The following is a 69467-nucleotide window of genomic DNA, read 5'->3' on the forward strand; positions in this document are numbered from 1 at the left end:
CTACTGTTAGCTAACACTTCCTCCTAATGTGAAGATCTAGAAACTCAAAGTGTGCGTGTTCCAATCTCATCACTGACAACTTTAGTATTTTAGCAACTACTTACTACTTTTTAGCTGCTTTTCAAATTTGTAACATATAATACAAATTGTAATTCAAATCAAATCAAATTTTATTTGTCACATACACATGGTTAGCAGATGTTAATGCGAGTGTAGCGAAATGCTTGTGCTTCTAGTTCCGACAATGCAGTAATAACCAACAAGTAATCTAACTAACAATTCCTAAACTACTGTCTTATACACAGTGTAAGGGGATAAATAATATGTACATAAGGATATATGAATGAGTGATGGTACAGAGCAGCATAGGCAAGATACAGTAGATGGTATCGAGTACAGTATATACATATGAGATGAGTATGTAAACAAAGTGGCATAGTTAAAGTGGCTAGTGATACATGTATTACATAAGGATGCAGTCGATGATATAGAGTACAGTATATACATATGCATATGAGATGAATAATGTAGGGTAAGTAACATTATATAAGGTAGCATTGTTTAAAGTGGCTAGTGATATATTTACATCATTTCCCATCAATTCCCATTATTAAAGTGGCTGGAGTTGATTCAGTGTCAGTGTGTTGGCAGCAGCCACTCAATGTTAGTGGTGGCTGTTTAACAGTCTGATGGCCTTGAGATAGAAGCTGTTTTTCAGTCTCTCGGTCCCAGCTTTGATGCACCTGTACTGACCTCGCCTTCTGGATGATAGCGGGGTGAACAGGCAGTGGCTCGGGTGATTGATGTACTTGATGATCTTTATGGCCTTCCTGTAACATCGGGTGGTGTAGGTGTCCTGGAGGGCAGGTAGTTTGCCCCCGGTGATGCGTTGTGCAGACCTCACTACCCTCTGGAGAGCCTTACGGTTGAGGGAGGAGCAGTTGCCGTACCAGGCGGTGATACAGCCCACCAGGATGCTCTCGATTGTGCATCTGTAGAAGTTTGTGAGTGCTTTTGGTGACAAGCCAAATTTCTTCAGCCTCCTGAGGTTGAAGAGGCACTGCTGGGCCTTCTTCACGATGCTGTCTGTGAGAGTGGACCAATTCAGTTTGTCTGTGATGTGTATGCCGAGGAACTTAAAACTTACTACCCTCTCCCCTAGTGTTCCATCGATGTGGATAGGGGGGTGTTCCCTCTGCTGTTTCCTGAAGTCCACAATCATCTCCTTAGTTTTGTTGACGTTGAGTGTGAGGTTATTTTCCTGACACCACACTCCGAGGGCCCTCACCTCCTCCCTGTAGGCCGTCTCGTCGTTGTTGGTAATCAAGCCTACCACTGTTGTGTCGTCTGCAAACTTGATGATTGAGTTGGAGTCGTGGGTGGCCACGCAGTCGTGGGTGAACAGGGAGTACAGGAGAGGGCTCAGAACGCACCCTTGTGGGGCCCCAGTGTTGAGGATCAGCGGGGAGGAGATGTTGTTACCTACCCTCACCACCTGGGGGCGGCCCGTCAGGAAGTCCAGTACCCAGTTGCACAGGGCGGGGTCGAGACCCAGGGTCTCGAGCTTGATGACGAGCTTGGAGGGTACTATGGTGTTGAATGCCGAGCTGTAGTCGATGAACAGCATTCTCACATAAGTATTCCTCTTGTCCAGATGGGTTAGGGCAGTGTGCAGTGTGGTTGAGATTGCATCGTCTGTGGACCTATTTGGGCGGTAAGCAAATTGGAGTGGGTCTAGGGTGTCAGGTAGGGTGGAGGTGATATGGTCCTTGACTAGTCTCTCAAAGCACTTCATGATGACGGAAGTGAGTGCTACGGGGCGGTAGTCGTTTAGCTCAGTTACCTTAGCTTTCTTGGGAACAGGAACAATGGTGGCCCTCTTGAAGCATGTGGGAACAGCAGACTGGTATAGGGATTGATTGAATATGTCTGTAAACACACCAGCCAGCTGGTCTGCGCATGCTCTGAGGGCGCAGACCAGCTGGATAAGCATAGGATAAGCATATCAAATGAAATGGATGATATCCACAAATTAATACATACAATAAGAAATGTAACATGTCATACTAATTGTAGAATGTCAGATTTACGTACAGAATAATACGAAATAATCTGAGACAAGGTTGCTTTTGACTGTTGAATTTGTATAGTGCCTTACAGTCATTACATATAACATTGTTCTGGCACGCCCGTCTCTTTATTTTCAACTCTCCATGTTGTAGCATTTCTCTTATTGAATTAAACTCGGACATTTTCCTTTTTGCATCATTGGATGGACGTGAACTATTTGTGCCCAAGTTCTCAAAAGCATTTGGCAATTACTGTGCATTTGGCGATTGCCAACAGTTACGCCCTAAAACTTGAGCTTAAGCACTTATGCCAGATAAAAAAATAAAGGAGAAAAAAATGAAAGCCCTAGGCATGAATTGCACAAGAATGATACATTTATGATTTTTTTTTAATGCATTGTTTTCTCTTTATTCAACCCGCACAGTCAAAACCCAGAGGTGCCTTATCGCTATTATAAACGGGTTACCTACGTAATTAGAGCAGTAAAAAATAAATGTGTTTTTTTTCATACCCGTGGTATACGGTCTGATATACCACAGTTGTCAGCCATTCAGCATTCAGGGCTCGAACCACGCAGTTTATAATTATAACTAAACATTGTTCTATCGTGATGGAGAATCTGGGGCAAATTACAGTATTTTCAAACTAAATTTAGTTTCCCCGTAAAAACGAACGAAGACGCTCAGGCGTCTTTTGAGATATTTTCTAAACCTGCTAAATTAGGTCAGCCAATAGATTACAAAATATATAAAGAATAACAGCGCCATTTGGCGGCTGTAGGGCTACTATGTCACAAGCAGCTACTGGAGCTAGACGTCAGCACAGCTGGAGGCTAGATCAAACTGTCAACTTTTCAGACTGGAGTAAGGGGAGCTGGCAGGATAGATGTATTTAGTTGTTGTTGTTTTTACGAAAAATGTGCTTCGTGCAAAATAATGTGATATTACTGTTTGCATGATCGAACCCTATCATCACGTCGACAAGGAACATAAATATTGTATTAGTTTTCTACACGGAAGTATTTTATTGCAACACCAGCGTCTACATATGTCGATAACGGCAACTACAAGTGTTTTGGGCATTATGTGTTTACCATTTATTTGTCCACATGTTATAATCTTATTGTCGGGGTATTAAAGAGAACATGTGCCCAGTGATTATACGTTTGCTTGTGGAAGAGCCATACAGTATTTCATTAGATATCTGATCCACTCTAACAATATTTGGGGATGGGGGTCTTTGTTTCTTGCTCTTACCGCACTCGCTCCCTGAAAACCTCTGTCTCTTCAAATTTAATTCACTAACATGTCACACGTGAGGAATGATATGGAAAATGGTGGTTTTAATAGAAGTTTTGTGTATTCATTAGAGTTAACAGGTAGCAAAGGTTTTGCAGGTAGGCAGCCCCCAGCTAGCTAAGTGTATGGTTATAACATTAGTGGTTTTCAGACCAGATGGATTGTGCTCTGTACCTTTTGATTGGGTCTAACAATTGTCTCTATTTCCACAGAACTAGCCTATGGCAGAACTGTGGTCAGCTATCTCTGCTGCTTTGCCTGTGACGGAGGCAGAATTTCCACTTGACTTCAGTGAAAAAGTTGAGCCCAGTGTGGTGGATGTGCTGAAACGTTGCAGGCAGCAGCTGTACACCGGGAGCGGTCAATGGAGGCAAAACGCTCAGATAATCTTGGACTTTTCCTGGGAGAAGCTCAACACAGGAACATGGTGTGATGTGGACAAGGAGTGGAGGTGTTTGTGTTCATATGGCTGCCTGTTCAAAGTAGCTGCCCTATGCCGTGATGATGCCTCATCAGCTACAGTGCAGGAGGCCATACGGACTTGTGACTTGGGCCTGCTCATGGGGACAGCCATCATGGACAAAATTTTACAAACCTTTGTAAGGATCCTGCAAAATGATATCGGGAAGAGGGACTCCAATAAGTAGAATCCCAGTGAAGGAGTTAGTGCCAAGGTGGATTTCATATCTTATACTGTGTATGTTGTGGCCTGTTGCTTTCTAACCAGTCAATGTGAGCCTGTCTCATATCCCTTTTGTTCTTTTTCATGTTCTTAATGGCTACTAGGCTATTTTATTTTGCTTTGCATATTGCTTGTTCTTCAAGTCAAACTGTGTTAGTTTATGCTATGTTAAATTCTCTTCTCAACAGAAAATTAAGGTTGACTGTGTGTCAGTGCCCGTTGTCAAGCAGGCTCTGGCAGTACCAAGGATACACTGTCCATCATTGGAGAGCTTCAAGAAAGATTACTTGGATCCCCAAAAGCCAGTCATATTAGAGGGTATCATAGATCACTGGCCAGCCTTCAAAAATCACCCTTGGAGGTACCTTTTTCTTTATTTTGTGTCCTTCTCTAGTCCCTTGCCCTTACCTTCTCTAGTCCCTTGCCCTTACCTTCTCATAGTCCCCTAGACACCTCTGTTGATTTAGTTTTTTCCCTTTGCAAAGCATAGAATACCTGCAAACTGTTGCTGGTTGTCGGACTGTACCTGTTGAAGTGGGCTCAAGATATACCGATGAGGAATGGTCACAGACGCTCCTTACGGTCAATGAATTCATCGATCGCTATATTGTTGTGAAAGTAAGTACTTCCTCATGAAAAATATTACCCCAAGAATAAGCCAAGCATATATGCTTTTCACTCAATGCCTATTCCCGCTTTCTCTCACATTAGGACGCATCAAGTTTGGGAAATCTTGCTCAGCACCAGCCATTTGATCAGGTTGGTCATTGTCCTGTCCTGTTTTTTTACATAACAGATTTGGGTGAGGATGTCAGTGTTGATATATACTGAACAAAAATATAAACAACATGTAAAGCAATGGTTTCATGAGCTGAAATAAAAGATCCCAGAAATGTTTCACATGCACAAAGAACATATTTCTCTCGAATGTTGTGCAGAAATTTGTTTACATCCCTCTTAGTTATTAGTTATACTTTGCCAATATAATCAATCCACTTGACAGATGTGGCATATCAGGAAGCTTATTAAACAGCATAATCATTACACAGGTGCACCTTGTGCTGGGGACAAAGGGTCACTATAAAATGTCCAGGTTTGTCACATAGCACAATGCCACAGATGTCTCAAGTTTTGAGGGAACATGCATTTGGCATGCTGAATGCAGGTATGTCCACCAGAGCTGTTGCCAGAGAATTTAATGTTAATTTCTGTACCATTAGCCGCCTCCAACGTCGTTTTAGACTTTGATACCGGCCACCAGGACAGCTGATGAAACTGAAGAGTGTTTGTCTGGAATAAAGCCCTTTAGTGGGAAAAACTGGTTAGCTGGGCCTTGCTCCTCACCCATGGATGTGCCCCTGCCAGTCATGTGAAATTCATAGATTAGGGCCTAATGAATTTTTCAATTGACTGATTTCCTTCCTTATATGATCTGTAACTTAGTAAAATATTTTAAGTTGTTGCGGTTATTTTTGTTTACTATAAGACTCAAATACAACAAATGTATATTTTACTGGAAATGTAGGATACAGGCTTCTATAATGCTTGCCTCCATTTTTGTATTGTACAAATGACATGGAAAGCATACAAGTTTTTCAGTTACAAAAACACTTTTGTTCAATGTACTCTTCTCCAAGGTCCCCGAGCTTAAAGATGACATCCGTAACCCTGACTACTGCTGTCTTGGTGATGAAGATGACATCACAATTAACGCTTGGTTTGGGCCAGGAGGTAGTGTCCCCCCTTCATCAAGATCCTCAACACAACTTACTGGCTCACATCCAGCAAGTAGGATCAGACTCAAAGCAATTTGGACCCTGCCAGAGATGTGTGATACTGTATTTTGGCAATCATAATTTGGTGACTGCATGGTCCCCTATTTTGTAACTCGTGGTTGGGAGAAAGTACATTCGACTGTATTCCCCTGACACCGAGAAACTCTACCCTCACCAATTGCAGCTCCTACACAACACAAGTTAGGTTAAAATTCCATTTGAAATCTCTCAATGCACCAGGTCTATGATCTTAAAAACAATCTAGCATATACATGATCTACCTAAACTGTTAGTGCTGCACACTTTGAATGGGAGAAATTAGTCAAGTGTTTGCCATTTAAACACAAAGCTTTCTTTAATGCAGGTGGAGGTGGAGAGTCCAGATGTGGTGCGATTCCCAGAGTTTGTGAAGGCTCCCTACCTAGAGTGTGTGTTGCAGCCTGGGGAGGTCTTGTTCATCCCAGTCAAGCACTGGCATTACGTGCGTTCTTTGGAGCTCAGCTTTTCTGTGAGCTTCTGGTGGTCATGACCCACGATGAGGGATCCAGATTCAGGTTGTTTTTAGTCAGAATTCTGGTTATTGCAGTGGTCTTGTAAAATGCAAGTCCTGTGCTCACATATGTTGTGACTTAGGTCTGAATGTTATTTTCATCTTAAACAATCATTAACATGTCTGTCCTTTCATTGCTTCAGCCCTCTCAGCCTCACCCACCAAATGGCTTTAAAAACACCTTATTCTATAAACAAATTCATGGTTAAGTGACAATGGTAATTCAAAAAGGAATACGGTTGGAAACAAGTCTCAATTTACAACGGCGAATCATATTGAAGAATTATGGGAAATTTGCTGAACTAAATTAACTTGAGTAGAGGAAAATAGCCTATCACTATGGCTATTTTACATAATTAAAAGTATCCCACCTCATATCCATGACAAAGGAAAGCCAGTTGTGTTCAATCTATCAACACTTGAATGTGATTATGGCACACATTGAATGCCAAGCTACCTGCCTGATTGGCACTTGCTTCTACTCATTACTAAATTAAATGAAGGAGCAGTTAGTGTATGCTCATTTCCTACTGCATATAAAATATGGAGTTGTTACCCATTTAATTTGATAGGGTATGCTTTTTCAAATTAGCATATTTAATTGTTCCCAAATTATTCCTGCAGATACTCAAAGATGAGGTAATGTCCATAATGTATTCAAATAAGGCAGTACTATTCTAATTTAACATCCTAATGAACCACAGGCACAAATTATGTACACACAGCTTTCCGTTTAAACTGCCTGAAAGAATGATTGAAGTAGTTGCCACACTTCCCAGAATTGCTCCCCTAGAAAGTAACTTAATAAAATTGAGATAATCAAGTTAAGAGTGGAGCTCACAGGAGACCATTAACAATTCAATGAAAGTTAGATTCTTTCAGGAGAACATTAAAACATTTTTATTATATCAAATGTTAATCAACATTCAAACTGAAATTGAGTTCTCTTTACATTTGAATGAAGGCAAAACATTGCACTGAAAGTTCTGACAGCTATACATACATCCGTGAGGTTATGACCTCCTGGTCCTCCTGGTCTGAGCTGTAGACCGAGGAGTGGGGGTGGGGGCCGTGTTCTCTTTGGCTGCTGACTGAGTCTCGCTCTGAGAGGACGGAGGTCTATACACATCTATAGAGAAGGGAAAATGAAATGATATGAAAGACTAGACATGATAGATGAAGAAAAAAACATTTACCTGAGTCGAAACAGATGAAAGTGATATGTATACACAGACCATTATACAAACTATGGTAGATTGTATAGACAATCATGGTACCACTTGTTGCAATTCTTTGATCAGCGCAACATTATTACCTGGGATCTCATGTGGCCAGAAGTCCTCACAGGCAGGGCATCGTGGATCAGTCCTTCCTTTGAAGTATCTGGCGACACAAGGGGTGTGGATTTTGATGCCACATGTAGGATTTTCACACATCTGGCACTGAGAGGTAAAAAGACCAGATTATTACAAATCATTTTTATTACAAAGCATGAAACCAAATGCATTGCCTCGAAAGCCAGGCTATATCAGTGGTGTCAATCCCATTTAAATTCAGGCAACATATTTTGAGTAGCAACTACACCATTCATGAGAAGCATATCCAACTAGACATTAGACATGCAACATTAAACATTCTACCTTCTAGCAAGTTTGAGCAGAGAGCAGAGGACTGAGAAAAGTGAGTTTGGGAATCTGACAAAAAGCAGATGCTACACCAATTTTGATTTGACATGGGGTCCAATTTAGCTAGCAGGAGGAATACATTAGATGCAACTTATTTACTGCAATTTAAATTGAAGTTGTATCACTTTACCTGCAAGGCCACATTGTGACAGATATGGCAGACCTTGACCTGGTCTTGATACAACATCCGAATATATTGCTCCATCTCCATTATACATCGAGTGGAGAGAGAGTAGTCTCCATTTTTCTGAAGAAAAGACAATCACAGGTTGCAAGTCAATCAGTGGCGCAAGAAGCAATAACTGCATGCATAGAATGTGTCTTCAGAGACAGCACCTCATTCAGCCACTTATCCTGAACAAGCCTGTTCAGTACATGTTCCGTTTCTCTTTTCTTTAGCTTCTTTGTCTGGAGGCTGTCGGCACAGTTAAGAATGTCCGTGGAAGAGGCGGTTCCATTGTCAGAGTCCACAATTAGGTCCATCTAAAAGACAGATACAAAAATAAGAACATGCCAGTTATTCCAGAGATATTCACATTTTATTTCATTCTTAAGTCTTATTGTCAGTCATTTACAATTGACTAAAAACTGCATACTCACTGTTTTTCGAAATAATTCCAACTCGTTGTCTGCATAATCAGTTGACATCCTGGTCACATCAGTTTCAGCCATGTTCACCTGGACAGGAGAAGATGTCAACAGGGAAAATAAGAGCAGTTCATGATGGTAGTAGTAAAAGAGCTTTGTGAATGAATTTGATTAGTGTCACTGACCAAAGCATGGTACTGAAGACCATCCTCCTCAGACATCCCTTTTCTGATCTGCATGAACATGGGCTGCAGCTGGGCATTGATAACCTCAATGAATTCATCAAGTTTATCATGAGCATAGTGTGCTGTATAAAAAGGGGTACACGTGAGTGGCCCTCAACAAAAACATTTTTGGCCAGTTTCTCAGACCTAGATTAAGCCTATTCTTGGACTTAAAGACACTTACAATAGAGAATCTCTATTGTGTCTAGAAAACTGGACCTTTGAGTTTAAGGGTTTACCATACAGAAAATTAACAGTAGAGGACTGGGGGCAAAATAGTACGCAGCTATGCTGTTCTTACCACCGTGTGTCTCACAGCAATGCCGGTGGAGAGCCCTTGCCTTGGCACCGTCAATGATCCCATTGACCATCATGGTTTGCAGGAACCTTTTATGGCTGTCGCCCAGTGGTCGAGACATGGTGCAAGGAAAGCCCTAGAAAACATTCAACAACGATTTATTATAAGTAGTATTTGAGGGTGTGAGATTCCATTGGACCCCACACAATGTGGTTGACTAATAATTGCTAGTGCTTGGGCACACACGTCGACAAACTTCAAACAACAGCATCCCCACTCACCAGGCAAGTCAGTCGTTGCTCCGTTTTGTTAATGATGGTTCCTTTTACTTCTGTCAAAAGTTAGCTAGCTCGCTTTGTTTACGCGGGTTGTACGTGAGACATGCACGGATCTACCTCTTCCCTTGAAGTTACGTTTACGGTGTTTCTGGAAAACCATCTTGAAGCCAAGGTGCTACCGCCCTCATGCGGACTGGTAGACCAAAAGCGTCTCAAGCAAAAAGGCAAACATAGTACAGTAGCTATGGTTTAAATTGGAAACTATATGGCTCGGGGTACCATGTCTTAATCTGAAACCGGACTTCCCGGCAATAGATCAAGTTATTATTGCAATATTATTAAGATGTCATTGATGGAATTCGAAGTTGGTAATCAACCATAAAACTAAAACAAAGCGTACGTGCGTGCGACATGGTCATACAAGGAAGGGGGGCGAACTTCCCATGAAAGGTGTGTCCTATTGGATTTGTAATTTCCAGTAAGCAATTCGTAGTTGTCAAAACAGCAGCTCTTTCTATTTGTGTAAAGTGACAAATGACTGTTACCACTGTAGATCGTATGAAGACTATATACTGTATAATAGATTCATTGTTTTTTCTTTGTTCTTTTAAAGGAATGAGTACTTCCTCAAAATTATAATATATCATTGTGTGGGTGAGTGACTTTCGATTTGCTATATATCTACGTAATCAAGGGAATCTAGTGGGAAAGTTAGGTCTATTAACAAAAGCAACAACTGCAGACCCACCAAAATCGTATTACTGAATTAATAGTCACTTCTTCACATTTAGCCTACATGTAGCCTATTTTAATGTGCAGGAATTTAAACACTAATATGAAACATTTTCTCTTTCTGATTTCAGATTGAATTATACTGTGTGGTATACTCTAAAGTATTCAGCAACAATGTTTCTATTGATTATTATATTCACAAACTTTGGGACTTTGATAGCTGATGATGGTAAGCAGTCTTTTGTATATAGCCTATAAACATGTAAGTAGATTTAACCACAGTATTTTTGCCTGATCTTGGTTAACATTTGACAAGCTTTTTGTTTGTTAATTACTTGTAGCAAAGAGTGACGGAAATCTTCAATGCTTCAACGATTATGACAAAAGTATGGTTTGTCATTTTACAACTGACAAGTCTAAGTGTGCTGAATACTACATGACATTGGAATTATTGGGCGCACAAAATATGTAAGTTTATGATTGTGTAAGTTTTTCTATTGTCAATGTTAATCTCACCAAGAAGTCCTATTTCATTTAAAATCTGCATTATTATTCAACTTATTTCCCAGAGTCCAGAATGATTGTACTTTCAAGGAAAAGGAGAGGTCCAATGATGTTTTCAAATGTGGATGCTCTATTGATCCAATGGTCCTTATTATTGGGGAGGAGTTTAATGCAACACTTTGGAATTCTGGGAAGCGCCTAAATTCCGAAGTCCTTTGTATCAAATGCAGCAGTGAGTTGCATCTACATATGCAGATTGCTATTTGAAAATGAATTACTGTTATAAAGAATATTGCATGAAATTAAACCATTCTTTAATTGATTGATATGTCAAACCATCCCTGTCATTGCCCTATACAGTAAAACCCAAAACCCCCACCGTCCAAAAGGTGAAACCAACAGAAAATGGGAATTTCCTGGTCAAATGGAAGACAAACTACCCTGATGATGCACCGTTTTCTAAGGAATTGATTGCCGAATTGAGCTACAGAAAGAAAGGAGAAACAGATGAGGTAAAGGAGGGTGATATACAGCATTCCCCCATTCGCTGTCACATCACAATGACAACATTCCCTCTAGCCCTTTCCTTTGTTCCGACAGGTGTCCAAAAATGACTCAACAACTTCCTATGAATTACTTGGCAGAGACTTGGAGCCAAACACCATTTATGCTCTGAAGGTCAGAACTTATACTGGCAAGAGCGACCGTTTCAGTGACTGGAGTGAAGAGTTGGAATTCACCAACCGTAAGTGACTAAATTAGATTTATCATCCATGGGTTTTCAAACCTTAATTTCACTTTCACCTTGTAGCTCATTGTATATTCTTCTCTGCTCCACAGCTGCATCATCTCGGAAAGTACTCCAGATTGTCATTGTTTTCAGTTGCATTGCTGTTATCATCATCACAAGTGCTTTATTTTGGTGCAGTGTTAGGTAAGTTGTCCTGACATGTCTGTAGGTGACAGTATGTCTGTTTCCACAAACCTTTGTTATCATACAGCTTCATATGGGCCCTATAGGCTTTCAAATTGTTCTATTTCTCCCCTCTGCAGACTCAAAACCAAGTGGTGGGATAATATTCCTAAATGTTCAAACCCAGACCTTTTGTATATGGTTCCAGGAGTGCCTAAGGTGAGGCTCCATCTCCAATTATAAACTGGGTGGTTTGAGCCCTGAATGCTGATTGTCTGAAAGCCATAGAATATCAGACCGTATACCATGGATATGACACATTTAAAAAAATATATTTTAGAATAGTTACATTCGTAACTAGTTTAGAATATCAATAAAGCACCTCAGCGGTTTGTGCTATATGGCCAATATACCACAGCTAAGGGCTTTGTCCAGGCACTCCGCGTTGCATTGTGCAGAAGAACAGCCCTTAGCCGTGGTATATTGGCAATTTATTAAGCCTTGGACATTTGTTTATTTCTTAAGCCTTATTGCTTAAATAGTCTATGTTTAAATAAACTGTAAGCCTTCATTACTTTCATACTGTAATTCCTTCCATTTGTGTATTTACATTTAGTGATGTTTGTTCTCCACCACAGGTATTGTCTCCTCCCAAAATACCTTTATCCTCCATCTATGTTGATTCTTCAAAAATGGACACTGAAGGAAAAACATGGTGAGCTTATAGATGCACTATAAACATAGCAAAATGAAAAGGTGTCTTCGGGTTCAGTCCTATTCGCGTGGGCAGTCAAGTCCTTGCAATGAAAATAAGCTTTAATTCACTGAAAGTTGCCTGCTTGTCTTTTCCCTACAGGACAAACCCCTCGTTAGTAGATGGGAGCAGTGGAATAGGTAGTGGCTCAGAGCTTGACTCATCATCTTCCCTGGGTTATGCCCACACATGTCCCATGAGCCCGGAGCCTAGTAATGTGCAGATCATTAGTCATCTTCAAGAGGCCCTGAGCAAAGTCTTTCCCAGCCTTGTTCCTTTGGACGGGAATCCTCAGTCATTGCTCTTAGCCCCTCCTATGACAGATGATGGTACACAAATGAACTGCCCTGAGCCAAATAGAGACATTGGTGTGTGTTCATCTGACTACAATCCTCTTCATTTCATGAGTGAGTCTGCAGGCTCTTGTGGGTCGTCTTGTTACAACAATATTACCTACTCCCCCTCAGTGCCCCTCAACTCCATTCAAGAGTTAACAACAAGCAAGACATCCTCATTTCCTAAGCAGCCTCTGCTCTTTTGTAACTCCTCCTACCATTCTGGTGAGGCTGAAGTGTTGAAAAATGTCCATCCACAGCTGTTTCTTGGTACTGGTCAACAAGACCTTAACTTGTCCACTAACTGTGCACCCCTCTTGCAAACCGAGTTTTCATATCACACGTGTGATGGCACCAGTGATGATTCAGAGACTACCACGTCAGCAGAGGACACCAGTCTGATCTATGGCTCTAATGACAGCAATGTGTCCGAACCTCACAATGTTATCAGTGTCGTTGCTGGATATCAGAGCTTCAGTGAGGCGGTCGGTAAGGACAATAAGAGAGGAACTGATGCCTTCATGGATGTGTCACTGCCACTTGAGGGTTTCCAGGAGGTGGACAGTAGCGAGCCACTGATTTATGATGTGAATCCATGTTACCACAGCCTGCCTGACCCTGGATGCTGCCTCCCCCCGAGTGATGTCGATTATCAGACTTTACAGAGCCTGGGACAAAATAGCCCAGATCATTGGGTTTCAGACAAACTGCTGAACAAGTGTTTGGAGACTGAGATCCCTCAAAGCTCCATGAGGAACATACCTCTAAATGTCCTGTCCAACTCACAGGAAGGACAATATCCGATACCTGGAAATCCCTTTCTTACTTCTTTCTGTTCAGACCAAGCCATGCAAATAGACAATGACAGCTCCTATCATTGTGTGTGATTCTACGGTAGACACTTTTGCACTTTACAATTTATTTTATTTTGGGGACTTGAGCTCATATATATGTTTTTTATATATTATACAAACAGTTTGAATACCATTCTGCCATGAAAATGCTGTAGCCTCAAGTCCAGAAATGTTCCACATTTTGGATGTACAGCTTCTGTAAATAAACATGTGTGTGGGGAAACTGCAACAGTTAATTGTTGAAGAGATATAACATGTCTTGTCTTTGCCTCATCTGGCTGAAGCATGTTGTTCATCATCTGGGATGTAAAAAAATAAGGATGTGTACTTCAGTTGAAATACTGAGCAATAACATCTTGATTAAACATCAAGGTCGTCAAACTAGTCTCCAGCCTCTGAAAGTGACTTCTCTTCTAAATAGCTTCCCAAAATAGTCAAATAGTCAGACAGTTTCATTGCATCTGATGTTTGATAGGCTAAATAGTGTTAACAGTACAAGCCACATGCAAACATTGAGGTTGGATTTCTGATGAAAAAGTGGTAGGCCTACTTCCTTATTCTGCGCTGTTCCTTTAAACAGGCACATTGCAGCTTCCGTGGAAATACACGCCCAGAAAATAGAGCCAGCCTCTGATGTCATAGATGTGTTGCGAATCAGGTTAATCAACAAAAAAAATATTTGTTAAGGGTTATTTTCTGAGGATGAAGTTCATGTTTGAAGTGTTTATTGTAGAAAACATAAACACTTTTTTCCCTTCAAAGCTCTTCGCTTAACTGGTGAAGCTTGAATAAAGATTACCTGACTAGTGACACACATAGCGATGGTTTATCATGCAGACTATTGAGAGGCGTTTGCCACAGTTTAACCATAAATAATAGTATATGATTGGAATAACTGAGGCATTCAGCATAATTTCTTTCATGGTATTGTGGCGATTTTGTGACAGGCTGTTTTTGAACAAAGGCCAAGAGAATTGTAGAGACACCTGAGGGGATGGTGAAAGGCCATTTTCACAGAGCCACAGTGTCACGTTCTGACCATCGTTCATGTTTGTTTTCCTTGTTTTAGTGTTGGTCAGGACGTGAGCTGGTTGGGCATTCTATGTTGTGTGTCTGGTTTGTCTATTTCTATGTTTGGCCTGATATGGTTCTCAATCAGAGGCAGATGTTAGTCATTGTCTCTGATTGGGAACCATATTTGTGTTGGGTTTTGTGGGTGATTGTTCCTGTCTTTGTGGGTTTTTTTCTTCTCTTTCTTTTCTTCTTTCTCTTCTTCATGGTTCTTGTTTTGTAGATTGTTGTACTTTCATCTTTATTAAAGATGCACAAAACTAACCACGCTGCATTTTGGTCCGCCTCTCTTTCCCCAGGACTTATACCACACATTCTTCTTAATGCTTGTATGCAAAGCATCAAGTTGCACAATTGACTAGAAAATAGCACAAAGGAAGAACACTTTAGGATTCTGATTATAATGCAATCAATACTCAATTACCTGTGAAGTACTGCGGGATCTATGGTGCCCTCACTGGTCCAGTGCTTCTCTAAGGTCGTCATCCACCTCTATGATTTATGGGCCCTGCTCTTGAACCTTGCTTGGAAAACAAATTAACTGTAGTGATGTCACATCTTCCTGCCAGTGATCAACATTAAAATGTCCTTTTTAGAGGGAGAAAATATACATCACTTTTATGAAGTACTAACAATGAAATCCCTTTTATCCGGTTCTTTTTGGATTTCTATCTAAATTGTTGCAAGTGTAATAAAATGTTGGACATAGATGCATTTGAAGGTGAGCATTTGTAATGGAAAATATTTTAGGTTGAAAGTCTGCATCACCTTCAATATGTACCCAGTGGTGTAAAGTACTTAAGTAAAAATACTTTAAAGTACTACTTATGCCGTTTTTTGAGGTATCTGTAGTTTACTATTTATATTTTTGTCAACTTTTACTCCACTACATTCCTAAAGAAAATATTGTAGTTTCTACTCCATACATTTTCCATGACACCCAAAAGTACTCATTACATTTTGAATGCTTAGCAGGACAGGAAAATTGTCACATGCTTAAAGAGAAAATCCCTGGTCATCCCTACTGCATCTGATCTGGCGGACTCACTAAACACAAATGCTTTGTTTATAAATGATGTCTGAGTGTTGGAGTGTGCCCCTGGCTAACCGTAAATTTAAAAAGCAAGAAAATCGTGGTTTGTATAATATAAGGAATTTGAAATGGTTATACTTTTATTTTTTATACCTAAATACATTTTAGAAATTGCATTTACTTTTGATACTTAAGTATATTTAAAACCAAAATACTTTCTACTTTTACTCAAGTAGGATTTTACTGGGTGACTCACTTGAGTAATTTTATATTAAGGAATCTTTACTTTTACTCAAGTATGACAATACGGTACTTTTTTCACCAATGTATGTATCACACATTTTATATAACGTGCAGTACCAGAAAGAACTTGCAATCGAAAACAGCACATGCAATCTATTGCCATGGTGGGAAAAAAGAGAAGTGCATTATCATGAGGATGCAAATGTCTCTGCTTGGACTGAGTTAACATATCCGTTTCCTGTATATAAGAAAATGAGAACCGCAACAGTATAGGTGCAACCTGACAGTCTTTAGAAAGGAATAGTTGAAATATGAGTTTAATTAGAGTGCGTTTATTGTATGATCAACGTTAACGTTTCCTTCATTCTGATCTAAATTGATGCCTACAGTTGTAATTTAGCATCATCTCTTGAGTATAATGTGTATTGCATGTTTGTTGTCCCACACAATAACCTCTGATTTTGAATGTGCTATCGAGAACTTCAATTCCCAGTAAAAATGAAAGTGTTGCACTTGCCCAGTGACGTCTACCAACACTTTGGGAGACACTAACCGAAGAAGCACAAGTTAGTGCACCTGTTGGTTTAAATGTTTAAAAAACAGATTGTGTTTGTACCTTCTCGTTGCCACAGAGAACACATACGGCAAATAAGTTACTTTAACCATTTTTTTTAAATAGAAATTTAGAAAAATAGAAATTTGCTTAATTTAACAGATACAAGCAACCAAAACATTAACAGGCGCTTAGTATGCATGACTGACAAGATTTTGAAGTGTAAAATGTCAAATGTAAAACAATGGAAGTAAAAAGATACCATAAATGTTAATGCATATATATAGATGTATTTTTTTAACTACTCTACTACATGCTATGGGCACTGAAAATAAGTTGTACAGTAATTGTATTATTTCAAGGCAATATTGTTTTTTTAAATCACTGGATAAGCTCTTGTAAGCTTTGGCATGGTGGATGTTGAGAATTGTCATAGACAAAATTGTTCAAATTTAGTCTATCTATACACATTTCAACACAGCATTAAATTTTCCGGTATACATCAATATCGATAGTTATAATTAGTGTGTTGTACAAGTTAAGTTAAAGCTAAGACATTGAAGGTGCAAAGTATCTTTCCTGTTAAAAAACCTAGAAATGTAAGTCTGAAATACATGACTGTGCCAGTGTTGAAATGATGGGTCCTAATACTCTTGTTGTAGGTCTATAGAGAAGTTCTGTATTCTTTCCACCATGAAGAAGCAGAGTGTTCCATTGAAACCCGGGATGACCATAATGAGCAGTTTCCATGAATAATGTGTCCCTGAACAAAGGTGGGGTCAAATTCAAAAGTAACAGTCAGTATCTGGTGTGGCCACCAGCTGCATTAAGTAATGAAAATCAAATCAAATGTATTTGTCACATACACATGGTTAGCAGATGTTAATGCGAGTGTAGCGAAATGCTTGTGCTTCTATTTCCGACAATGCAGTAATAACCAACGAGTAATCGAACCTAACAATTCCAAAACTACTACCTTATACACACAAGTGTAAAGGAATGAATACGAATATGTACATAAAGATATATGAATGAGTGATGGTACAGAATGGCATAGGCAAGATGCAGTAGATGGTATCGAGTTCAGTATATACATATGAGATGAGTAATGTAGGGTATGTAAACAAAGTGACATAGTTTAAAGTGGCTAGTGATACATATATTACATAAAGATGCAGTAGATGATATAGAGTACAATATATACATATACATATAAGATGAGTAATGTAGGGTATGTAAACATTATATTAAGTAGCATTGTTTAAAGTGGCTAGTGATATATTTTACAACAATTTCTATCAATTCCCATTATTGATGTGGCTGGAGTTGAGTCAGTGTGTTGGCAGCAGCCACTCAGTGTTAGTGGTGGCTGTTTAACACTCTGATGTCCTTGAGATAGAAGCTGTTTTTCAGTCTCTAGGTCCCTGCTTTGATGCACCTGTACTGACCTCGCCTTCTGGATGATAGAGGGGTGAACAGGCAGTGGCTCAGGTGCTTGTTGTCCTTGATGATCTTTATGGCCTTCCTGTGTCATCGGGTGGTGTATGTGTCCTGGAGGGCAGGTAGTTTGCCCCCGGTGATGCATTGTGCAGACCTCACTACCCTCTGGAGAGCCTTACGGTTGTGAGCGGAGCAGTTGCCGTACCAGGCGGTGATACAGCCCGACAGGATGCCCTCGATTGTGCAGCTGTAGAAGTTTGTGAGTGCTTTTGGTGACAAGCCAAATTTCTTCAGCCTCCTGAGGTTGAAGAGGCGCTGCTGCACCTTCTTCACGACACTGTCTGTGTGGGTGGACCAATTCAGTATGTCCGTGATGTGTACACAGAGGAACTTAAAACTTAATACCCTCTCCACTACGGTCCCATCGATGTGGATAGGGGGGTGCTTCCTCTGCTGTTTCCTGAAGTCAACAATCATCTCCTTTGTTTTGTTGACGTTGAGTGTGAGGTTATATTCCTGACACCACACTCCGAGGGCCCTCACCTCCTCCCTATAGGCCGTCTCATCGTTGTTGGTAATCAAGCCTACCACTGTAGTGTCGTCTGCAAACTTGATGATTGAGTTGGAGGTGTGCATGGCCATGCAGTTGTGGGTGAACAGGGAGTACAGGAGAGGGCTCAGAACGCACCCTTGTGGGGCCCTAGTGTTGAGGATCAGCGGGGTGGAGATGTTGTTACCTACCCTCACCACCTGGGCGCGGCCCATCAGGAAGTCCAGTACCCAGTTGCACAGAGCGAAGTCGAGACCCAGGGTCTCGAGCTTGATGACGAGTTTGGAGGGTACTATGGTGTTAAATGCTGAGCTGTAGTCGATGAACAGCATTCTCACATAGGTATTCCTCTTGTCCAGATGGGTTAGGGCAGTGTGCAGTGTGGTTGAGATTGCATCGTCTGTGGACCTATTTGGGCGGTAAGCAAATTGGAGTGGGTCTAGGGTGCCAAGTAGGGTGGAGGTGATATGATACTTGACTAGTCTCTCAAAGCACTTCATGACGGAAGTGAGTGCTACGGGGCGGTTGTCGTTTAGCTACTCTTGATGGCCCTCTTGAAGCATGTGGGAACAGCAGACTGGGATAAGGATGGATTGAATATGTCCGTAAACACACCAGCCAGCTGGTCTGCGTATGCTCTGAGGACGCGGCTGGGGATGCCGTCTGGGCCTGCAGCCTTGCGAGGGTTAACACGTTTACATGTTTTACTCACATCGGCTGCAGTGAAGGAGAGTCCGCAGGTTTTGGATGCAGGCCGTGTCAGTGGCACTGTACTGTCCTCAAAGCGGCCAAAAAAGTTATTTAGTCTGCCTGGGAGCAAGACATCCTGGTCCGTGACGGGGCTTTTTTTCTTTTTGTAATCCGTGATTGACTGTAGACCCTGCCACATACCTCTTGTGTCTGAGCCGTTGAATTGTGACTCTACTTTGTCTCTATACTGACGCTTAGCTTGTTTGATTGCCTTGCGGAGGGAATAGCTACACTGTTTTGTATTCGGTCATGTTTCCGGTCACCTTGCCCTGGTTAAAAGCAGTGGTTCAAGCTTCATGCGAATGCTGCCATCAATCCACGGTTTCTGGTTTGGGAATGTTTTAATCGTTGCTATGGGAACGACATCGTCAATGCACTTTCTAATGAACTCGCTCACCAAATCAGGGTATTCGTCAATGTTGTTGTTGGAAGAAATGCGGAACATATCCCAGTCCACGTGATCGAAGCAGTCTTGAGCGTGGAATCAGATTAGTCGAACCAGCGTTGAACAGACCTGAGCGCGGGAGCTTCTTGTTTTAGTTTCTGTCTGTAGGCAGGTAGTAACAAAATGGAGTCGTGTTCAGCTTTGTTTATGGTTCAGTGAACAAGCAAGGGAAACATTGTTTAAACCCTTTACAATGAAGATCTGTGAAGTTATTTGCATTTTTACAAATTATCTTTGAAAGATAAGGTCCTGAAAAAGGGAAGTTTCTTTTTTACATGATTCCATATGTGTTATTTCATAGTTGTGATACCTTCACTATTATTCTACAATGTCGAAAATAGTCAAAATTAAAATAAAAAAGAATGAGTAGGTGTTCAAAAACTTTTGAACGGTAGTGTACGACCATCACCAGGAAGACGACCATCCCCAGGAAGACGACCATCCCCAGGAAGACGACCATCCCCAGGAAGACGACCATCCCCAGGAAGACGACCATCCCCAGGAAGACGACCATCCCCAGGAAGACGACCATCCCCAGGAAGACCAAAGATGTCCGTCTGAAGCGGTTATTCTTGCATACTAGTCCAAAGACTCCTCCACCTGACAAATCACATCAGATTACTGTCAGACTAGTTCCTTGTTAGATTGTAACAGCAACATAAGAGTGATGGGTAAAAGAGTGATGGGTAAAAGTTACACTGGGAAACACAAACCTACCAACTATCTCTCCAATCCCCACCACGATTCCAGAGATCCCAATCAAACCTTTAGCTGCCGCTCCAAACTCTGTTGTTGCCCCGATACATGTCCCATACACACCACTGTAGAAAGATAGCTCCAGACCTACGATGACAACACACTTGTAAAAACACTATTCCTCTGAGGGAAATGTCTGGACTTTTGGTTGTGCAGTACAATCTACTTACCACTGTATGCCATGCAACAGCTCAGAAGCAATATGATTTTGGTTTTGAGCAGTTGTAGGATTGTCTCTGAAGAGAAGGAAACACACAAGGAATTGCTTTAGATGACTAACAGGATAGTAAAACAGTGAAAGCAAGGTAACGGAGGTGCCCTTTAACCCAAAGGAATAGATCAATGATTGATTGTATAATAACAAATGTGCCTGTAAAGCTACATTAACTTACTGAATTCTGACTTTGCATCTTGTACTGCCGCTCTTTGCTTATACCTGCCAAACATTAGGATGGAAAATTATCAAATTAGCAAGACAAACAATATTTATTTTCAATACTGTGATATTCAAATTCATAGCAGAATGAATAACCATAATTTAAAACAGAGACACCAAACGCAGTGCCATAGATTCCCATTGAAATAAGGGTACAGTGAGAGAGTACTGTCAATTAAGTAGGAAACTAACATCATGCGAGATGAGAGCAAAGGCTGGCTTTCCTCCTCATTGAGCATCTCCTCCTCTGGTGGAAGAGTCTTTCTCAGAGCCAGGAAGCTGAGTGTTCCCAGCACTGAGGTAACCAACAGACTGTTAGAATTATTATGAATAAATGAATAAACAATATCCCCATTTCAAATAGAACTGTAACTAAGTAAACTTATACTCTGTTTTATTATATCTGATTAACAATATGAGTTCATAAAATGGGATTGTGTGACACAGACAAGGAGTAATTAAAGTTAATGAACACCATTCCAACGAGGAAGAAAGAAGTGGACTGTGTAAACAGATAAGGTCGTTAACCTATGGTTGAACCGACGAAACAGAGCTCTGAGGTTTTTAGATAAGACAGTGAGAGCATTCCTAGGTTTTCCGTTAATTAGAACTGTCAGCTAAGTGGTGATTGATAATGTTGAGGGGTCAAAAGTTACCTGGGAGTGTGTTAGTAAGTTAGAATGAACTTTTCACCTCACTTTGTCCCTGAGGAGAGGAGGGGTTTCTGTTAAGCAATGAAATGACATCATGTTTTGTGTATAAACTGCTGCTCGTGGTGAAGTGGCAGCGCGCTCCGAGAATAAATTCTGTTACCTATTATTGAAATGGCTGGTCTCCGTCTATTTTATGCAAACAAGAATCTTACAAATTCTCATAAAATAGATTAAGGGTTTTCAATTAATGAAAACACATTGGCATAATTAAATTACAGTAACACAGACCTATAAAGATAGTCTTTCTGCTCCTATCTGAGAGGGACATCAAGAACAAAGGAAACAGTGTCAAACAGAGAACACACACCATTACTAAGTAGGGCAACAACAATGGAAGGACGTATGAGTCATATCCTTAATGAAAACAAAGATGCAATTGCAAGTTTTCATTAATGTTAGCTCTATTTTCCCATTGGATGATCTTCACATGCACATACCTGATATTTCTATCCTTCCATTTCACTCAAAATATATGTAAAGATTGTGTCATGCCCTGACCTGAGAGAGCCTTTTTTTGTCTCTATTTTGGTTTGGTCAGGGTGTGATTTGGGTGCGCATTCTATGTTCTGTATTCTATGTTCTTTAGTTCTTTGTTTTGGCCGGGTATGGTTCTCAATCAGGGACAGCTGTCTTTAGTTGTCTCTGATTGGGAATCATACTTAGGCAGCCTTTTCCCCTTTTTTATTTTTGGGAAGTTGACTTTGTCAGTGGCACTATAGCCCTCTTAAGTCTCACGATTGTTTTGTTGGCGACATTAGAAATAAAGTAATGTACTCTGCGCTTTAGTCCACTTATTCCTTCCAGGAAGACGGCCGTGACAGATTGCTAAATAACATGTTGAAAAAGAAAACAATGTGTTACAATTACACCTTCTGCTCTAGGTCACCAAATAATTGAAATGACTGCCATTATTATGTAGCCTACCATTAATATATACTATTAATATACCTGCACTGTAAAAGGGCCCAAAACATCCCTGTGTTCCTATTGATGGTGGAAGCATCGGAGTTCTCCACAAGGAAGTGTCCTTGAGCTGTCCAAAGCACTGATGAAAGGGATACAAAGAGTAAGTGAGAGAGGCTGATTAGGAACTGCAGATGTAGTGAATAGAGATGGTTGCTATTTGATGACATTTGAATTGATCAAAATGCATTGTCAGGGAACTATTCAGGGAAAATGTGTCTATTTTATTTGGCACAAACTAACATTATCAAACAATTTGGTTCATCTGCTCTAAGAATTCTCATTTAGCTCTCCCATTTGTAAAATGTTTGCTTTGCTTGCGATCAGAGATAATGAACATAACCCCGGCATTTCCCTTTTATGTAAATCATTAACAAGCTCCATTTCAGACATCATAACCATGGTAACCTTTGTCCAAAGCTCAGCAACTGACAAGACAGACTCAATACTCTTTACCATGCATGCAGGTCATGTGCTCCTTCTTGATTTGATCTGCCGTACCCATATTGATAACAGTTTATAATACTGTGTAATTACTATGGCATTTGATCTACTTACAATTTACAAATCATTATTCCGACAACAAAAACATGGGTACAACTCAGTTTACAAATGTGTTAGGAATGAATGGCATGCATAAGAGAATAGCAGACTCCAGAGGCATGTAGAGAATTTTGGATTGGATTAGGCATGTGCACAAAGAGGTGAAATATACACTACGTGACCAAAAGTATGTGGACACCTACTTGTCGAACATTTCATTCTAAAATCATGGGCATTAATATGGAGTTGGTCCTTCCTTTGCTGCTATAACAGCTTCCACTCTTCTGGGAAGGCTTTCCACTAGATGTTGGGACATTGCTGCGGGGACTTGCTTCCATTCAGCCACAAGAGTGAGGTTGGGCGCAGTCAGCATTCCAATTCATCCCAAAGGTGTTCATTGCGGTTGAGGGCTCTGTGCAGGCCAGTCAAGTTCTTCCACACCGATCTCAACAAACCATTTCTGTATGGACCTCGCTTTGTGCACAAGGGGCATTGTCATGCTGAAATAGGAAAGTGCTTTCCTCAAACTGCTGCCACAAAATGGAGGCACAGAATTGTCTAGAATGTCATTGTATGATGTAGCGTAAAGATTTCTCTTCAAGTAAAGGGTCTAGCCGGAAACATGAAAAACAGCCCCAGACCATTATTGCTCCTCCAACAAACTTTATACTATGCATTCGGGCAGGTAGTGTTCTCCCGGGATCTGCCAAATTCAGATTAGTCCGTCAGACTGCCAGATGGTGACGTGTGATTAATCACTCCAGAGAACTTATTTCCACTGCTCCAGAGTCCAATGGCAGCGAGCTTTACACCCCTCCAGCCGACACTTGGCATTGCATATGGTGATCTTAGGCTTGTGTGCAGCTGCTTGGCCATGGAAACCCATTTCATGAAGCTCCCGAATCTCAGTTCTTGTGCTGATTTTGCTTCCAGAGTTTGGAACTCGGTAGTGAGTGTTGCAAGCACAGAATATTTTTAATGGACTACGTGCTTCAGCACTCGGCGGTCACGTTCTGTGAGAAATTTTCTCAAACAAACTTGTTGGAAAGGTGGCATCCTGTGACGGTGCCACATTGAAAGTCAGTGAGCTCTTCAATAAGACCATTCTACTGCCAATGTTTGTCTATGGAGACTGCATAGCTGTGTGCTCCATTTTATAAACCTGTCTGTAAAAGGTGTGGCTGAATTAGCCAAATTCATTCATTTGAAGGGGTGTCCACTTACTTTGTATACATAGTGTATATTTAATGTTGGAGCACCTGCTGGGATGATCCCCCATTTGGTATAATAACTTGTGTTGTTCTCTACCATGAATTATTTTATATATATTATAATAATCAGAGCATGAAAGAAATCATGTCTGAAGAAAATTGATGCAAAAATATGCATTGCTATTGCATCCAAATAGGTATCGTTGTGTTGATCTTCAGCCTGTTTAGCAAGTAATTGTAAAGAAAGAGTGATAGAGGGAAGTGAAAACAAATTGTTCAGCATTTCACATACTAAGGACTTCACCATCAAATCCCATGGGTGAGACTTTCATCCAGCATGTCAAACCACTGAGATGATTCTGTGGATGAAATCACGCTGTGTAACACACACCCTGAAGCACAGGCTTTCTCTTTCAAAAACACAGAGTGCCATGGAGAAGGACTTTTAACACACAGGTTAAAAGTGTTCTGCATCTCCACAAGGATTCTGCCTACAGCTACAGGCCCAATAGAGTTGCCAGGATAGAGGTTACAGCTTCAGGCCCCATAGAGTTAACGGGAAAGAGCCTACAGTTACAGGCCCCATAGAGTTGCCGGGATAGAGCCTACAGCTACAGGCCCTATAGAGTTGCCGGGATAGAGCTAACAGCTACAGGCCCCATAGAGTTTCCAGGATAGAGCCTACAGCGACAGGCCCCATAGAGTTGCCAGGATAGAGTTTACAGCGACAGGCCCCATAGAGTTGCCAGGATAGAGCTGTATGTTCTGTTTGTCAGTGTGTCCAAAATCCTTGATGGAGTGTCTTGTCCTTTCAATATTGTTAGCATGTTTATCATTATGATTGACTCAATCGCTGTGCTTTTTAAACAACAGGACTTTGACACATATATAGATCAAGGTCGTCTCAGCAGGTGTGTTGAAGTTCAGCTTGAGGATACAGGGGGAGGGGGAGGCTCTCTAACACACTTCTTTTCTACAATCTAATCTTTTCTACATCACTACATTAGAGCTTTTACTCTACTAATATTAGATTGTTTGATTTTCTTGTCATCTGGTGCCCTTTCCACCATAATGAGACCCCACTCTCATTTAGCATGTCTTTTCAATAGAGCTGTGAAACTATCCTCCTGGCCTCCTCGCACACACACAATCCTTCACAGATCATCTAACTGCATTCCCATCGCCAGTCTCAGGCAGCTGGCCCATTTCCATCTAATACTCAGACTAATCGCCAAGGGAGAAATTACCACTAAATTAAGGACTAAACAAATGTTCTAGTTTATTGAAGGCTGTAAATGGATGAGCCAAGCTGAGGCTATCCTCCCTATTGTGTTGTCAATATTTGTTGAATTTTGTGCCACTCCATACCACTTAAATTAGACTTTATGGGCATCGAGGGAGTTTGATGAAATAGCATATTCTATAGCATGTTCTCTATTGCTTCCCTACTGGTCCTTAAGGAAGGGGTGAGGCTGACGACATAACATCTGACCATCAAACCAACTCTTTGAATGCCCTGCTCCCTGAAGTTTGTCTAAAAAAACATTGGTTTCCTCCATGTTTTTTACCCTTTAGAGTGTGTACTTTACTGTATACTATCTCACTTTTCAACAGGAAAAGTTCAAAATTCGCTGGAGGACATCTTTAAGCATGGGTCTGTTGACTACAGTCTATGATGTTAATTGGAAAATAATAGCAGTGGGGTAGAAGGGAATTAATCTAATCTGCATCATATTTTTCTGCGTTGTCTTATCATGTACTTTGTACTTGAAGCATTTATGCACATCATTAGATCAAAACAATATTGTGTATTTGTCTCACACTTCCCTTGAAACTAGAGTATGACATCAACATTTATCTAATCTTTGAAGCTAGAGTATGACATCAACATTTATCTAATCTGCATTAGCCATCACAAACAATGAAGACATGAACCACACAAAGTTCTATTCATTTCACTTTTGTAAATGGTCTAGTAATTTCCGGGTGCAGTAAAGTAAAGCATGTATTGAATAAACACTGACAATGGTTCTATTTAATTAGCAGGTCATATAACCTGGGCACAGGAGGTTGGTGGCACCTTAATTGGGGAGGACAGGGTCGTGGTCATGGCTGGAGCGGAAGAGGTGTAATGGTATCAAATACATGGTTTCCATGTGTTTGATGCCATTTCATTCGCTCCATTCCAGCCATTATTATAAGCCGTCCTCCCTTCAGCAGCCTCCTGTGAACTTGGGCAATGCCATGACTGGCGTTTCCCCTAAACCAGTCACCCATGCAATGTTGAGCTATTCATTTCCTAAACAGTCTGGTAAAACCAGACAATGTATAATCAATTATCTAACAAAAGTGTTTACGGTGTTAAACTATTTTCAATTTGCTTCAGTCCAATGAGCATGCTACAGTTTGTGCAGGTTATCCAGCCAAATCAAGCCTGGCTGCAACAGTCCAAATAAAATCTATGCGACATTGATAGATTGATCTTGTGAGGCTAGAGCTCTGGGAGGTCGTGAGCAGATGTGACTGGGTAAGAGAGCCACGGGTTGACTGGGTTTACACAGTGTGGGTGTACTGTGACAAGATGTCACCAACAGGACATTTCTTTCATGAAGTTCAGTTTTTGTAAAGGGGAAACCTTCCATTTTTCACTGTCATCCATGCATTTATTTGCAAACTATGACACTTGAAATGAAGGATTATTAATATACAATTATATTATTATTGCATGGAATTAAATGGCATGTAAAGTAATGCTAAATTAATTCAATTGAAAATCCCAAATGAAATCCCATGCACGGATGCTCCTCGTCTTCAGAAAAGACTGTCAAAAAAGCAACCAAAAAACTAGGGCTTTACAATGATGGTGAAATTTGGAGAAAGTTTGTGATTAAGTGCGTTAAAACCTTCCTAGAAGTAATGGATTGAAGGAGGGACGTGTCAGAATGCTGCATTTTGGCACTTTAGCAAGCCTTTATTCATATAAAAAAATGTAATATAACATGCTTTTAAAATTATATATTGGTGCACAATTTCTACTTAAAATATCAAAGGGACACAAAAGGCACTCTTTTTGTTGAACGACCCTACTTACTTTTTAAAAACGTAATCACTTTCATTCCTATGTAGAATATAAGGCTTTCACGAGAGCCTAACTGCCTTTTATGGGGGTGGTTTTCCATGACATTCCTCAGTCCTTCATCTCCTTCTCCACAGGTCATTGTCAGGTATCTTTTGCTTCAGAATAAGAATATGATTTCAACCGACAGTTGAAGTCAGAAGTTTACATAAACCTTAGCCAAATAAGTTTAAACTCAGCTTGTCACGACTTCCACCGAAGGTGGTTCCTCTCCCTGTTCTGGCGGTGCTCAGCGGTCGGGGTCGCCGGCCAAATAGCCATCACCAATCCATGTTTCCTTTTCCGTTTGTTTTGTCTTCGGTTCGTTCACACCTGGTTTTCATTTGCTTTCATTTATGTGTGTATATTTACCCCTGTTTCCCCGCTTAGGTTTGTGCGGGATTATTTTCTTGTTGCTTGTGGAGGCTTTCCTCAGTGTATTTCGCGTGTGGTTCTTACGGGAGTACTGTTAGTTCCCATTGTCTTGGGCGTTGTTTTGGACTTCCCCATATTAAAATAAATGCTACTGACATCTCTGCTCTCCTGCATTTGACTCCTTACCTACATTCAGTGCGTAATGCAACACAGTTCTTCACAATTCCTGACATTGAATCCCAGTACAAATCCCTGTTTTAGGTCAGTTAGGTTCACCACTTTATTTTAAGAATGTTAAATGTCAGAAGAATAGTAGAGAGAATGATTTATTTAAGCTTTTATTTATTTCATCACATTCCCAGTGGGTCAGAAGTTTACATACATTCAATTAGTACTTGGGTCAAATGTTTCCGGTAAGCTTCCCATAATAAGTTTTTAGCCCATTCCTCCTGACAAAGTTGGTGTAACCGAGTCAGGTTTGTAGGCCTCCTTGTCCGCACACGCTTTTTCAACTCTGCCCACAAATGGTCTATATGATTGAGGTCAGGGCTTTTGTGATGGTCACTCCAATGTCTTGACTTTGATGTCCTTAAGCCATTTTGCCACAACTTTGGAAGTATGCTTGGGGTCATTGTCCATTTGGAAGACCCATTTGAAACCAAGCTATAACTTCCTGATGATGTCTTGAGATGTTGCTTCAATATATCCACATAATTTTCCATCCACAGGATGCCAAATATTTTGTGAAGTCCACCAGTCCCTCCTGTAGCAAAGCACCCCCACAACGTGATGCTGCCACCCCCGTGCTTCACGGTTGGGATGGTGTTCTTTGCTTGCAAGCCTCCCCCTTTTTCCTCCAAACAAAATTATGGTCATTATGGCCAAACAGTTCTATTTTTGTTTCATCAGACCAGAGGACATTTCTCCAAAAAGTATGATCTTTGTCCCCATCTGCAGTTGCAATCCGTAGTCTGGCTTTTGTTATGGCGGTTTTGGTGCAGTGGCTTCTTCCTTGCTGAGTGGCCTTTCAGGTTATGTCGATATAGGACTCGTTTTACTGTGGATATAGAGACTTTTGTACCCGTTTCCTCCAGCATCTTCACAAGGTCCTTTGCTGTTGTTTTGGGATTGATTTGCACTTTTCGGCACCAAAGTACGTTCATCTCTAGGAGACAGAACGCGTCTCCTTCCTGGGCGGTATGACGGCTGCGTGGTCCTATGGTGTTAATACTTGCGCACTATTGTTTGTACAGATGAACGTGGTACCTTCAGGCATTTGGAAAATGCTCCCAAGGATGAACCAGACCTGTGGAGGTCTACAATTTCTATTCTGAGGTCTTGGCTGATTTATTTTGATTTTCCCATGATATCAAGCAAAGAGGCGCCGAGTTTGAAGGTACAGTGCCTTGCGAAAGTATTCGGCCCCCTTGAACTTTGCAACCTTTTGCCACATTTCAGGCTTCAAACATAAAGATATAAAACTGTATATTCAGCCCCCTTAAGTTAATACTTTGTAGCGCCACCTTTTGCTGCGATTACAGCTGTAAGTCGCTTGGGGTATGTCTCTATGAGTTTTGCACATCGAGAGACTGACATTTTTTCCCATTCCTCCTTGCAAAACAGCTCAAGCTCAGTGAGGTTGGATGGAGAGCATTTATGAACAGCAGTTTTCAGTTCTTTCCACAGATTCTCGATTGGATTCAGGTCTGGACTTTGACTTGGCCATTCTAACACCTGGATATGTTTATTTTTGAACCATTCCATTGTAGATTTTGCTTTATGTTTTGGATCATTGTCTTGTTGGACGACAAATCTCCTTCCCAGTCTCAGGTCTTTGGCAGACTCCATCAGGTTTTCTTCCAGAATGGTCCTGTATTTGGCTCCATCCATCTTCCCATCCATTTTAACCATCTTCCATGTCCCTGCTGAAGAAAAGCAGGCCCAAACCATGATGCTGCCACCACCATGTTTGACAGTGGGGATGGTGTGTTCAGGGTGATGAGCTTTGTTGCTTTTACGCCAAACATAACGTTTTGCATTGTTGCCAAAAAGTTCAATTTTGGTTTCATCTGACCAGAGCACCTTCTTCCACATGTTTGGTGTGTCTCCCAGGTGGCTTGTGGCAAACTTTAAACGACACTTTTTATGGATATCTTTAAGAAATGGCTTTCTTCTTGCCACTCTTCCATAAAGGCCAGATTTGTGCAATATATGACCGATTGTTGTCCTATGGACAGAGTCTCCCACCTCAGCTGTAGATCTGCAGTTCATCCAGAGTGATCATGGGCCTCTTGGCTGCATCTCTGATCAGTCTTCTCCTTGTATGAGCTGAAAGTTTAGAGGGACGGCCAGGTCTTGGTAGATTTGCAGTGGTCTGATACTCCTTCCATTTCAATATTATCGCTTGCACAGTGCTCCTTGGGATGTTTAAAGCTTGGGAAATCTTTTTGTATCCAAATCCGGCTTTAAACTTCTTCACAACAGTATCTCGGACCTGCCTGGTGTGTTCCTTGTTCTTCATGATGCTCTCTGCGCTTTTAACGGACCTCTGCACTGATCACAGTGCAGGTGCATTTATACGGAGACTTGATTACACACAGGTGGATTGTATTTATCATCATTAGTCATTTAGGTCAACATTGGATCATTCAGAGATCCTCATTGAACTTCTGGAGAGAGTTTGTTGCACTGAAAGTAAAGGGGCTGAATAATTTTGCACGCCCAATTTTTCAGTTTTTGATTTGTTAAAAAAGTTTGAAATATCCAATAAATGTCGTTCCACTTCATGATTGTGTCCCACTTGTTGTTGATTCTTCACAAAAAAATACAGTTTTATATCTTTATGTTTGAAGCCTGAAATGTGGCAAAAGGTCGCAAAGTTCAAGGGGGCCGAATACTTTCGCAAGGCACTGTAGGCCTTGAAATACATCCACAGGTACACCTCCTAACCGACTTTCCGAAACTATAGTTTGCTAACAAGAAATTCGTGGAGCGGTTGAAAAACTAGTTTTATTGACTCCAACCTAAGTGTATGTAAACTTCCGACTTCAACTGTACATCAAATAGTCATCAATGAAATTGCCAAAATATTCAGAGTTTTAATACTCATTAAATAGTCAGAGATGCTGATGCTGTTGGATGGGGTGAGAAGATAAAGAATCAAGATTACTTCTGACCTGTCACTAGTCCTGCTGCTGCCAGACGGTGCTATTATTCCTCGCGTCTTTTGGCATTTGCCTACGGCCACTCGCCGCTGGGCATAAAATGTTTCCGCGTTTAAGCGATTAGTGATGTACGGATCAGCTGTTTATTCACCCGCAATTGCTAATAACACACCTGCAACTGCCTGACTATACAGTGCCTTGCGAAAGTATTCGGCCCCCTTGAACTTTGCAACCTTTTGCCACATTTCAGGCTTCAAACATAAAGATATAAAACTGTATTTTTTTGTGAAGAATCAGCAACAAGTGGGACACAATCATGAAGTGGAACAACATTTATTGGATATTTCAAACTTTTTTAACAATTCAAAAACTGAAAAATTGGGCGTGCAAAATAATTCAGCACCTTCACTTTCAGAGCAGCAAACTCTCTCCAGAAGTTCAGTGAGGATCTCTGAATGATCCAATGTTGACCTAAATGACTAATGATGATAAATACAATCCACCTGTGTGTAATCAAGTCTCCGTATAAATGCACCTGCACTGTGATAGTCTCAGAGGTCTGTTAAAAGCGCAGAGAGCATCATGAAGAACAAGGAACACACCAGGCAGGTCCGAGATACTGTTGTGAAGAAGTTTAAAGCCGGATTTGGATACAAAAAGATTTCCCAAGCTTTAAACCTCCCAAGGAGCACTGTGCAAGCGATAATATTGAAATGGAAGGAGTATCAGACCACTGCAAATCTACCAAGACCTGGCCGTCCCTCTAAACTTTCAGCTCATACAAGGAGAAGACTGATCAGAGATGCAGCCAAGAGGCCCATGATCACTCTGGATGAACTGCAGAGATCTACAGCTGAGGTGGGAGACTCTGTCCATAGGACAACAATCAGTCGTATATTGCACAAATCTGGCCTTTATGGAAGAGTGGCAAGAAGAAAGCCATTTCTTAAAGATATCCATAAAAAATGTTGTCTAAAGTTTGCCACAAGCCACCTGGGAGACACACCAAACATGTGGAAGAAGGTGCTCTGGTCAGATGAAACCAAAATTGAACTTTTTGGCAACAATGCAAAACGTTATGTTTGGCGTAAAAGCAACACAGCCCATAACCCTGAACACACCATCTCCACTGTCAAACATGGTGGTGGCAGCATCATGGTTTGGGCCTGCTTTTCTTCAGCAGGGACAGGGAAGATGGTTAAAATTGATGGGAAGATGGATGGAGCCAAATACAGGACCATTCTGGAAGAAAACCTGATGGAGTCTGCAAAAGACCTGAGACTGGGACGGAGATTTGTCTTCCAACAAGACAATGATCCAAAACATAAAGCAAAATCTACAATGGAATGGGTCAAAAATAAACATATCCAGGTGTTAGAATGGCCAAGTCAAAGTCCAGACCTGAATCCAATCGAGAATCTGTGGAAAGAACTGAAAACTACTGTTCACAAATGCTCTCCATCCAACCTCACTGAGCTCGAGCTGTTTTGCAAGGAGGAATGGGAAAAAATTTCAGTCTCTCGATGTGCAAAACTCATAGAGACATACCCCAAGCGACTTACAGCTGTAATCACAGCAAAAGGTGGCGCTACAAAGTATTAACTTAAGGGGGCTGAATAATTTTGTACGCCCAATTTTTCAGTTTTTGGTGGCAAAGGTGGCTACTTTGAAGAATCTCAAATAAAATATATATTTTGATTTGTTTAACACTTTATCGGTTACTAGATGTGTTGTTTCATAGTTTTGATGTCCTCACTGTTATTATTCAATGTAGAAAATAGTAAAAAATAAAGAACCATTAAATGAGAATCCTTGAATGTGTCCAAAATGTTGACTGGTACTGTATTTTTATTATAAGTAAGTAATTTATACTGAAAAAAACATATAAATGCAACATGTAAAGTAATGGTAGTATGTTACATGAGCTGAAATAAAAGATCCCAGAAATTGTCCATTTGTACAAAACGCTTTTTGTGCACAAATGTGTTTACATCCCTGTTAGTGAGCAATTCTCCTTTGCCACATGACGGGTGTGGCATATCAAGAAGCTGATTAAACGGCATGATCATTACACAGGTGCACTTTGTGCTGGGGACAGTAAAATGCTATTCTAAAATGAAACCCCACCTCTTTAAGGAATACCTAGGATAGGATAAAGTAATACTTCTCACCCCCCCTCCCCTTAAATGATTTAGATGCACTATTGTAAAGTGGCTGTTCCACTGGATGTCATAAGGTGAATTCACCAATTTGTAAGTCGCTCTGGATAAGAGCGTCTGCCAAATGACTTAAATGTAAATGTAAATGTGTAGTTTTGTCACACAACACAATGTTACAGATGTCTGAAGTTTTGAGGGAGCATGCAATTGCCATGCTGACTGCAGGAATGTCCCCCGGAGCTGATGCCAGAGAATTTAGTGTTCATTTCTCCACCATAAAATGCCTCCAACGTCAAATTAGATACGTTGTTTTAGAAAATTTGGCGGTACATCCAGTTGGCCTCACAACCGCAGACCACAACATTTTGGTAGGCTATTTGTTAATAAACTTGTCTCTAATTAAATGCAGCTTCTCTTCTGTCATTACTTGTTGCCCTAGAAGACTAAATAAACCCTTGCTCATCAGATACTATGTTATAGCCTAGCCCACATCGATAGAATGAAAAAGGGGGCATATAATACGAACGTCTAGCAACCCAAAGGCATTGAATTCAAATTTCATCAACGCGAAAATCTAGCAACCCAATGGTTTCAAGTTCCAATCTCATCACAGACAACTTTAGCAACTACTTACTACTTTTTAGCTACTTTGCAATTACTTAGCATGTTAGCTAACCCTTCCCCTAATGCAAACATCTAGAAACTCAAAGGTTGTGAGTTCGAATCTCATCACTGACAACTTTAGCAACTTTGCAACAAATTACTACTTTTTAGCTACTTTCAAATTTGTAACATATAAGAATTGTAATTCTTAAGAGGATAACATATCATACGAAATGGATAACAGACATCCACAAAATAATACATACAATACAAAACGTAACATGTCATACTAATTGGAAAATGTCAGATTTACGTACAGAATGATATGAAATTATCTGAGACAAGGTTGCTTGTGACTGTGGAATTTGTATAGTGCTTCACAATCATCACACATAACATTGTTCTGGCACGCCCTTCTCTTTATTTTCAACTCTCCATTTTGTAGCATTTCTCTTATTGAATTAAACTCCGACATTTTCCTTTTGCCTCATTGGATGGACGTTAACTATTTGTGCCCAAGTTCCCAAAAGCATTTGGCAATTGCTGTGTATTTGGCAATTGCCTGCAGTTACGCCCTAAAACTTGAGCTTAAGCACTAATGCCAGATAAAAATAAAGGAGAAAAAAATGAAGGCCCTAGACATGAATTGCACAAGAATGATACATTTATGGATTTTTTAATGCATTTTTTTCTCTATATTCAACCCGCACGCGCATCACCACCAGGGATACAGTCAAATATATTTAAGCAATAATGCACGAGGTTGTATATGGCCAATATACCATGACTAAGGGCTGTTCTTAAGCACGTTCTTAGCTGTGGTATATTGACCAAATACCACAAAACCCAGAGGTGCCTTATTGCTATTATAAACTGGTTACCAACGTAATTGGAGCAATAAAAATAAATGTTTTGTCATACACGTGTTATACGATTTGATATACCACAGTTGTCAGCCACTCAGCATTCAGGGCTCGAACCACCCAGTTTATAACTATAACTAACCCGTGTTCTATCGGTAATGGGAGAATCTGGGGTAAATTACAGTATAGCATTTTCAACCTAAATGTTGTTTCCCCGTAAAAACGAATGAGGGGACACCTCGCTCAGTCTTTTTGAGATATTTTCTAAACCTGCTAAATTTGGTTAGCCAATAGAAAATTACAAAATACATAAAGAATAACAGCGCCATTTTTGCGGCTGCAAGGCTACGATGTCACAAGCCGCTCCTGGAGCTAGACGTCAGCACAGCTGGAGGCTAGATCAAACTGTTCCCTCTTCAGACTGGAGCAAGGGGAGCTGGCAGGATAGATGTATTTCGCTTAATAACGTTGTTGTTTTTTTACGAAAACTGTGCTACGTGCAACATAATGTGATATTACTGTTTGCATGATCGAACCCTATCATCACGTCGACAAGGAACATAAATAATGTATTCGTTTTCTACACGGAGCTATTTTATTGCAACACCAGCGTCTACATATGTCAATAACGGTAGCTAAACGTGTTTGGTGAATTATCTAAATTATTAGAGCGTTTACTATTTATTTGTCCACATGTTATAATATCATTGTCGGGGTATTAAATATAACACGTGCCCAGTGATGATACGTTTGTTTGTGGAAGAGCCATACAGTATTTCATTAGATATCTGATCCACTCTAACAATATTTGGGGATAGGGGTCTTTGTTTCTTGCTCTTACCGGACTCGAGGTTCAGGGGTCTCGCTCCCTGAAAATCTCTGTCTCTTCATATTTAACTCATTTACATCATGTCACACGTGAGGAAGGATATGGAAAATGGTGGTTTTAATAGAAGTCTTGTGTATTCATTAGAGTTAACGGGTAGCAAAGGTTTTGCAGGTAGGCAGCCCCCAGCTAGCTAAGTGTATGGTTATAATATTAGTGGTTTTCAGACCAGATGGATTGTGCTCTGTACCTTTTGATTGGGTCTAACAATTGTCTCTATTCCACAGAACTAGCCTATGGCAGAACTGTGGTCAGCTATCTCTGCTGCTTTGCCTGTGACAGAGGCAGAATTTCCACTTGACTTCAGTGAAAAAGTTGAGCCCAGTGTGGTGGATGTGCTGAAACGTTGCAGGCAGCAGCTGTACACCGGGAGCGGTCGATGGAGGCAAAACGCTCAGATAATCTTGGACTTTTCCTGGGAGAAGCTCAACACAGGAACATGGCGTGATGTGGACAAGGAGTGGAGGTGTTTGTATTCATATGGCTGCCTGTTCAAAGTAGCTGCCCTATGCCGTGATGATGCCTCATCAGCTACAGTGCAGGAGGCCATACGGACTTGTGACTTGGGCCTGCTCATGGGGGCAGCCATCATGGACAATATTTTACAAACCTTTGTAAGGATCCTGCAAAATGAAATCGGGAAGAGGGACTCCAATGAGGAGAATCCCAGTGAAGGAGTTCGTGCCAAGGTGGATTTCATATCTTATACTGTGTATGTTGTGGCCTGTTGCTTTCTAAACAATTCAATGTGAGCCTGTGTCATATCCCTTTTGTTCTTTCTCATAATTTTCTTAAAGGCTAGTAGGCTATTTTATTTTGCTTTGCATATTGCTTGTTCTTCAAGTCAAACTGTGTTAGTTTATGCTATGTTAAATTCTCTTCTCAACAGAAAATGAAGGTTGACTGTGTGTCAGTGCCCGTTGTCAAGCAGGCTCTGGCAGTACCAAGGATACACTGTCCATCATTGGAGAGCTTCAAGAAAGATTACTTGGATCCCCAAAAGCCAGTCATATTAGAGGGTATCATAGATCACTGGCCAGCCTTCAAAAATCACCCTTGGAGGTACCTTTTTCTTTATTTTGTGTCCTTCTCTAGTCCCTTGCCCTTACCTTCTCATAGTCCCCTAGACACCTCTGTTGATTTAGTTTTTTCCCTTTGCAAAGCATAGAATACCTGCAAACTGTTGCTGGTTGTCGGACTGTACCTGTTGAAGTGGGCTCAAGATATACCGATGAGGAATGGTCACAGACGCTCCTTACGGTCAATGAATTCATCGATCGCTATATTGTTGTGAAAGTAAGTACTTCCTCATGAAAAATATTACCCCAAGAATTAGCCAAGGGTATATGCTCTTCACTCAATGCCTATTCCCGCTTTCGCTCTCACTTTAGGACGCATCAAGTTTGGGATATCTTGCTCAGCACCAGCTATTTGATCAGGTTGGTCATTTCCCTGTCCTGTTTTTTTACATAACAAATTTAGGTGAGGATGTCAATGTTGATATATACTGAACAAAAATATAAACACAACATGTAAAGTGATGGTTTCATGAGCTGAAATACAATATCCCAGAAATGTTTCACATGCACAAGAATATATTTCTCTCAAATGTTGTGCAGCAATTTGTTTACATCCCTCTTAGTGATTATTTATACTTTGCCAAGATAATCCGTCCACCTGACAGATGTGGCATATCAAGAAGCTGATTAACCGCATAATCATTACACAGGTGCACCTTGTGCTGGGGACAAAGGGTCACTCTAAAATGTGCAGTTTTGTCACACAGCACAATGCCACAGATGTCTCAAGTTTTGAGGGAACATGCATTTGGCATGCTGAATGCAGGTATTTCCACCAGAGCTGTTGCCAGAGAATTTAATGTTAATTTCTGTACCATTATCCGCCTCCAATGTCGTTTTAGGCTTTGTGATTCCGGCCACCAGGATAGCTGATGAAACTGAGGAGTATTTCTGTCTGTAGTAACGCCCTTTAGTGGGGAAAAACTCATTCTGGTTAGCTGGGTCTTGCTCCCCACCCATGGATGCGCCCCTGCCAGTCATGTGAAATCCATTGATTAGGGCCTAATGAATTTTTCAATTGACTGATTTCCTTTAATGATCTGTAACTTTGTAAAATCATTGAAATTGTTGCGGTTATTTTTGTTCACTATAAGACTAAAATACAACAAATGTATATTTTACTGGAAATGTAGGATATAGGCTTCTATAATCCTTGCCTCCATTTTTGTATTGTACAAATTACATTTAAAGCATACATGTTTTTCATTTACAAAAACACTATTTTGTTCAATGTACTCTTCTCCAAGGTCCCCGAGCTTAAAGACGACATCCGTATCCCTGACTACTGTTGTCTTGGTGAGGGAGATGAAGATGACATCACAATCAACGCTTGGTTTGGGCCAGGAGGCACAGTGTCCCCCCTTCATCAAGATCCTCAACAGAACTTCCTGGCTCAGGTGAGTCTATCACATCCAGCAAGTAGGATCAGACTCACAGCAATTTGGACCCTGCCAGAGATGTGATCCTGTATTTTGGCAATCATAATTTGGTGACTGCATGGTCCCATATTTTGTAACAGGTGGTTGGGAGAAAGTACATTCGTCTGTATTCCCCTGAGGACACCGAGAAACTCTACCCTCACCAATTGCAGCTCCTACACAACACTAGTCAGGTTAAAATTCAATTTTATATCTCTTCATGCACCAGGTCTATGATCTTAAAAACAATCTAGCATATACATGATATACCTAAACTGTTAGTGCTGCACACTTTGAATGGGAGAAATTAGTCAAGTGTTTGCCATTTAAACACAAAGCTTTCTTTAATGCAGGTGGAGGTGGAAAGTCCAGACGTGGTGCGATTCCCAGAGTTTGTGAAGGCTCCCTACCTAGAGTGTGTGTTGCAGCCTGGGGAGGTCTTGTTCATCCCAGTCAAGCACTGGCATTACGTGCGTTCTTTGGAGCTCAGCTTTTCTGTGAGCTTCTGGTGGTCATGACCCACGATGAGGGATCCAGATTCAGGTTGTTTTTAGTCAGAATTTTGGTTATTGCAGTGGTCTTGTAAAATGCAAGTCCTGTGCTCATGTAGGTTGTGACTTAGTTCTGAATGTTATTTTCTTCTTAAACAATCATTAACATGTCTGTCCTTTCATTGCTTCATATAAAATATGGAGTTGTTACCCATTTAAGTTGATAGGGTATGCCTTTTCAAATTAGCATATTTAATTGTTCCCAAATTATTACTGCAGATACTCAAAGATGAGGTAATGTCCATAATTTATTCAAATAAGGCAGTACTATTCTAATTTAACAACCTAATGAACCACAGGCACAAATTATGGACAAACAGCTTTCCATTTAAACTGTCTGAAAGAATGATTGAAGTAGTTGCCACACTTCCCAGAATTGCTCCCCTAGAAAGTAACTTAATAAAATTGAGATAATCAAGTTAAGAGTGGAGTTTACGGGAGACCATTGACGATTCAATGAAATTTATTTGAGGGTGTGAGATTCCATTGGACCCCACATAATGTGGTTGACCAATAATTGCTAGTGCTTGGGCACACACATCGACAAGCCAATTTGCTTCTTTGCATTATAAGCTGACGTTAGCTCACAGATGAAAGGGGTTAGCTACACTGAACAAAAATATAAATGCAACATGCAAAGTGTTGGTCCATGTTTCATGAGCTGAAATTAAAGATCCCAGAAATTTTCCATACGCACAAAGCTTATTTCTCTCAAATGTTGTCCCGAAACTTGTTCACATCCCTGTTAGTGAGCATTTCTCCTTTGCCAAGGCAATCCAACTGACAAGTGTGACATATCAAGAAGCGGATTAAACTGCATGATCATTACACATGTGCACCTTGTGCTGGGGACAATAAAATACCATTCTAAAATATGTTGTTTTGTCACAACACAATGCCACAGATGTCTCAAGTTCTGAGGGAGTGTGCAATTGGGATCCTGACTGCCAGAATGTCCATCTGAGCTTTTGCCAGATAATGCAAATGTTAATTTATGTACCATAAGACACTTCCAGTGTCGTTTTAGAGAACTTGGCAGTGCGTCCAAACGGCCTGACAACTGCAGACCACGTGTACGGCATCAAGTGGGCGAGCTGTCAACATTGTGAACAGAGTGCTCCACGGTGGGTTATGGTATGTGCAGGCATAAGCTACTGACAACAAACACAATTGCATTTTATCGATGGCAATTTGAATGCACAAAGATACAGTGATGAGATCCTGAGGACCATTGTCGTGCCATTCATCCATTGCCTAATGTTTCAGCATGATAATGCACGGCCCATGTCGCAAGGATCTGTACACAGTTCCTGGAAGCTGGAAATGTCCCAGTTCTTCCATGGGCTGCATATTCACCAGACATGTCACCTGTTGAGCTTGTTTTGGACGCTCTGGTACGACATCTACAACAGTGTGTTCCAGTTCCCGCCAATATCCAACAACTTTGCACAGCCATTAAAGAGTGGGACAACATTCCACAGGCCACAATCAACAGCCTGTTTTTCTGATCCACACGCCAACAGATGCACGTCTATTCCCAGTCACGTGAAATCCATTAGATTAGGGCCTAATGAATATATTTCAATTGACTGATTTCCTTATATGAAGTGTAATTCAGTCAAGTCTTTGAAATTGTTGCATTTATATTTTTGTATTTTTTTCACACACAAACCTCATACACACGCAGACACACAAACAAATTCTATACATTTTGCTTTCAATTGTTTAGTTTTTGATTTCAACATCCATTATTTCACCCATCCTTGAAAATATGTTTACATTCTCTACTTTATTTTTCATGTTCATGATTTAATTAATTTTGAATTGAATACATATGGTGTGAAATTTACCCCATAGTTTGGTGACATTTTCATCTGATTGTCAAACAAATCCCTTCAAAAAGCACACTACCTGCGCAGTTCCATCCACCATAATAATTAATTTAGCTGACACATTGAAATACTGTCTGCTTGCATAACAATGTCAAAGAAATCACATTACACATGCATTACGATTTTCTCACGAGATGCTTCAAGAAATAAATAATTTCTCCACACCTGTTCCCGAGACAAAATAACAATTTGGTTTACAATTTTAAGAAATTCATAATTCTGCCTGAGTTATATTATATTAAGCTATAGTACATGTGAGAGGTTGTAGGCATACTGTCACGGTTCATGAATCCACTGCCTCCGTCTCTCTTTCTCTCTCTCTCTCTCTCTCTCTCTCCAGTGTTTGTGTGGGCGTGGTTTCCCAATCTCGGCCTGATTGTCTGCGCCAGCTGGAACCACTTATCTTCCCTTTATATGTTCTGTTACCAGTGTTTCTTGTTGTCAGATCGTTGTTTCTTCTCTGAGGTTGTGTCGTGTGTCCGTGCTCTTCTCTTGTGTGGATTATCTGCTGTGCTCCTTCCTACTCATCTGGACACACTCCCCTGGTTTTCTCAGCACGTTATGATCGGAAGATGCGCCCGAGTTCCTGGGTCGGATTCCTTCTGAGTACAGTCTGTCTGTCATGTTGCTGCTGTGAACTACATTCATTAAAACCATCGTTGCTTGCATCTTGCATCCGCCTCTGTGTTGTAACAGAACGATCTGAACCAGACCATGGATGCAGCGAGTTCAACGAGTCTGACCGAATTCCTTTCCCGCAGTATCACGAGAATGGATCAACAAGAGGAGAACATCTCCAGCACAGGTCGTGCAGTACAAGCCCTTTCGACGCAGGTATCCCAGCTGACCCAACAATTGCAACATCTGAGGGGTTCCGCTGCGCCACCTACACCGGCAGTTCAACCCGCCCCGCCAGAGCCGGATTCCCAGCTAGAGCCACGGCTACCGACACCAGAGGGTTATTCAGGTGATCCTGACTATTGCAGAGCCTTTCTTACGAGATGTTCCATGCATTTCTCGTTGCAGCCACGGACCTTCAACCGTGAACAGTCTAAGGTAGCATTCGTACTCACACTGCTATCAGGCAAAGCGTCTCTCTGGGGAACGGCGGTGTGGGCAAACCAGGACCCATGCTGCACCTCTTTCCAGACACTCTCCGAGGAGATGAGAAGGGTCTTCGATCGGGCCGTGGCGGGTAGGGAGACGGCCAGACTACTCGCTGACCTTCGCCAAGGAGACCATTCAGTATCGGAATACTCCATCCAATTCCGCACTCTGGCCGCTGAGTGTCAGTGGAACGAGGAGGCGCAGTGGGACATGTTCCTGCATGGGCTGGAGGACCGGATCCAGAAGGAGATTTATGTTCTGGACCTTCCCAGGAGTTTAAATGGACTAGTGGAACTAGCCCTGAGGGTCGACGCTCGTCTGAGTCGTATTGGCCGCCGAGCATGCCCTAACAGACCGTATAACGACACGGAGGGCTGGCATGCCAGCGTCGGGAACACGGCCAGTTCAGCCTCCGCTCACGAACCCATGCAGCTGGGGAGAGCTCGCCTCTCCCGGGAAGAGAGGGAGAGGCGGAGATCCCAAGGACTCTGTCTCTACTGTGGTAGAGCGGGCCACTTTATCCACTCCTGCCCGGTAAAAGATCAGGCCCGGTAGTAAACATGAGGCTACTATCGGGTGGTGTCACCACAGAAAGACCTCATCATCTACTCTCCTCCCGGTAAGACTAAGATGGGCCACCCACACGCACGACACCCAAGCCTTACTGGACTCAGGAGCAGAGGGTAATTTCATGGACTTCAAGCTCGCTCACAAACTCCAGATCCCTATCACCTCACTCACGCACAAGATATCCGTCAACGCTCTCAATGGTCAAGAACTCCCCAACATTTCTCACACCACTGAACCTATCACACTCATCACTTCTGGCAATCACACTGAGACACTATCATTCCTACTCATGGACTCACCCCTTGCACCATTAGTTCTCGGCCACCCTTGGCTCACCCAACACAACCCCAGAGTTGACTGGGGTCATAACTCTATATCCATGTGGAGTAACAAGTGTCTTGAGTCCTGTTTAGTGTCTGCTTGTTCGTCTGTGTCTGATTCTGTGTTTCTAGAGGAGGCAGTGGATTTGTCTAACGTGCCCGTTGAATACCTCGACCTGAAGGAGGTGTTCAGTAAGTCCCGTGCTGCTTCCCTTCCTCCGCATCGTCCCTATGACTGTGCAATAGAATTATTGCCAGGTGAGTCTCCGCCTAAAGGCAAGTTATATTCACTTTCTGTTCCTGAGAGGGAGGCTATGGAGAGATACATCTCTGGTTCTCTGGCATCTAAATTCATTCGTCCTTCCTCTTCTCCAGCGGGGGCGGGGTTCTTCTTTGTGGGGAAGAAGGACGGATCTCTGCGTCCTTGCATTGATTACCGTGGGTTGAATAACATCACAGTGAAGAATACCTATCCCTTACCGTTGATGTCCTCCGCCTTTGAAAGGTTACAGGGAGCATCCGTGTTCACTAAGTTGGATTTACGTAATGCATATCATTTGGTTCGCATAAGGGAGGGGGACGAATGGAAGACCGCGTTTAACACCCCCAGAGGGCACTTCGAATATTTGGTCATGCCTTTTGGGCTATCCAACTCCCCAGCGGTTTTCCAGGCACTCGTCAATGACGTGCTGAGAGATATGATTGATCAGTTCATATATGTTTACCTGGATGACATACTGATTTTTTCTTCTTCTCTCCAGGAACACGCTCAACACGTCAGACGAGTGCTTCAGAGGTTGCTGGAGAATGGACTTTTTGTCAAGGCGGAGAAATGCATTTTTCATGCACAATCCGTTCCATTCCTAGGTTACATCGTCTCGACTGAAGGTATTCGCATGGATCCCGACAAGGTTAAGGCTGTGGTGGATTGGCCAAGCCCAGATTCCCGTAAGGCCCTACAGAGGTTTCTGGGATTCGCCAATTTCTACCGGCGTTTCGTTCGCAACTTTAGCCAGATAGTCGCTCCTCTTACCGCCTTAACCTCTCCCAGAGTGACGTTCAGGTGGTCCGATACAGCCGAGGCTGCATTCGCCAAACTCAAGAGCCGCTTTGTTTCGGCTCCTATCCTCATAGCTCCCGATCCCTCGCGTCAGTTCGTGGTGGAGGTGGACGCTTCAGAGGTGGGGGTAGGTGCGGTACTTTCCCAACGTTCCTCTTCTGACGACAAGATGCACCCTTGCGCGTTCCTTTCCCATCGGTTATCACCTGCGGAACGCAACTACGACATTGGCAACAGAGAGTTGTTGGCAGTGAAGTTAGCACTGGAGGAGTGGCGCCATTGGTTAGAGGGTTCGGGGTACCTTTTATAGTTTGGACCGATCACAAGAATTTGGAGTATATCAGAACCGCCAAGCGACTCAACTCCAGGCAGGCGCGGTGGGCACTCTTTTTCGGACGTTTTGACTTCTCTCTCTCGTATCGCCCGGGTTCCAAGAATGTCAAACCCGATTCCCTTTCTCGCATTTTTGACCATTCCGAACGCCCATCCACTCCCGAGTGCATCCTACCCGGGACCCTAGTGGTCTCCACACTCACATGGGAGGTTGAATCGAGGGTCAAAACGGCCTTAGAGGGGGTCACGCCTCCGCCCGGTTGCCCGCCTAATCGGTTGTTTGTGCCGGAGGGGTGTCGGTCCGATGTTATTCGGTGGGGGCACTGCTCCAACGTAGCGTGTCATCCAGGAGTCAGCCGCACTAGCTTTTTGGTTAAGCAACGCTTTTGGTGGCCATTGATGGCTCGTGACATTCACAGTTTTGTCTTGGCCTGCTCGGTTTGTGCCACTGGGAAGACTTCTAATCGACCCCCAGATGGGTTACTCCAACCGCTGTCGGTCCCTTCGAGACCCTGGTCCCACATCGCGCTAGATTTTGTTACCGGCCTCCCGCCCTCCCAGGGCAAGACGGTTGTTTTGACCGTGGTGGACCGGTTCTCGAAGGCGGCTCATTTTATTCCCTTGCCTAAATTACCATCTGCTAAGGAGACAGCGGTAACTGTCGTGGATCACGTCTTTTGTCGCTTACATGGCCTGCCGATGGACGTAGTTTCTGACCGGGGGCCCCAATTTGTGTCCAAGTTTTGGCAAGAGTTTTGTAGGTTACTGGGAGCGAGTGTCAGCCTGTCTTCAGGGTTTCATCCCCAGAGCAACGGTCAAACGGAGAGGGCCAACCAAGATTTGGAGAGAGTGTTGCGATGTTTGGTTTCTAAGAATCCCTCTTCCTGGAGTCAACAACTCTCTATGGTTGAGTACGCTCACAATGTGGCAGCCACGGGTCTCTCTCCGTTTGAGTGTAGTTTAGGTTACCAGCCACCTATCTTTCCCAGTACGGAGTCCGAGGTCACTGTTCCCTCCGCTCACGCTTTCATCCAGAGGTGCCGTCACGCATGGAGCAGAGCCCGTGAGACTCTTCTCCGGGTGGGGCGCGCACCAAGGCTAAGGCCGATCGCCACCGGTCGAAGCCTCCGGTATACGTCGTTGGCCAAAGAGTGTGGCTTTCTACTAAGAACATTCCACTCCGATCCGTTTCGAACAAGCTTGCCCCCAAATTTATCGGCCCGTTCAGAGTCACCAGGATCATTAGTCCGGTGGCGGTCCGGCTCAAGCTTCCTCCGGCGTATAGGAGAATTCATCCTACCTTTCATGTGTCTAAAATAAAACCTGTGTTTCAGGCACGCATTAACCCGCCGGTCCCGGTTCCCCCGCCGCCACGACTTGTTGATGGGGAGACCACCTTTTCTGTCAATCGTATTTTGGACTCTAGAAGGAGGGGACGCGGATTCCAGTACCTGGTGGACTGGGAGGGTTACGGCCCGGAGGAGAAAGTTGGGTACCTGCTAGGGACATTCTGGATCACTCCCTTATCGATGATTTCAATCGACAGGTAAATAACGCCAAGAGGCGTTCCTAGAAATTGTCACGGTTCATGAATCCACTGCCTCCGTCTCTCTTTCTCTCTCTCTCTCTCTCTCTCTCTCCAGTGTTTGTGTGGGCGTGGTTTCCCAATCTCGGCCTGATTGTCTGCGCCAGCTGGAACCACTTATCTTCCCTTTATATGTTCTGTTACCAGTGTTTCTTGTTGTCAGATCGTTGTTTCTTCTCTGAGGTTGTGTCGTGTGTCCGTGCTCTTCTCTTGTGTGGATTATCTGCTGTGCTCCTTCCTACTCATCTGGACACACTCCCCTGGTTTTCTCAGCACGTTATGATCGGAAGATGCGCCCGAGTTCCTGGGTCGGATTCCTTCTGAGTACAGTCTGTCTGTCATGTTGCTGCTGTGAACTACATTCATTAAAACCATCGTTGCTTGCATCTTGCATCCGCCTCTGTGTTGTAACACATACAGTCAGTGTCCATATCAGTTACTATTCCATTTAATCCTTATGAATTTAAAGGAGGAATATTCATGGTTACAGGGATACTCTTGAGCGGGATATCAAAGGTGCATGTAAAGAGCTTATCCAGAATAATACTGGGATATGAGCTACTATCCGGAATACTGTGTGCATACAGTGCCTTGCGAAAGTATTCGGCCCCCTTGAACTTTGCGACCTTTTGCCACATTTCAGGCTTCAAACATAAAGATATAAAACTGTATTTTTTTGTGAAGAATCAACAACAAGTGGGACACAATCATGAAGTGGAATGGCATTTATTGGATATTTCAAACTTTTTTAACAAATCAAAAACTGAAAAATTGGAAGTCAAGAAAGGTCTCATTGATCTCTTTACAAGTAGCAGGATTTACACGATAATGAGGGGTACACAAAATGAGACAGACCCTCTGCCTTGGACAGAAGTACTCTCCCAAGTATAGAAAGATCTCTTTGTTGCCAATTATTAAATATATTTTTGGTTGTCTAAATTTTAGGAGAGAAATTCAAATGTTGTCTGTTGTGTTTTTGACATATGTATTCCTAAATATTTAACACAGTCCTTTACATTAATATTTTATATATTTTTTATCATCAGAGTCAAATAAAGATGAGATTTCACATTTGGTGCAATAGAAAATGCAGTTATAGCATTAAGGGCATGGGCGACCTGGTCTTTGTCTCTTAAGAAAGGATAGTATCATCTGCCAGTTGGGAAATTTTGATTTCTTTGTTAAAAATGGTTAAGCCATACAAATTTGCATTATTCAGAATATCTAGAGATAGAAGTTGCACCACCAAAATGAATAAAATTGTGAAATTGGCCATCCCTGTCGTACACTTCTGTTGATACTGAATCTTTTTGAAGTATTAAGGTTTAGTAACACAGAACTATTTATATATTTTGTCAAACATGGAAATTACTTTGATAAAATGTTCACCAAATCCAAAATGTTTAAGAGACCTAAAGAGAAATGAATGTTCAATTGTGTCAAAGGCTTTACTACAGAATTAAAAAAAACAAGACAACCGCATCTGAGTCAATTGCATCTGAATAATCTATAAGGTCCAAGACTAAACGAATGTTAGAGTTTATGTGACTGCCCTTCATAAATCCTGTCTGAGTCTCATTTATAATGGTATCTATTCCTTTCTTTAATCTTTTGGCATAAACCAAAAATATATAATAAAGTAATTGGTCTCCAATTGTCAATGAGAGAAGGGTCTTTATCGGGCTTTGGAATCAATGAAATAAGGCCCTGTTTCATAGTGGAGACTATTTCCCCAATTTTAATGCAATCTTGAAACATATTAAAAATTGGGTCTTCCAGTAACTCCCAAAACTGTCTATAGAATTCAACTGACAGGCCGTCAGGGCCAGGTGATTTCCCTTTCTTCATTGAATTCAGAGCCTCTCTAATTCTTCAATTGACACAGGTGAATTGCAAACTGAGTGGAAATCATCCTCAATTACAGGGACATAAATGTGAAATCTGAAATGTGAAAAATGTAGCTTTCACAGCCATCTTCCTGAAATTGAAAGCTGTAAAGGTTTTCATAAGAGGAATGGAGAAATTATGATATTGTAATGGGATCTTTGCATAAAACATTGTTAATTTTGAGTGCAGTTATACATTTCCTTTTGTAGTTTCTCTTTTCAAGTGCAAAAAGTAACTAGTGTTTCTTTCCCCCTCTTCAATCCATTTTGCTCTTGACCTTACCGTGTAAAGCTGTTCTAATTCTAGTTGTAAAGACTTGAATACAGACTCCTCTTCTTCAGATATATTATCTTTCTTTAGAAAACTGTCAAGCTTGCTCATCATCTATTTTTCTCTAAGGTTCTTTAATTGCATCAGCTCTTGCTGGCCTGCTGTTGCATGTGCACGAGCTGAGCGCCTGCTGCTGACTCACTCACAACGCACTTTTGCAGCCAGGCACATGTGTTGTTACTGAGTGTGACAGAGAAAATCGTTTTTGTGTCGTTTAGAGGGCAAATGCGTGCATTTTAGTCACTTTTCAAAAGTTGCTAAATGTTCAAAATACATTTTTGAAAGTAGCTAAATTTGTTGCCAGGGTAGTCTGAAAAGTTGCTAAATCTAGCAACAAAATTGCTAAGTTAGCATCACTGCTTCTAATTCTGTCAAAAGTTAGCTAGCTAGCTTTGTTTACGCGGGTTGTACGTGAGACTTGCACGCAGTGTTGCCAACTAATTTTCAAGGGAAGTTGCTAGAGGCAGATCGATTTGTTGCTAAATGACGTTGTGATGTCATTGCGCGGTGACGTCATTGCGTAATAACGTAACATACACAATAACTTTACTGAAATGGCATCTCGAAAAATATGATTTGACATTTGTTAGTTTAGATTTGTTTGTTTATTATCATATATTTTTTATTTATAAAAGTAATATAAACACAACACATTTTATATGATCACATATGTTTTATTTTTAAACACAACACATTGAATTATTGAACAATTACACATTATTGAACAATTACATTTGATTTATTTTCTTTTTAACAAGTAAACCTACACATTCTGAACAAAGTGTATTGGTAGTTAGTTAACATGCTACCTAACTGATCAACAATTATAGGTACAAGCTAATAACATGGTATATATGCAATCTTATTGAACAAGCGACTTAACTCAAATAATGACGTGTGCACTAGGCATCTCTCTCCAGCTCTCTCCAGGTTGCTGTGCTGCTTGGCTGGCTAGCTGCTCAATGGTTTCCTCCAGATATTGCCACTGTTCTCACACACACTGCAGTACACACTGCCACCATCAGCTGTGTGTCTTCGCCAGTTCCAGAAAATCCACTCCTTGCATACGTACTGTAAATATGATGAATCATAGATTGGCAAGCAAATCCTCTTCATCTTCACTATCCAACTGCATTGTCACGGAGCTGGAACCAGCAGTAGAGGATGGAGTGGCCTTAAAGCTGTACGCTGCTGTGGTGCCAAACTGCTGCAGAACTTCACTTGGTAGTTTATGCTGGTAAAAGGTATCACCAGCCAGCTTCAGTCCATACCACACCAGGAGAATGAAGTTGAGAGTGTGCAGTGACATTCTATTTCTTAACTTTGACTTGACCACACTCATTTGACTGAACAGCCGTTCAAACTCCGCATTTGAGTGTGGCATGGAGAGGGCAGCGATTGTAGCTTTGCACAGTTCTTCAAATGGATTTGACCCGGAAGAGTCCGTGTAGTTATTGACTTCACTCCAAAACTCGACTGTATTTTCAGTTGAGTCCCACCTAAACAGATGGATGTATCTCCATTGGGAAACAATTTTATCAATTGTTTGGGGCTGGTATCCCATTAGCTCAGCTACTTTAATCATTTCAATTGTGCCTTTATTGTGCTTAGCATTTCCTTAACACTGAACAAGGCCATGTTTCACAAGGCTTCAAGGTTGTCTGGGAGCCTTGCTTGCAGCTCCTTTCTTAAAGCAACAATGTAGTTGATGCACTGTCTCCGAATGACCTTTTTGTCCTCTGGCGCAAGACTGAGTTGGTACACCGTGCTCTCGAAAAGGTACCCAAGGTATGGTGATGGACTGAGATGTCCATCAATGGCATCCTTCAGGACATACATTTTTGCCATAGGGTTGACTACTCTGCAAAAAATTGATGTTAAGAGGTGTACCAGATTGTCCAAAAGCTTGACAGGATCTGTTTGCTCTCCCTCAAATGACTTCACTGCAACTTGTACATCGGACAGGATTAATTACAAGAATGTCAGGTAGACAGACATAGTTGGTCTTGTCCATGAACATGGAGTGGAGCACATCCGCCATGTAGCAATGCTCACTAGCCTTGGTCAACTCAAAGTGGAGTTTCAGTTCTTCCCACTGGCTCAATATACGAGTTACCGGAGGCTCAATCGATAACCAACTTGTGGCACACACTTTGGTGATCTGCACGGATTTCTGGCCACAATTAATGGTGGCATACACTGCTTTGTACACCTTGCACCGTTTTCGGGAAATCGAAAAGCAGTTGTAGGTTTCCCTGATTATGTACTCAACATTCCTAGGGATGGTTTCTTTGGATGCTGCACTGACAGCCAATTGTAAAGAATGTCACACACAGAGGATGAATACCAAATTGGGCAATGCACATTCTTCCTTTAAAATCTTGTGCACCCTGTTGGGCACCTCAGTCATCACAGACGCATTATCAGTGGCAATACCCTGAAGATTCTCTTTTTTAAAGTTACACTTCTCAAGAAACTAAACTACCGCCTTTGCTATTGATCTAGCATTGCCAGATCTTTTTTTAGCATTGAAATACCGAATCACCACACCCAGGTATTTCGAGACACTGACATCAGTGGACTCATCCAAAAGGAGACTGAACTTCTCATCCCCCACATCTGATGTTACTCTTTTGAGAAAATAAGGAGCCAGTACTCCCCTAATCATTTCTGTGCACTTGGTGCAGTGCATTTGGAAGTTTGTTGCTGCCACAGAATCTGAAAGGGCAGCTTTGCAAGCCATACCTAAATGGTCGCATGCTAGCAGCGAACAATGCTCCGCTATGGCCATGGCCATAGTAGCTTCTGCTCTTTTGCAGTTATCCACTTTCTTAACCAACTGTGGTAATGTAGATTGCGTTGTGGGGTTGTACGGTTTTGATCTATTTATATGCTTTGCTGTAAAAACAACGTTTTTTGATGTCATACATTTTTGCAAGCATATCTCATTTGCAGTATGCACAGTATGCCCAACAATCATCCCCAATTACTGGCTTCAGCCACCCTTTAAATTCAGGTAGACTCCCACTCTTTTCAGTACTTCTGGCTGTGCAATTTTGTTTGAGACATGTTGATTGATGTTGTAAGTTCTGTTCAAGATCAAACATTTGTGAACAACTATATTCATTGGGTTTGTCTTGTCTAACGCAAACTACTGCTGCTGCAGTCAGCCAAAAACGATTTGCAATTTGCTGAAATTGCTGCTGTCCTGCTGCTGTGCACGAGCTGAGAGCCTGCTGCTGACGTTACTCACAATGCACTTTTGGCACGTGTGTTGTGACAGAGAAAAATCGTTTTTGTGTCATTTAGAGGGAAAATGCATTTTAGCGTTTGAGTCACGTTTTTAAAAGTTCCAAATACATTTTTAAAAGTGGTAAAATGTGTTGCTAGTTTGCTGTTTGAAAAAAAAGTTGCCAGGGTACTCTGAAAACTTTCTAAATCGAGCAACAAAATTGCTAAATTGGCATCACTGCTTGCACGGGTCTACCTCTTCCTCTGTAGTTAAGTTTACGGTTTTTCTGGAAAACCATCTTGAAGCCAAGGTGCTACCGCCCCCAAGCGGACTGGTAGACCAAAAGCGTCTCAAGCAAAAAGGCAAACATAGTACAGTAGCTATGGTTTAGCTTGGAAACTATGTGGCTCGGTGTTCCATGTCTTTATCTGAAACCGGACTTCCCGGCAATAGATTAAGTTATTATTGCAATATTATTAAGATGTCATTGATGGAATTCGAAGTTGGTAATCAACCATAAAACTAAAACAAAGCGTACGTGCGTGCGACATGGTCATACAAGGAAGGGGGGCGAACTTCCCATGAAAGGTGTGTCCTGTTGGATTTGTAATTCCCAGTAAGCAATTCGTAGTTGTCAAAACAGCAGCTCTTTCTATTTGTGTAAAGTGACAAATGACTGTTACCACTGTAGATCGTATGAAGACGATATACTGTTTTATAGATTCATTGTTTTTTCTTTGTTCTTTGAGTACTTCCTCAAAAGTATAATATATCATTGTGTGGGTGAGTGACTTTCGATTTGCTATATCTATATGTAATCAAGGGAATCTAGTGGGAAAGTTAGGTCTATTAACAAAAGCAACCACTGCAGACCCACAAAAACTGTATTACTGAATTAATAGTCACTTACTTCTTCACATTTAGTAGTCTATTTTAATATGCAGGAATTTAACCACTAACATGAAACATTTTCTCTTTCCGATTTCAGATTGAATTATACTGTGTGGTTTACTCTAAAGTATTCAGCAACAATGTTTCTATTGATTATTATATTCACAAACTTTGGGACCTTGATAGCTGATGATGGTAAGCAGTCTTTTGTATATAGCCTATAAACATGTAAGTAGATTTAACCTCAGTATTTTTGCCTGATCATGATTAACATTTGACAAGCTTTTTGTTTGTTAATTACTTGTAGCAATGAGTGACAGAAATCTTCAATGCTTCAACGATTATGACAAAAGAATGGTTTGTCATTTTACAACTGACAAGTCTAAGTGTGCTGAATACTACATGACATTGGAATTATTGAGCGCACAAAATATGTAAGTTTATGATTGTGTAAGTTTTTCTATTGTCAATGTTAATCTCACCAAGAAGTCCTTTTTAATTTCAAAGCTGCATTATTATTCAACTTATTTCCCAGAGGCCATAATGATTGTACTTTCAAGGAAAAGGAGAGGTCCAATGATGTTTTCAAATGTGGATGCTCTATTGATCCAATGGTCCTTATTATTGGGGAGGAGTTTAATGCAACACTTTGGAATTCTGGGAAGCGCCTAAATTCCGAAGTCCTTTGTATCAAATGCAGCAGTGAGTTGCATCTACATATGCAGATTGCTATTTGAAAATGAATTACTGTTATAAAGAATATTGCATGAAATTAAACCATTCTTTAATTGATTGATATGTCAAACCATCCCTGTCATTGCCCTATACAGTAAAACCCAAAACCCCCACCGTCCAAAAGGTGAAACCAACAGAAAATGGGAATTTCCTGGTCAAATGGAAGACAAACTACCCTGATGATGCACCGTTTTCTAAGGAATTGATTGCCGAATTGAGCTACAGAAAGAAAGGAGAAACAGATGAGGTAAAGGAGGGTGATATACAGCATTCCCCCATTCGCTGTCACATCACAATGACAACATTCCCTCTAGCCCTTTCCTTTGTTCCGACAGGTGTCCATAAATGACTCAACAACTTCCCATGAATTACTTGGCAGAGACTTGGAGCCAAACACCATTTATGCTCTGAAGGTCAGAACTTATGCTGACAGGAGCGACCGTTTCAGTGACTGGAGTGAAGAGTTGGAATTCACCAACCGTAAGTGACTAAATTAGATTTATCATCCATGGGTTTTCAAACCTTAATTTCACTTTCACCTTGTAGCTCATTGTATATTCTTCTCTGCTCCACAGCTGCATCATCTCGGAAAGTACTCCAGATTGTCATTGTTTTCAGTTGCATTGCTGTCATCATCATCACAAGTGCTTTATTTTGGTGCAGTGTTAGGTAAGTTGTCCTGACATGTCTGTAGGTGACAGTATGTCTGTTTCCACAAACATTTGTTATCATACAGCTTCATATGGGCCCTATAGGCTTTCAAATTGTTCTATTTCTCCCCTCTGCAGACTCAAAACCAAGTGGTGGGATAATATTCCTAAATGTTCAAACCCAGACCTTTTGTATATGGTTCCAGGAGTGCCTAAGGTGAGGCTCCATCTCCAATTATAAACTGTGTGGTTTGAGCCCTGAATTCTGATTGTCTGAAAGCCATGGAATATCAGACCATATACCATGGGTATGACAATAAATAAATAAACTATTTTAGAATAGTTACATTCGTAACTAGTTTAGAATAGCAATAAGGCACCTCAGTGGTTTGAGCTATATGGCCAATATACCACAGCTACGGGCTTTGTTCAGGCACTCTGCTTTGCGTTGTGCAGAACAGAACAGCCCTTAGCTGTGGTATATTGGCCATTTACCAAACCTCCTCAGGCCTTATTGCTTAAATATTCTATGTTTAAATAAACTGTAAACCTTCATTACTTTCATACTGTAATTCCTTCCATTTGTGTATTTACATTTAGTGATGTTTGTTCTCCACCATAGGTATTGTCTCCTCCCAAAATACCTTTATCCTCCATCTATGTTGATTCTTCAAAAATGGACACTGAAGGAAAAACATGGTGGGCTTATAGATACACTATAAACATAGCAAAATGAAAATGTGTCTTCAGGTTCAGTCCTATTCGTGTGGGCAATCTAGTCCTTGCAATGGAAATAAGCTTTAATTCACTGAAAGTTGCCCGCTTGTCTTTTCCCTACAGGACAAACCCCTCGTTAGTAGATGGGAGCAGTGGAAGAGGTAGTGGCTCAGAGCTTGACTCATCATCTTCCCTGGGTTATGCCCACACATGTCCCATGAGCCCGGAGCCTAGTAATGTGCAGATCATTAGCCATCTTCAAGAGGCCCTGAACAAAGTCTTTCCCAGCCTTGTTCCTTTGGACGGGAATCCTCAGTCATTGCTCTTAGCCCCTCCTATGACAGATGATGGTACACAAATGAATTGCCCTGAGCCAAATAGAGACATTGGTGTGTGTTCATCTGACTACAATCCTCTTCATTTCATGAGTGAGTCTGCAGGCTCTTGTGGGTCGTCTTGTTACAACAATATTACCTACTCCCCCTCAGTGCCCCTCAACTCCATTCAAGAGTTAACAACAAGCAAGACATCCTCATTTCCTAAGCAGCCTCTGCTCTTTTGTAACTCCTCCTACCATTCTGGTGAGGCTGAAGTGTTGAAAAATGTCCATCCACAGCTGTTTCTTGGTACTGGTCAACAAGACCTTAACTTGTCCACTAACTGTGCACCCCTCTTGCAAACCGAGTTTTCATATCACACGTGTGATGGCACCAGTGATGATTCAGAGACTACCACGTCAGCAGAGGACACCAGTCTGATCTATGGCTCTAATGACAGCAATGTGTCCGAACCTCACAATGTTATCAGTGTCGTTGCTGGATATCAGAGCTTCAGTGAGGCGGTCGGTAAGGACAATAAGAGAGGAACTGATGCCTTCATGGATGTGTCACTGCCACTTAAGGGTTTCCAGGATGTGGACAGTAGCGAGCCACTGATTTATGATGTGAATCCATGTTACCACAGCCTGCCTGACCCTGGATGCTGCCTCCCCCCGAGTGACGTCGATTATCAGACTTTACAGAGCCTGGGACAAAATAGCCCAGATCAGTGGGTTTCAGACAAACTGCTGAACAAGTGTTTGGAGACTGAGATCCCTCAAAGCTCCATGGGGAACATGCCTCTAAATGTCATATCCAACTCACAGGGAGGACAATATCCGATACCCGGAAGTCCCTTTCTTACTGCTTTCTGTTCAGACCAAGCCATGCAAATAGACAATGACAGCTCTTATCATTGTGTGTGATTCTACGGTAGACACTTTTGCACTTCTCTTTACAATTTATTTTATTTTGGGGACTTGAGCTCATATATATGTTTTTTTCTATATTATACAAACAGTTTGAATACCATTCTGCCATGAAAATGCTGTAGTCTCAAGTCCAGAAATGTTCCACATTTTGGATGTACAGCTTCTGTAAATAAACATGTGTGTGTGGGGAAACTGCAACAGTTAATTGTTGAAGAGATATAACATGTCTTGTCTTTGCCTCATCTGTCTAAAGCATGTTGTTCATCATCTGGGATGTAAAAAAATAAGGATGTGTACTTCAGTTGAAATACTGAGCAATAACATCTTGATTAAACATCAAGGTCGTCAAACTAGTCTCCAGCCTCTGAAAGTGACTTCTCTTCTAATAGCTTCCCAAAATAGTAAAATAGTCAGACAGTTTCATTGCATCTGATGTTTGATAGGCTAAATAGTGTTAACAGTACAAGCCTCATGCAAACATTGAGGTTGAATTTCTGATGAAAAAAGTGGTAGGCCTACTTCCTTATTCTGCGCTTCCAGCTTCTATGGAAATACACTCCCAGAAAGTAGAGCCAGCTTCTGATGTCATAGATGTGTTGCGAATCAGGTTCAACAAAACAATTGTCTTTGTTTAGGGTTATTTTCTGAGGATGAAGTTCATGTTTTGTAGTGTTTATTGTAGAAAACATAAAGACTTTTTTTTCCCTTCAAAGCTCTTTCAAATCAAATTTTATTGGTCACATACATGGTTAGCAGATGTTAATGTGAGTGTAGCGAAATGCTTGTGCTTCTAGTTCCGACCATGCAGTAATATCTAACAAGTAACATAACAATTTCACAACAACAAAGGAATGAATAAGAATATGTATTTATAAATATATGGAAGAGCGATGGCCGAACGGCATAGGCAAGATGCTGTAGATGGTATAGAGTACAGTATATACATATGAGATGAGTAATGTAGGGTATGTAAACATATAATGTGGCATTGTTTAAAGTGACTAGTGATACATTTATTACATCCCATTTTTTATTATTAAAGTGGCTAGAGATTTGAGTCAGTATGTTGGCAGCAGCTACTCAATGTTAGTAATGGCTGTTTTACAGTCTGATGGCCTTGAGATAGAAGCTGTTTTTCAGTTCGGTCCCAGCTTTGATGCACCTGTACTGACCTCACCTTCTGGATGATAGCGGGGTGAACAGGCAGTGGCTCGAGTGGTTGTTGATGCGTTGTGCAGAACTCAATACCCTCTGAAGAGCCTTACTGTTGTGAGCGGAGCAGTTGCCGTACCAGGCGATAATACAGCCTGATGGGATGCTCTTGACTGTGCATCTGTAAAAGTTTGTGAGTATTTTTGGTGACAAGCCAAATTTCTACAGCCTCCCAAGGATGAAGAGGTGCTGTTGCACCTTCTTCACCACGCTGTCTGTGTGGGTGGACCATTTCAGTTTGTCCGTGATGTGTACGCCGAGGAACTTCGAACCTTCTACCTACCAGACTCATATCAAACATCTCCAATCAAAAATCAAATTTAGAATCGGCTTTCTATTTCGCAACAAAGCCTCCTTCACTCACTCCGCCAAACTTACCCTCGTAAAACTGACTATCCTACCGATCCTCGACTTTGGCGATGTCATCTACAAAATAGTTTCCAATACTCTACTCAGCAAACTGGATGCAGTTTATCACAGTGCCATCCGTTTTGTTACTAAAGTACCTTATACCACCCACCACTGCGACCTGTATGCTCTAGTCGGCTGGCCCTCGCTACATATTCTTCACCAGACCCACTGGCTCCAGGCCATCTACAAGTCCATGCTAGGCAAAGCTCCGCCTTATCTCAGTTCACTGGTCACGATGGCAACACCCACCCGTAGCACGCGCTCCAGCAAGTGTATATCACTGATCATCCCTAAAGCCAACACCTCATTTGGCCGCCTTTCCTTCCAGTTATCTGCTGCCTGTGACTGGAATGTATTGCAAAAATCGTTGAAGTTGGAGACTTTTATCTCCCTCACCAACTTTAAACATCTGCTATCTGAGCAGCTAACCGATCGCTGCAGCTGTACATAGTCCATTGGTAAATAGCCCACCCAATTTACCTACCTCATCCCCATACTGTTTTTATTTATTTAGTTTTCTGCTCTTTTGCACACCAGTATCTCTACCTGCACATGACTATCTGATCATTTATCACTCCAGTGTTAATCTGCTAAATTGTAATTATTTGCCTACCTCCTCATGCCTTTTGCACATAATGTTTTGTAGGTTAGCAGTAAAACCTTGAAATCAGCCCTCGCCTTAACAGGAAGCCAGTGTAGGGAGGCTGGCACTGGAGTAATATGATTTTTTTTAATGTGGTTCTAGTCAGGATTCTAGCAGCCGTATTTAGAATTGAGATTGGAAAGCAGCTGCGGTCATCCCCTTCTTCAAAGGGGGGGACACTCTTGACCCAAACTGCTACAGACCTATATCTATCCTAAGGTCTTCGAAAGCCAAGTCAACAAACAGATTACCAACCATTTTGAATCTCAACATATCCTTTCTGCTATGCAATCTGGTTTAAGAGCTGGTTATGGGTGCACCTCAGCCACGCTCAAGGTCCTAAACGATATCTTAACCGCCATCGATAAGAAACATTACTGTGCAGCCGTATTCATCGATCTGGCCAAGGCTTTCGACTCTGTCAATCACCACATCCACATCGGCAGACTCGATAGCCTTGGTTTCTCAAATGATTGCCTCGCCTGGTTCACCAACTAGTTCTCTAATAGAGTTCAGTGTGTCAAATCGGAGGGTCTGTTGTCCGGACCTCTGGCAGTCTCTATGGGGGTGCCACAGGGTTCAATTCTTGGACCGACTCTCTTCTCTGTATACATCAATGATGTCGCTCTTGCTGCTGGTGAGTCTCTGATCCACCTCTACGCAGACGACACCATTTTATATACTTCTGGCTCTTCTTTGGACACTGTGTTAACAACCCTCCTGGCAAGCCTCAATGCCTGTCACGCCCTGACCTGAGTATTCTTTGTTTATCTAGTCTAGGCATATTGTAGGTCTATGGTGGCCTGTTTATCGTTGTCTCTGATTGGGGAACCCATTTAGGTTGCCATTTTCCAGTTTGGGTTCGTGGGCTATTGTCTATGTGATGTTGCATGTTAGCACTCAGTTTCAATAGCGGTCACGTTCGTTTTGTTATTTTGTTTGTTTGTTTAGTATACTTCGTGTTTTTTCGTCATTCATTAAAAGTTGTATTCACACCACGCTGCGCTTTGGTCTCCTCACTACGACAATCGTGACAATGCCATACAACTCTCCTTCTGTGGCCTCCAATTGCTCTTAATTACAAGTAAAACTAAATGGCTCTGACTTAGAATACGTGGACAACTACAAATACCTAGATGTCTGGTTAGACTGTAAACTCTCCTTCCAGACCCACATCAAACATCTCCAATCCAAAATTAAATCTAGAAATGGCTTCCTATTTCGCAACAAAGCATCCTTCACTCATGCTGCCAAACATACCCTTTTAAAACTGACCATCCTACCAATTATCGACTTCGGCGATGTCATTTACAAAATTGCCTCCAATACCCTACTCAACAAATTGGATGCAGTCTATCACAGTGCCATCCGTTTTGTCACCAAAGCCCCATATACTACCCACCATTGCAACCTGTACGCTCTCGTTGCCTGGCCCTCGCTTCATACTCGTCGCCAAACCCACTGGCTCCATGTCATCTACAAGACCCTGCTAGGTAAAGTCCCCCATTATCTCAGCTCGCTGGTCACCATAGCATCACCCACCTGTAGCACACGCTCCAGCAGGTATATCTCTCTAGTCACCCCCAAAACCAATTCTTTCTTTGGCTGCCTCTCCTTCCAGTTCTCTGCTGCCAATGACTGGAAAGACCTACAAAAATCTTAGAAACTGGAAACACTTATCTCCCTCACTAGCTTTAAGCACCAGCTTTCAGAGCAGCTCACAGATTACTGCACCTGTACATAGCCCATCTATAAGTTAGCCCAAACAACTACCTCTTTCCCTACTGTATTAATTTTTTTATTTAGCTCCTTTGCACCCCCTTATTTTATTTCTACTTTGCACATTCTTCCACTGCAAATCTACCATTCCAGTGTTTTACTTGCTATATTGTATTTACTTTGCCACCATGCCCATTTTTTGCCTTTACCTCCCTTATCTCACCTAATTTGCTCACATCGTATATAGACTTGTTTCTACTGTATAATTGACTGTATGTTTGTTTTACTCCATGTGTAACTCTGTGTTGTTGTATGTGTCGAACTGCTTTGCTTTATCTTGGCCAGGTCGCAATTGTAAATGAGAACTTGTTCTCAACTTGCCTACATGGTTAAATAAAGGTGAAATAAATAAAATAAATAAATAAAATGTAGCACTAACTGAAGTTAATTTAGTGCTTTATCCAGGCAGCCGGAAAGTAGAGCATTGCAGTACTCTAACCTAGAAGTAACAAAAGCATGGATTAATTTTTCTGCATCATTTTTGGACAGAAAGTTTCTGATTTTTGCAATGTTACGTAGATGGAAAAAAGCTATCCTTGAAACAGTCTTGATATGTTCGTCAATTGAGAGATCAGGGTCCAAAGTAACGCCGAGGTCCTTCACAGTTTTATTTGAGACGACTGTACTACCATTAAGATTAATTGTCAGATTCAACAGAAGATCTCTGGATCAGCGGGGTGGAGATGTTGGAGATGTTGTTTCCTACCTTCACCACCTGGGGGCGGCCCGTCAGAAAGTCCAGGATCCAGTTGCACAGGGTGGGGTTGAGACACAGGGTCTCGAGCTTAATGACGGGTTTGGAGGGTACTATGGTGTTAAATGCTGAGCTGTAATCGATGAACAGCATTCTTACATAGGTATTCCTCTTGTCCAGATGGGCTAGGGCAGTGTGCAGTCTGATTGCAATTGCGTCGTCTGTGGACCTATTGGTGCGGTAAGCAAATTGGAGTGGTTCTAGGGTGCCAGGTAGGGTGGAGGTGATATGATCCTTGACTAGTCTCTCAAAGCAGTTCATGACGGAAGTGAGTGCTACGGGGCAGTAGTCGTTTAGCTCAGTTACCTTAGCTTTCTTGGGAACAGGAACAATAGTGGCCCTCTTGAAGCATGTGGGAACAGCAGACTGGGATAGGGATTGATTGAATATGTCCTAAACACACCAGCCAGCTGATCTGCGCATGCTCTGAGGACGCGGCTAGGGATGCCGTCTGGGCAGCCTTGCAAGGGTTAACACGTTTAAATGTTCTACTCACGTTGGCTGCGGTTAAAGAGAGCCCGCAGGTTTTGGTAGCGGGCCCTGTCAGTGGCACTGTGTTGTTCTCAAAGCGAGCAAAGAAGTTGTTTAGTTTGTCTGGGAGTAAGACGTCGATTTCCGCGACGGGGCTGGTTTTCTTTTTGTAATCCGTGATTGACTGTAGACCCTGCCACATACATCTCGTGTCTGAGCCGTTGAATTGCGACTCTACTTTTTCTCTATACTGATGCTTAGCTTGTTTGATTGCCTTGCGGAGGAAATATCTACACTGTATGTATTCGGTCATGTTTCAGGTCGCCTTGCCCTGATTAAAAGCAGTGGTTCGCGCTTTCAGTTTTGAGCTAATGCTGCCATCAATCGATGGTTTCTGGTTGGGGAAGGATTTAATATTCGGCGTGTGTACAACATCCCTGATGCACTTGCTAATAAACTCGCTCACCGAATCAGCGTATACATCAATGTTGTTGTTCGACGCTATCCGGAACATACCCCAGTCCATGTGATTGAATCAATCTTGAAGCATGGTATCAGATTGGTTGGACCAGCGTTGAACAGACCTGAGCACGGGCGTTTCCTGTTTTAGTTTCTTTCTATAGGCTGGGAGCAACAAAATGGAGTCGTGGTCAGATTGGCCGAAAGGAGGGCGAGGGAGGGCTTTGTATGCGTCGCGGAAATTAGAGTAACAATGATCCAGGATTTTGCCGGCCCGGGTCGCATAGTCGATATGCTGGAACAATTTAGGGAGCCTTGTTTTCAGATTAGCCTTGTTAAAATCCCCAGCGACAATAAATGTAGCCTCAGGATATGTGGTTTCCAGTTTACATAGAGTTCAATTAAGTTCTTTCTGGGCCATTGAGGTGTCTGCTTGGGGGGTATATACACGACTGTGATTATAATCAAAGAGAATTCTCTTGGTAGATAATGCGGTCGGCATTTGATTGTGAGGAATTCCAGGTCAGGTGAACAAAGGGACTTGAGTTCCTGTATGTTGATATGATCACACCACGTCTCGTTAATCATAAGGCATACACCCCCTTCTTCTTCTTACCAGAGAGATGTTTGTTTCTGTCGGTGCGATGCGTGAAGAAACCAGGTGGCTATACTGACTCTGATAACGTATCCCGAGTGAGCCATGTTTCGTGAAACAAAGAATGTTACAGTCTCTGATGTCTCTCTGGTAGGCAACCCGTGCTCGGATTTCGTCTACCTTGTTGTCAAGAGACTGGACATTGGCAAGTAGTACACTCGGGAGCAGTGGGCGATGTGCCCGTCTACGGAGCCTGGCTCCGTCTGCCCCTTATGCGGCGCCTTTGTTTTGGGTCGCCTGCTGGGATCCAATCCATTGTCCTGGGTGGTGGACCAAACAGAGGTTATGCTTCGGAAAAGTAGTATTTCTGGTCATAATGTTGGTAAGTTGACGTTGCTCTTATATCCAATAGTATCTCCCAGCTGTATGTAATAAGACTTAAGATTTCCTGGGGTAACAGTGTAAGAAATAATACATTAAAAAAACAAAATACTGCATAGTTTCCTAAGAACATGGCCGCCTCGCTTCATCTCTGTGGGCGCTGGTGAAGCTTGAATAAAGATTACCTGACTAGTGACACACAGAGCGATGGTTTATCATGCAGAAAATTGTGAGGCATGTGCCACACTTGAACTATCAATAATAGTATACCGTTGGAATGACTGAGGCATTCAGCATAATTTCTTTCACGGTATTGTGGTGGTTTTATGACCGGCTGGTTTTGAACAAATGCCAAGACAGAAGTGTGGAGACACCGGAGGGGACTGTGAAAGGCCATTTTCACAGCTACGTCATACTTCGAATGCTTTGGACAGGAAATGCAAGTGATGGAAATTACTTTTCACAGGCTTGAAAAATTGAATTTTGTTGAGGATTACAAGGCAGCTCAAAGGTTGTCTTGAAAATTTGAATTTATTGAGTTATTCTGTCATTGGCACCACTTTCTGTTATTGCCATTTAATACCACAAATACCTATGTACTTCTCTGTGTTGCAGGCACGTTAAGCTTCGGTCCAGTTAGTGTTAGAAATACCAGGGGAGCACTTGTAGATTCCAATAGGTAAGGTACATTTCAGGACTTATACCACACATTCTTCTTAATGTTTGTATGCAAAGCATCAAGTTGCACAATTGACTAGAAAATAGCACAAAGGAAGAACACTTAGGATTCTGATTATAATGCAATCAATACTCAATTACCTGTGAAGTACTGCGGGATCTATGGTGCCCTCACTGGTCCAGTGCTTCTCTAAGGTCGTCATCCACCTCTATGATTTATGGGCCCTGCTCTTGAACCTTGCTTGGAAAACAAATTAACTGTAGTGATGTCACATCTTCCTGCCAGTGATCAACATTAAAATGTCCTTTTTAGAGGGAGAAAATATACATCACTTTTATGAAGTACAAACAATGAAATCCCTTTTATCCGGTTCTTTTTGGATTTCTATCTAAATTGTTGCAAGTGTAATAAAATGTTGGACATAGATGCATTTGAAGGTGAGCATTTGTAATGGAAAATATTTTAGGTTGAAAGTCTGCATCACCTTCAATATGTACCCAGTGGTGTAAAGTACTTAAGTAAAAATACTTTAAAGTTTTGAGGTATCTGTAGTTTACTATTTATATTTTTGTCAACTTTTACTCCACTACATTCCTAAAGAAAATATTGTATTTTCTACTCCATACATTTTCCCTGACACCCAAAAGTTACATTTTGAATGCTTAGCAGGACAGGAACATTGTCTAATTCACGCGCTTAAAGAGATAATACCTGGTCATCCCTACTGCATCTGATCTGGCGGACTCACTAAACACAAATACTTTGTTTGTAAATGATGTCTGAGTTTTGGAGTGTGCCCCTGGCTAACTGTAAATGTAAAAAGCAAGAACATCGTGCCATCTGGTTTGCATAATATAAGGAATTTGAAATGGTTATACTTTTATTTTTTTGATACCTAAATACATTTTAGAAATTACATTTACTTTTGATACTTAAGTATATTTAAAACCAAAATTCTACTTTCTACTTTTACTCAAGTCGGATTTTACTGGGTGACTTTCACTTGAGTCATTTTATATTAAGGAATCTTTACTTTTACTCAATTATTTTACTCAATTCGGTACTTTTTTCACCAATGTATGTATCACACATTTTATATGACGTGCAGTACCAGAAAGAACTTGCAATCGAAAACAGCACACGCAATCTATTGCCATGGTGGGAAAAAAGAGAAGTGCATTATCATGAGGATGCAATGTCTCTGCTTGGACTGAGTTAACATATCCGTTTCCTGTATATAAGAAAATGAGAACCGCAACAGTATAGGTGCAACCTGACAGTCTTTAGAAAGGAATAGTTGAAATATGAGTTTAATTAGAGTGCGTTTATTGTATGATCAACGTTAACGTTTCCTTCATTCTGATCTAAATTGATGCCTACAGTTGTATTTTAGCACCATCTCTTGAGCATAATGTGTATTGCACGTTGTTGTCCCACACAATAACCTCTGACAATGATTGTGCAATCTAGAACTTCAATTCCCAGTAAAAATGAAAGTGTTGCACTTGCCAAGTGACGTCTACCAACACTTTGGGGGACACTAACCGAAGAAGCACAAGTAAGCGCAACTGCTGGTTTAAATGTTTAAAAATCAGATTGTGTTTGTACCTTTTCGTTGACTCATACGGCAAATAGGTTACTTCAACCAATTTTGTTTTTTCAAAGTCTTTATAAAACAGATACAAGCAACCAAAACATTAACAGGCACTTAGTATGCATGACTGACAACATTTTGAAGTGTAAAATGTAAAATATAATAAAATGGAAGTAAAAAGATACCATAAATGTTAATGCATATAGATGTATTTTTTTAAACTACTCTACTACATGCTATGGGCACTGAAAATAAGTTGTACAGTAATTGTATTATTACAAGGCACTATATATATATATATATATATATATATAATTTTTTTAATCACTGGATAAGCTCTAGTAAGCTTTGGCATGGTGGATGTTGAGAATTGTCAGACAAAATTGTTCAAATTTAGTCAATCTATACACATTTCAACGCAGCATTAAATTTAGAGGTATACATCAATATCGTTTTCCGTACATACTATAGCTAGCGTGTTTTCGTCACTAATAACATATTTTCTGAAACAGTAAGTTCATTATATAAGCCTCAATATTAACATTTCTTCTGTTTAGTATGCATCTTCAATTCTAACAAACATCTAAAAGCAATTCCATCGCGTTATGAAATGTATGATGTATTATAACACTACCATAGAATTTGCAACAATGAGACTATCTTAAATAACAACCCTGAGAGCAATGCATAAAGACAGCCAATACATCAGGTGAGTGGTTACGTCTTCTATTACACATACACAATCCTATTGGAAAAGTTTTTAAAAAAATTACATTTACTCATGTTATAATTAGTGTATTGTGCAAGATAAGTTAAAGCTAAGATATTGAAGGTGCAAAGTATCTTTCCTGTAAAAAAAAACAAGAAATGTAAGTCTGAAATACATGACTGTGCCCGTGTTGAAATGATGGGTCCTAATACTCTTGTTGTAGGTCTACAGAGAAGTTCTGTATTCTTTCCACCATGAAGAAGCAGAGTGTTCCAGTGAAACCCAGGGTGACCATAATGAGCAGTTGCCATGTCAACAGCAAGTAGCCACTGTAGAAGAAGGCAACTGCTGCAAAAATGGACTGGCAAAGGAAAGAAGAAAACAAAAACTTGTTGAAAGTAATACAAAGAGTTGACTTTGTGTTACTCCTCTGTCACAGTAATATATGAATTGTGTCTTAGATTGTGAGTTCTTACAGAATACTAATGTAATAAACTAATTGGTACCTACAGCTATAAAATAACAATAATGCATGTTTGAGTGGCTAAATAGACCGACACAAGAAGGCCTTCAATCGTCCTTCACTCTAGTTATTCTTACAGTATAACCACACAAGGGATACACTACCGGTCAAACGTTTTAGAACACCTACTCATTCAAAAGGGGTTTTCTTTATTTTTTACTATTTTCTACATTGTAGAATAATAGTGAAGACATCAAAACTATGAAATAACACATATGGAATGTGTGTAACCAAAAAAGTGCTAAACAAATCTAAATATATTTTATATTTGACATTCTTCATTCTTCAAATAGCCACCCTTTCCCTGGTGACAGCTTGGCACACTCTTGGCATTCTCTCAACCAGCTGGAATGCTTTTCCAACAGTCTTGAAGGAGTTCTCACATATGCTGAGCACTTGTTGGCTGCTTTTCCTTCACTCTGCGGGTTGACTCATCCCAAACCATCTCAATTGGGTTGATGTCGGGGATTGTGCAGGCCAGGTCATCTGATGTAGCACTTTATCACTCTCCTTCTTGGTAGAATAGCACTTACACAGCCTGGACATGTGTTGGGTCATTGTCCTGTTGAAAAACCAATGATAGTTGGACTAAGCGCAAACCAGATGGAATGGTGTACCGCTGCAGAATGCTGTGGTAACCATGCTGGTTAAATAATAAATCACAGACAGGGTAACCAGCAAAGCACCCCCACACCATAACACCTCCACGCTTTATATGATGGGAAACACTCATGCGGAGATCATCTGTTCACCCACACTGCGTCTCACAAAGACACGGCTGTTGGAACCAAAAATCTCCAATTTGGACCAGACCAAAGGACAAATTCTCACTGGTCTAATGTCCATTGCTCATGTTTCTTGGCCCAAGCAAGTCTCTTCTTATTCTTGGTGTCCTTTAGTGTCCTTTCTTCGCAGCAATTCGACCATGAAGGCCTGATTCACAGTCTCCTCCGAACTGTTGATGTTGAGGGGTCTGTTACTTGAACTCTGAAGCGTTTGTTTGGGCTGCAATTTCTGAGGCTGGTAACTCTAATGAACGTATCCTCTGCAGCAGAGGTAACTCTGGCTCTTAAGTTCCTGTGGCGGTCCTCATGAGAGCCAGTTTCATCATAGTGCTTGATGGTTGTTGTGACTGCAGTTGAAGCAACTTTCAAAGTTCTTGAAATGTTCCGTATTGACTGACCTTCATGTCTTAAAGTAATGATGGACAGTAGTTTCTCTTTTGAGCTGTTCTTGCCATAATATGGACATGGTCTTTTACCTAATAGAGCTATCTTCTGTATACCCCCCTACCTTGTCACAACACAACTGATTGGCTCAAACACATTAAGAAGGAAAGAAATTCCACAAATTAACATTTAAGAAGGCAAACCTGTTATTTGAAATGCATTCCAGGTGACTACCTCATGAAGCTAGTTGAGAGAATGCCAAGTGTGTGCAAAGCGGTCATCAATGCAAAGGGTGGCTATTTGAATATATGTTGATTTGTTTAACACTTTTTTGGTTACTAAACTCAGCAAAAAAAGAAATGTCCTCTCACTGTCAACTGTGTTAATTTTCAGCAACTGAGACATAAACTTAACAAGTTCCACAGACATGTGACTAACAGAAATGGAATAATGTGTCCCTGAACAAAGGTGGGGTCAAAATCAAAGTAACAGTCAGTATCTGGTGTGGCAACCAGCTGCATTAGGCACTGCAATGCATCTCTTCCTCATGGACTGCACCAGATTTGCCAGTTCTTGCTGTGAGATGTTACCCCACTCTTCCACCAAGGCACCTGTAAGTTCCTGGACATTTCTGGGGGGGAATGGCACTAGCCTTCAACCGCCGATCTAACAGGTCCCAGACATGCTCAATAAGATTGAGATCCGGGCTCTTCACTGGCCATGGCAGAAACTGACATTCCTGTCTTGCAGGAAATCACGCATAGAATGAGCAGTACGGTTCGTGGCATTGTCATGCTGGAGGGTCATGTCAGGAGGAGCCTGCAGGAAGGGTACCACATGAGGGAGGAGGATGTCTTCCCTGTAACACACAGTGTTGAGATTGCCTGCAGTGACAACAGGCTCAGTCCGATGATGCACACCGCCCCAGACCATGACGGACCCTCCATCTCCAAATTGATCTCGCTCCAGAGTACAGGCCTCGGTGTAACGCTTATTCCTTCGACAATAAACGCGAATCCAACCATCACCCCTGGTGAGACAAAACCGCGACTCGTCAGTGAAGAGCACTTTTTGCCAGTCTTGTCTGATCCAGCGATGGTGGGTTTGTGCCCTTAGGCGACGTTGTTGCCAGTAATGTCTGGTGAGGACCTGCCTTACAACAGGCCTACAAGCCCTCAGTCCGGCCTCTCTCAGCCTATTGCGAACTGTCTGAGCACTGATGGAGTGATTATACGTTCCTGGTGTAACTCGGGCAGTTGTTGTCATCCTGTGTCTGTCCCGCAGGTGCGATGTTCGGATGTACCGATCCTGTGCAGGTGTTGTTACACGTGGTCTGCCACTGCGAGGATGATCAGCTGTCCGTTCTGTCTCCCTGTAGCGCTGTCTTAGGCATCTCACAGTACGGACATTGCAATTTATTTACCTGTCCACATCTGCAGTCCTCCTCCTAAGTTTTCATAACTGTGACCTTAATTACCTACGGTCTGCAAGCTGTTAGTGTCTTAACAACTGCTCCACAGGTGCATGCTCATTAATTGTTTATAGTTCATTGAACAAGCATGGGAAACAGTGTTTAAACCCTTTACAATGAAGATCTGTGAAGTATTTGCGTTTTTACGAATTATCTTTGAAAGATAGGGTCCTGAAAAAGGGATTTTTCTTTTTTGCTGAGTTTACATGATTCCATATGTATTATTTCATAGTTGAGATTCCTTCTCTATTATTCTACTAATAGAAAATAGTCACAAAAAAAAAACTTGAATGAGTAAGTGTTCTAAAACTTTTGACCGGTAGTGTACATCGGCCTACGCATACCTAAACAGCCATAAGTTATTAATCAACTATACAGCAATGAACTACACCCAGCACACCACAGTATCAGTTGCTGGTACATATGTTTTAGTAAACGATCAGCTGTATCATGCTCTCTCGGGGGTTACCTGGATGAATTTGAAGATGGCAAAAGCAGGCGCGCTTTGCTCAGCATAAACACGCCCCAAGATGCTGTACAGTTGAGTGTTGAAACAGCTGTCACCGAGTCCAAGCAGGAAACTACAGAGCAATGCGATAGAGATACTAGGAAACAGATAGGAGACGCTCAACTGTGAGGGGGTTACTACAGGTCATTTTCAACTGACATGATTTCTGATTAATATAAAAACAATATACAGCCCTGCTTTTATTGTTTTGTTTATATTAAAGCAATACCTTGGTGTCAGATATGGCTTGTTCAGTGTGCTAGTTTTTAAAACCACAGGGGCATCATCTGGGATGTTGAGGTAGATCAAGTAGAAGGCGACAAAATGGACGACCATCCCCAGGAAGACCACAGATGTCCGTCTGAAGCGGTTATTCTTACATACTAGTCCAAAGACTCCTCCACCTGACAAATCACATCAGGTTACTGTCAGACTAGTTCCTTGTTAGATTGTAACAGCAACATAGTTGTGATGGGTAAAAGAGTGATGGGTAAAAGTTACACTGGGCAACACAAACCTACCAACTATCTCTCCAATCCCCAACACAATTCCAGAGATCCCAATCAAGCCTTTAGCTGCCGCTCCAAACTCTGTTGTTGCCCCGATACATGTCCCATACACACCACTGTAGAAAGATAGCTCCAGACCTACGATGACAACACACTGGTAAAAACACTATTCCTCTGAGGGAAATGTCTGGACTTTTGGTTGTGCAGTACAATCTACTTACCACTGTATGCCATGCAACAGCTCAGAAGCAATATGGTTTTGGTTTTGAGCAGTTGTAGGATTGTCTCTGAAGAGAAGGAAACACACAAGGAATTGCTTTAGATGACTAACAGGATAGTAAAACAGTGAAAGCAAGGTAACGGAGGTGCCCTTTAACCCAAAGGAATAGATCAATGATTGATTGTATAATAACAAATGTGCCTGTAAAGCTACATTAACTTACTGAATTCTGACTTTGCATCTTGTACTGCAGAGTTGGCTCTTTGCTTATACCTGCCAAACATTAAGATGGAAAATTATCAAATTAGCAAGACAAATACATTATTAATTTTCAATACTGTGATATTCAAATTCATAGCAGA

At 41.5% G+C, this 69467-nt stretch overlaps 6 protein-coding genes, 1 long non-coding RNA gene and 1 pseudogene across 11 annotated transcripts in view; 5 read left to right on the forward strand and 3 right to left on the reverse strand.

Moving 5' to 3' along the window:
• The first annotated feature begins 2945 nt into the window (after nucleotides 1-2945).
• On the forward strand, nucleotides 2946-6495 carry LOC135555664 (lysine-specific demethylase 8-like; annotated as a pseudogene).
• A 765-nt stretch (nucleotides 6496-7260) lies between these two features.
• Nucleotides 7261-9608, reverse strand: LOC135555663 (non-structural maintenance of chromosomes element 1 homolog). Its single transcript, XM_064988295.1, has 8 exons — nucleotides 9452-9608; nucleotides 9174-9306; nucleotides 8834-8955; nucleotides 8661-8738; nucleotides 8397-8543; nucleotides 8191-8307; nucleotides 7691-7817; nucleotides 7261-7504 (listed from the first exon to the last, which is right to left on the reverse strand). The coding sequence occupies exons 2-8, from the start codon at nucleotides 9289-9291 to the stop codon at nucleotides 7389-7391; spliced, it is 825 nt and encodes a 274-aa protein (XP_064844367.1). The 5' UTR covers nucleotides 9292-9306; nucleotides 9452-9608; the 3' UTR covers nucleotides 7261-7388.
• A 60-nt stretch (nucleotides 9609-9668) lies between these two features.
• LOC135555660 (uncharacterized) lies at nucleotides 9669-14883 on the forward strand. Its single transcript, XM_064988288.1, has 11 exons — nucleotides 9669-9898; nucleotides 10062-10102; nucleotides 10312-10409; nucleotides 10522-10648; nucleotides 10750-10916; nucleotides 11045-11196; nucleotides 11285-11429; nucleotides 11525-11618; nucleotides 11738-11816; nucleotides 12236-12312; nucleotides 12454-14883. Exons 3-11 carry the CDS (start codon nucleotides 10355-10357, stop codon nucleotides 13571-13573), a joined length of 2016 nt encoding a protein of 671 aa, XP_064844360.1. The 5' UTR covers nucleotides 9669-9898; nucleotides 10062-10102; nucleotides 10312-10354; the 3' UTR covers nucleotides 13574-14883.
• A 4946-nt stretch (nucleotides 14884-19829) lies between these two features.
• LOC135555253 (UNC93-like protein MFSD11) lies at nucleotides 19830-22998 on the reverse strand. The gene is made up of 7 exons (XM_064987565.1): nucleotides 22950-22998; nucleotides 22479-22575; nucleotides 21010-21129; nucleotides 20774-20817; nucleotides 20552-20617; nucleotides 20343-20468; nucleotides 19830-20225 (listed from the first exon to the last, which is right to left on the reverse strand). The coding sequence occupies exons 1-7, from the start codon at nucleotides 22996-22998 to the stop codon at nucleotides 19921-19923; spliced, it is 807 nt and encodes a 268-aa protein (XP_064843637.1). The 3' UTR covers nucleotides 19830-19920.
• Nucleotides 22999-34862: 11864 nt separating this feature from the next.
• Nucleotides 34863-38568, forward strand: LOC135555662 (lysine-specific demethylase 8). Of its 2 annotated transcripts, none has more exons than XM_064988293.1 (8): nucleotides 34863-35157; nucleotides 35640-36101; nucleotides 36302-36474; nucleotides 36576-36708; nucleotides 36804-36851; nucleotides 37739-37888; nucleotides 38011-38103; nucleotides 38263-38568. In XM_064988293.1, the coding sequence occupies exons 2-8, from the start codon at nucleotides 35649-35651 to the stop codon at nucleotides 38425-38427; spliced, it is 1215 nt and encodes a 404-aa protein (XP_064844365.1). In that variant the 5' UTR covers nucleotides 34863-35157; nucleotides 35640-35648; the 3' UTR covers nucleotides 38428-38568. The 2 variants fall into 2 exon arrangements, with proteins under 2 accessions (XP_064844365.1, XP_064844366.1); XM_064988294.1 differs by lacking the exon at nucleotides 34863-35157 and adding an exon at nucleotides 35167-35526.
• Nucleotides 38569-44674: 6106 nt separating this feature from the next.
• Nucleotides 44675-46809, forward strand: LOC135555665 (uncharacterized). Its single transcript, XR_010457895.1, has 2 exons — nucleotides 44675-45288; nucleotides 45386-46809. It is a non-coding gene; the product is annotated as an uncharacterized LOC135555665 (long non-coding RNA).
• Nucleotides 46810-51113: 4304 nt separating this feature from the next.
• Nucleotides 51114-55730, forward strand: LOC135555661 (uncharacterized). 3 transcript variants are annotated; one of them, XM_064988291.1, is made up of 10 exons: nucleotides 51114-51364; nucleotides 51765-51862; nucleotides 51975-52101; nucleotides 52203-52369; nucleotides 52498-52649; nucleotides 52738-52882; nucleotides 52978-53071; nucleotides 53191-53269; nucleotides 53675-53751; nucleotides 53893-55730. In XM_064988291.1, the coding sequence occupies exons 2-10, from the start codon at nucleotides 51808-51810 to the stop codon at nucleotides 55010-55012; spliced, it is 2016 nt and encodes a 671-aa protein (XP_064844363.1). In that variant the 5' UTR covers nucleotides 51114-51364; nucleotides 51765-51807; the 3' UTR covers nucleotides 55013-55730. The 3 variants fall into 3 exon arrangements, with proteins under 3 accessions (XP_064844363.1, XP_064844362.1, XP_064844364.1); XM_064988290.1 differs by lacking the exon at nucleotides 51114-51364 and adding an exon at nucleotides 51375-51559; XM_064988292.1 differs by lacking the exons at nucleotides 51114-51364; nucleotides 51765-51862 and having other exon boundaries at nucleotides 52013-52101; nucleotides 52228-52369.
• Nucleotides 55731-64051: 8321 nt separating this feature from the next.
• Nucleotides 64052-69467, reverse strand: part of LOC135555667 (UNC93-like protein MFSD11) — a 10086-nt gene continuing 4670 nt past the window's right edge. The window contains exons 8-13 of one of the 2 annotated variants that reach the window (XM_064988298.1): nucleotides 69329-69378; nucleotides 69107-69172; nucleotides 68898-69023; nucleotides 68606-68780; nucleotides 68338-68449; nucleotides 64052-65066 (exon numbers count right to left, since the gene is read on the reverse strand). In XM_064988298.1, coding sequence (XP_064844370.1) covers nucleotides 64911-65066; nucleotides 68338-68449; nucleotides 68606-68780; nucleotides 68898-69023; nucleotides 69107-69172; nucleotides 69329-69378 — 685 coding nt within the window. In that variant the 3' untranslated portion in view covers nucleotides 64052-64910. Of the gene's footprint in view, nucleotides 65067-68337; nucleotides 68474-68605; nucleotides 68781-68897; nucleotides 69024-69106; nucleotides 69173-69328; nucleotides 69379-69467 lie in introns of both variants that reach the window. The other variant, XM_064988297.1, reaches the window with a different exon arrangement.

Source organism: Oncorhynchus masou, chromosome 15 (genome assembly GCF_036934945.1).
Source record: "Oncorhynchus masou masou isolate Uvic2021 chromosome 15, UVic_Omas_1.1, whole genome shotgun sequence".
Classification (NCBI taxonomy): Eukaryota; Metazoa; Chordata; class Actinopteri; order Salmoniformes; family Salmonidae; genus Oncorhynchus; species Oncorhynchus masou.

What these genes read in the sequence shown, in the direction of transcription:
- LOC135555662 (XM_064988293.1), top strand. Translation starts at nt 35,649, where the DNA reads ATGGCAGAACTGTGGTCAGCTATCTCTGCTGCTTTGCCTGTGACAGAG. An exon ending in TTCAAAAATCACCCTTGGAG is followed by an intron (nt 36,475 to 36,575) that starts GTACCTTTTTCT and finishes CCCTTTGCAAAG; the next exon opens with CATAGAATACCTGCAAACTG. An exon ending in AGCACCAGCTATTTGATCAG is followed by an intron (nt 36,852 to 37,738) that starts GTTGGTCATTTC and finishes CTCTTCTCCAAG; the next exon opens with GTCCCCGAGCTTAAAGACGA.
- LOC135555660 (XM_064988288.1), top strand. Translation starts at nt 10,355, where the DNA reads ATGTTTCTATTGATTATTATATTCACAAACTTTGGGACTTTGATAGCT. An exon ending in AGAAAGGAGAAACAGATGAG is followed by an intron (nt 11,197 to 11,284) that starts GTAAAGGAGGGT and finishes TTGTTCCGACAG; the next exon opens with GTGTCCAAAAATGACTCAAC. An exon ending in AGAGTTGGAATTCACCAACC is followed by an intron (nt 11,430 to 11,524) that starts GTAAGTGACTAA and finishes TCTGCTCCACAG; the next exon opens with CTGCATCATCTCGGAAAGTA.
- LOC135555661 (XM_064988291.1), top strand. Translation starts at nt 51,808, where the DNA reads ATGTTTCTATTGATTATTATATTCACAAACTTTGGGACCTTGATAGCT. An exon ending in CCTTTGTATCAAATGCAGCA is followed by an intron (nt 52,370 to 52,497) that starts GTGAGTTGCATC and finishes TGCCCTATACAG; the next exon opens with TAAAACCCAAAACCCCCACC. An exon ending in TGGTTCCAGGAGTGCCTAAG is followed by an intron (nt 53,270 to 53,674) that starts GTGAGGCTCCAT and finishes TCTCCACCATAG; the next exon opens with GTATTGTCTCCTCCCAAAAT.
- LOC135555663 (XM_064988295.1), bottom strand. Translation starts at nt 9,291, where the DNA reads ATGTCTCGACCACTGGGCGACAGCCATAAAAGGTTCCTGCAAACCATG. An exon ending in GTCTTCAGTACCATGCTTTG is followed by an intron (nt 8,739 to 8,833) that starts GTCAGTGACACT and finishes TCTCCTGTCCAG; the next exon opens with GTGAACATGGCTGAAACTGA. An exon ending in TGGAATTATTTCGAAAAACA is followed by an intron (nt 8,544 to 8,660) that starts GTGAGTATGCAG and finishes TCTGTCTTTTAG; the next exon opens with ATGGACCTAATTGTGGACTC.
- LOC135555253 (XM_064987565.1), bottom strand. Translation starts at nt 22,998, where the DNA reads ATGGGTACGGCAGATCAAATCAAGAAGGAGCACATGACCTGCATGCAT. An exon ending in TGGGCCCTTTTACAGTGCAG is followed by an intron (nt 21,130 to 22,478) that starts GTATATTAATAG and finishes TAATTCTAACAG; the next exon opens with TCTGTTGGTTACCTCAGTGC. An exon ending in TTGCTCTCATCTCGCATGAT is followed by an intron (nt 20,818 to 21,009) that starts GTTAGTTTCCTA and finishes AATGTTTGGCAG; the next exon opens with GTATAAGCAAAGAGCGGCAG.